Genomic DNA, 72,089 nt, shown 5'->3' with positions numbered 1-72,089 from the left:
ACACCACAAACTGACTCAACATAGATGGCTTCAACACAGCTTTTTGCTTCCGTTTCTACTTCAAAAATTATAAAGCTTGTTGTATCCCCATTCCTTTCAATGTTGGAACGCAGGCTTCAACATTCTAAACTGAAATCGTTGCTACGACACTTTCAGAATGTATCCCCATTAATTTTGAGAGGTTAAAAACACTTTTATTATACTATTATTATTATTATTATAATTATTATTTAGGGAAAACCCATTGATACCAGGGTCTCATTCCCAAGGGTGCCCTGATCATAGTAATTCATTCTATGGCTTATGATGATATAGTATTCACTCTAGTCTACTAAACTAGCCCACTATAACCCACTATAACAACTATACAGCTACAAACCACCCCAAAATATGTCACTATAACTAACCCATAGCCTATGAAACCACTATTACTACCAGTACTACTACTGCAATTACTACTACTACTACTATTATTTTACAACCATAAATACTATTTTTCTAGTTTGAAGCTGTAGTCGCTCACATTACACTTGGACATGACTCCCTGCAGCTGTGTCTCCTCCATGATCCACTGGGCTCTCTCTGGCGCCAAACGTCCCCAACGAGCATCATCTCCCACCCTGTGACTTTTAGAATCTCCTTTCTCTGGGCTCTTATCACACGTGTGCTGCGTCTGCCTGCTGACCCTGAAGCACAAGGCGGCCGCGGCCCACTGCTAAGCCTTGGAAAATGAATTTCCCTGATGATGGAGAGGCTGCATTATGGCGCGGTACAATAGAGTGCGTGTGGTCGGCCAGACTGGCTGTCTGAACCCTCAGAACGGGGAGCAGCAGTCTCCTGGGCCCCGCCAGAGAATGGGCCAGAGCTGCAGTCTAATTCATCACAGTTCTGCAGGAAACAAGCAAATGCAGGGAGCTTAAAAAAAGGAAATGGTGCAAAAGACACAACAGCTCTCGCCGGGACCCGGGCAATTCCCCTGGTCACAGCGGTTGGCTGCATGAGTGTCAGGCTCCCCACTGCTTAAACTGTGCTCCGAGTGCGTGGGTAGTCTCAGGCTGACATGGCTCTGTGCAGGTTTTTCTGTGTGTGAGCCACAGCCTATTTACCAAGGCATTAGCATTACTCCCAGCCATGCAGCATAGCATACCCACCGTATGTATCCATCCCTATGTGGACTTTTCTTTAGGGGCTCTTTACCGAGGCGGACAAATTGCTATGATGGCATGCCTGAGGGTTTCCGTGACAACCGGCCTTTCTGTCCAATCCCGTCTTGGCTCCAGATTGAAAGGTGGTCCCCAGGGGGCCCGTTTCTCAGCGAGGGCTGATGCTCTACCACGGAGCAGCCTTTCAAAGTAGCCATCATCCATAGTGAGATCCTCCTCAAATGGACTCATTCACATTCCGCCCAAGATTGCACACTTTCAACAAGAGGCTGGTTTAAAATTCATCGAACTAGAGAGGAGCATCCAATTCTATTCTAACCGTAAAACATCCTGCAACCGTGTGTGTGTGTGTGTGTGTGTGTGTGTGTGTGTGTGTGTGTTATGTGCTCATGGTGTGCCAAGCTATCTGATCTTTTTCATGATATATAAAGAGAGTAGGCTACCCGCGTCCACACTGAGTAAATGTTTCACTGTATTCTCCCCTATCTCGTCAGAATCTTACTGGAGTTGCATAGTGGTTTCATCATCCCGCTCGCACTCGGAGCCAGCAGGCTATCGCACAAACACTACAGACAGGCTCATTTTTCACAGGTTGACTTCCCAGTCATCCAGCGGGATGTGTCACCACCAGCGCCTGCTATGTGACAGTTTCGTGTAGGAATCCTGTCTTTGTGATGGAGAGGATGTGTAGCGAGCAAAAGTGTGTGTGTGTGTGTGTGTGTGTGTGTGTGTTCGATAGTCTGTAAAAGTAGAAATGTCCTTGTCTCGGCAGGTCTTAGCTCTCCACCAGCCAACATCACCACTCCCAGCATCGTCACTCCCATCGTCAACGGCTTCACGGGCATCCCCCACCATCAGCCCAACGGACATCCCGCCGTGGAGACCATGTACAGCAACGGCCTGCCGTCCTACTCCACCCAGAGCCCCACCGCTGCAGACACCCTCCAGCAAGCCTTCACCGGAGTACAGCAATACACAGGTAGGCCTTATGTACACACTGAGATTAAGACCTCAAGGCTCATACCAAACTGAGGTGCAGTAAATTCATATGATGCATTTTTTGTAGTATGGTAATGAAACCCTACACTACTTTCTTACAACACATGTGCTATTTTATCTCTACTAGTTAACATTATGTAAGGGATAATCACCGAGGGGCTATGCGTTCTATGTGAAAATAATGAACGACGTGGAAGGTGTGTTCTACGACGCCTTAGCGAGTTGATTATCCCTTTTATACCATGGCTATAATGTAACACATTTGCCACTAGGAATGTGTTCATTTGCCTGTAGAAATGTGTTCAACATCTACTGAAGTAGCTAGCAAGTTTAAGCCAAACAAACAGACTCGCTAGTTTAGCTAACCAAACCACAGATAGGTCAATGAGCTTTAGTTGTAATTTTTTTTTGACCAAACCATCAGTTCTAGCTTGCTATTATGAAAATCGAATTCAACAATGCCAATAATGTTTTCAATTTGGCTCAAACAAAACAGGTAAGAATTAATTATAGCCATTGAATTCTACCATGCTGTTCATTATAGGGAAATAATGCACGCTCTAGAATGCCCTTCAAGCAAATCAGAAACTAGTATTCAACAATATCATGGTGTAATTAAGCAAAAGGCACAAGGGGGCGTGGTATATGGCCAATATACCATGGCTAAGGGCTGTTCTTATGCACTATGCAACGCCAACCCCGAGGTGCTTATTGCTATTATAAACTGGTTACCAACATAATTAGAGCAGTAAAAATAAATGTTTTGTCATATCCGCGGAATACGGTTATAGATACAGCCAATCAGCATTCAGGGCTCGAACCACCCAGTTTATAATGCAGATTATACCATGGAATTGTTTAATACTTGTTTCTTATTGTTGTGAAGGGAATACTAGGGCGCTCATCATTTCCGTATAAGGCATGGTATATTGGCACGGAAGAATTCAGGGGCTATAGTTCATTCTTACATGTTCTGAAAACATTGGTATTGTTAAATTCGATTTTCATAATGGCAAACTGATGGTTTGGTTAGCTAAACTAGTAAGAGTTTGATCTGTTACCATTGGCAACTACTGTAGCGATCTAGTGAACTTGCTCGCTACTTCAGTGGATGTTGAACAACACATTTCTAGCGTGTAGTGCAACACACCTTCCACGTAGTTCGTTATTTTCCATAGAACGCATAGCCCCTCGTTGATTATCCCTTACATGCTACATTTAAGTGATAATGCCAGAGAAAGCGGTGTTTGGGGGATATATTGCACGGTCTTTGGAGGCATTATCACTTTTATACAACAGGTTACTAACATATTCAAATAATGATTGACATATTCTCATAAAAAAACATGATTTTGATGAATATATTCATACAATTTCGTCCTTCCACGAGATATAGTCCCGACACAAATGTAGGGTTGCTACCCAAGCAGGCTGGTCGTTCGTTCTATTGGTTCGGTTGATAGACCGATGGACCTATGGACCCAGTCGGTCAGTCTTGTTGTTCTGTATCTATGGACCCAGTCATTAAGTCTTGTTGTTCTGTATCTATGGACCCAGTCGGTCAGTCTTGTTGTTCTGTATCTATGGACCCAGTCGGTCAGTCTTGTTGTTCTGTATCTATGGACCCAGTCGGTCAGTCTTGTTGTTCTGTATCTATTGACCCAGTCGGTCAGTCTTGTTGTTCTGTATCTATGGACCCAGTCGTTAAGTCTTGTTGTTCTGTATCTATGGACCCAGTCGGTCAGTCTTGTTGTTCTGTATCTATGGACCCAGTCGTTAAGTCTTGTTGTTCTGTATCTATGGACCCAGTCGTTAAGTCTTGTTGTTCTGTATCTATGGACCCAGTCGGTCAGTCTTGTTGTTCTGTATCTATGGACCCAGTCGTTAAGTCTTGTTGTTCTGTATCTATGGACCCACTCGTTAAGTCTTGTTGTTCTGTATCTATGGACCCAGTAATTAAGTCTTGTTGTTCTGTATCTATGGACCTAGTCATTAAGTCTTGTTGTTCTGTATCTATGGACCCAGTCATTAAGTCTTGTTGTTCTGTATCTATGGACCCAGTCATTAAGTCTTGTTGTTCTGTATCTATGGACCCAGTCATTAAGTCTTGTTGTTCTGTATCTATGGACCCAGTCATTAAGTCTTGTTGTTCTGTATCTATGGACCCAGTCGGTCAGTCTTGTTGTTCTGTATCTATTGACCCAGTTGTTCAGTCTTGTTGTTCTGTATCTATTGACCCAGTCGTTCAGTCTTGTTGTTCTGTATCTATGGACCCAGTCGTTAAGTCTTGTTGTTCTGTATCTATGGACCCAGTCATTAAATCTTGTTGTTCTGTATCTATGGACCCAGTCAGTCAGTCTTGTTGTTCTGTATCTATGGACCCAGTCGGTCAGTCTTGTTGTTCTGTATCTATTGACCCAGTCGTTCAGTCTTGTTGTTCTGTATCTATGGACCCAGTCATTAAGTCTTGTTGTTCTGTATCTATGGACCCAGTCGGTCAGTCTTGTTGTTCTGTATCTATTGACCCAGTCGGTCAGTCTTGTTGTTCTGTATCTATTGACCCAGTCATTAAGTCTTGTTGTTCTGTATCCATTGACCCAGTCGGTCAGTCTTGTTGTTCTGTATCTATGGACCCAGTCGGTCAGTCTTGTTGTTCTGTATCTATTGACCCAGTCGGTCAGTCTTGTTGTTCTGTATCTATGAACCCAGTCGGTCAGTCTTGTTGTTCTGTATCTATTGACCCAGTCGGTCAGTCTTGTTGTTCTGTATCTATGGACCCAGTCGGTCAGTCTTGTTGTTCTGTATCTATTGACCCAGTCGGTCAGTCTTGTTGTTCTGTATCTATTGACCCAGTCGGTCAGTCTTGTTGTTCTGTATCTATGGACCCAGTCGTTAAGTCTTGTTGTTCTGTATCTATGGACCCAGTCGTTAAGTCTTGTTGTTCTGTATCTATGGACCCAGTAATTAAGTCTTGTTGTTCTGTATCTATGGACCTAGTCATTAAGTCTTGTTGTTCTGTATCTATGGACCCAGTCATTAAGTCTTGTTGTTCTGTATCTATGGACCCAGTCATTAAGTCTTGTTGTTCTGTATCTATGGACCCAGTCATTAAGTCTTGTTGTTCTGTATCTATGGACCCAGTCATTAAGTCTTGTTGTTCTGTATCTATGGACCCAGTCATTAAGTCTTGTTGTTCTGTATCTATGGACCCAGTCATTAAGTCTTGTTGTTCTGTATCTATGGACCCAGTCATTAAGTCTTGTTGTTCTGTATCTATGGACCCAGTCATTAAGTCTTGTTGTTCTGTATCTATGGACCCAGTCGTTAAGTCATGTTCTGTATCTATTGACCCAGTCGGTCAGTCTTGTTGTTCTATATCTATGGACCCAGTCATTAAGTCTTGTTGTTCTGTATCTTTGGACCCAGTCGTTAAGTCATGTTCTGTATCTATGGACCCAGTCATTAAGTCTTGTTGTTCTGTATCTATGGACCCAGTCATTAAGTCTTGTTGTTCTGTATCTATGGACCCAGTCATTAAGTCATGTTGTTCTGTATCTATGGACCCAGTCGTTCAGTCTTGTTGTTCTGTATCTATTGACCCAGTCGTTCAGTCTTGTTGTTCTGTATCTATGGACCCAGTTGTTAAGTCATGTTCTGTATCTATGGACCCAGTCATTAAGTCTTGTTGTTCTGTATCTATGGACCCAGTTGGTCAGTCTTGTTGTTCTGTATCTATTGACCCAGTCTTTAAGTCATGTTCTGTATCTATTGACCCAGTCGTTAAGTCTTGTTGTTCTGTATCTATGGACCCAGTTGGTCAGTCTTGTTGTTCTGTATCTATTGACCCAGTCGGTCAGTCTTGTTGTTCTGTATCTATGGACCCAGTCGGTCAGTCTTGTTGTTCTGTATCTATGGACCCAGTCGGTCAGTATTGTTGTTCTGTATCTATGGACCCAGTCGGTCAGTCTTGTTGTTCTGTATCTATTGACCCAGTCGGTCAGTCTTGTTGTTCTGTATCTATGGACCCAGTCGGTCAGTCTTGTTGTTCTGTATCTATGGACCCAGTCATTAAGTCATGTTCTGTATCTATAGACCCAGTCATTAAGTCTTGTTGTTCTGTATCTATGGACCCAGTCGGTCAGTCTTGTTGTTCTGTATCTATGGACCCAGTCGGTCAGTCTTGTTGTTCTGTATCTATTGACCCAGTCGGTCAGTCTTGTTGTTCTGTATCTATGGACCCAGTCGGTCAGTCTTGTTGTTCTGTATCTATGGACCCAGTTGTTTGTTCTAAATGCCATACTGGCTGGCAACTTTCCTATTCCTTGCTTGCTAGCTAGCCAACTACGGCTAATTTACAGTCACATCAAACAGTGCAGCCAGAATAACAGCAAAGTAGCTGCATTTGCGTTTGTTAAAGCTGCTTTCTGGTGACATTTGGATACATCCATAACAATTATGTGCGATTTCACCTGGCATAGAAACTGTGCTCTCTTGTCAGGACACTGTTGTTCAGAGGAACTAGCCAACAACACAGCTAACGCCAATCATTTTTAACTGACGCTGGAAAGACTGCAACCTAGCTGTATTTTGTTTCATTTGGCCTGTTTTCTACTCGTATTTCTTTGTATGTATCCATAGAAATGATGCCAGCTGATTCATGATTTCGAGTGGCTGTGAAAATCTGCCTGTCTGTCTTGTCCCGACTCCAGACACTTTCATTACTATGGGACAGCTGGAGATCGAATTTCAATATTATTGAAACAATGTTGCAAATGTCAGAGAGACAGACAGCAAGGTTTATACAAATCTCAGCTGTTGAAAACTAATTGCTAGTCTAAAAGAAATGGGAGATAATGTCTAAATGCTTTTTATAGTGGAGATCAAGTTTATAAATTGTCTGGCTGGGCTGATAAGACAGTGGATTGCGCAGTGAGATGGAACAGATTAAACGTCATAGCTTTAGCCGGTGGTAACTTGTGGAATAGACACCCGCTGGAATGCGGTTTTAACCAATCAACATCCAGAATTATACCCACCCGTTGTATAATGAATGACAAACTGCAATACTGTAACTGAAAGCATACAGCACAACTGACCAACTATAATAAAGATTACTATAATAAAGATTGTTATAAATATTTACACAAATAGTTTGAGTATTCAGTGATGACCAAACCTACAGCAGCGCTGACATGAACACCCTTGTTTCTCTCTGTGTTTCCCCTTCAATGTGTTGTAGCTATCTACCCAGCTGGCACACTGACTCCCATAGGCCAGACACTGCCTCAGCCATCACAGGTCATCCAGCAGCAGCAACAGAGAGAAGGTGAGGGTGAGAGAACAATATTACTAACACTCTTTTACAACTATTGTACTACACTATTATAAATGGTTAAATATTCACTGTTAATTGCTTCATTGCAATTATTGTCTTTCAGATTTTGGCATTACACTTTCCTGGTAATGTTGTCGAGGTGTTATAATGCAGTGATTACATGTTCCCTTTTTAGAAAGTGTTACATAGTACTCTAGCTGTGTGAAGGTATTATCTGGGGGGAAAGAAAAGTAATCAAGCATCGTCATCTTAGCATCTTTGGATGTGATGCAGTCTAGCAGGATTGACTTTAGCTTTAACCTTTTCCAAAATGTAGACAACATAGAGATTACATTTGAGCATCTAATGGTTGATTGCGTTGTGTAATCCATTGACTGGTTTCAAACACATTTATAGGTCACATCTCAATCTGCTTAGTTGATTGTCCTACACAGCATTATGATGACAACCGTGTGTAAAGGTCATTTTGGTTTCACTCTTTCTAAGTCATTACCAATCAGCTTTTCCTCAAAGACATATGCATTTATTATTATGTCGGCCTTTGTCTTGATTAAAGGTTGAGAGGTTTTACTAGATTAGATGCTCGAATAGAGGTGTAATGCTCCCCGCTCCACGAAAACACATCATCAAGTCGCCACCTCAGTGATGTCATGCCGCCACACCGTGCAAAATCAAATCAAAGTTGGAAAATTCACAATTTGTATTTGTGGTGGTAAACACAGCGTTGTTATTATTTCAAGATAATGTTACCGAACTCCTAACAAATGTATTTCTTTGCCACTCCATTAGTCGTGCCCCTCAGATCTGTTCCCTGGCCAAATGAGAAGCCACGGGTCTGCAGGCAGCGGTAAATAAAGCAGTAAATAGGTCTGATTGTGGTTGCCATGGTTTCTGTGTGTTCGCAGGGCCCGAGGGCTGTAACCTGTTCATCTACCACCTGCCACAGGAGTTTGGAGATAATGAACTCATGCAGATGTTTCTGCCTTTCGGGAGCGTCATCTCCTCCAAGGTCTTCATGGACCGAGCCACCAACCAGAGCAAATGCTTCGGTGAGTTTTGTAATGGAGCCATAGTACAGTAGGTCATAGAGAGAAGGTCTATGTTTGTTCTATCGATCAATCTATTATCTTAAATATCATTTTCATGTATCGCAAACAAGGTGATCTGTACTTAAATATTTACATTTTTATATATTATCATGATAGTATGATTCCTGTGCTATTTCAACTAAATGTAACTTTTACATTAAACAAGTTGGTAGCCTATATTTCCCTTCTTATCTTACTAAGGATGTCCTTTGAGTTTGAAAAGCTTTTAGCTATTTTGTTCACAGCCAATCTTGGGAATACCATGTATGTAGTCACAGTCCCTGTGCCACTGTAATACTGTGTGGATGTGAAATTGACCTGAAAACTCATGTGAGGGCTTCTGCTGTATCAGCATCCAGATCACCGCTCTGTTACCCGCACTACTTCCCAATACCCAGGGCGCACTGGGGCTGATTCACACGCCAACCTGGCCCTGGTCCCACTTGGCTCTGCCAACCCACAGACCAGACCTGCCTTTGGGCTTGAAAAAAAAGTGGGGATGAAGGGAGGGGGGAGAAAAAATGAGGGTAAGGTAAAGGACAATTATAGATCAACATTTGTTTTCAATTCAGGGAGCCGCACATCCCTGGGCAAAATTGATTGCCGCCTCTCATGGGGGACTTAATAACATATAAATTTGCAGTATTGACTAATACACTATGCATTTACAATGTAATGTTAGGTCTGGGGACTGGGCTGCTCTGTAGGGTAATTAATGTAGAAGGCAGGGAGAGGGATAAACCCAGACTGATGGTGCTGGGAGAAAAGCTGACATTAAGAGCTCCCCTTAAACCTGCTTTACGTCCACATCCTTCCCTGTTATTCGTGGCAGGGCCAGCCTAGGGCACCCCTCTCATCCTCTCTGCCTCCCTCTGTCCCCCGTAACCCATCCCCCTAATGGGACAGTGTAGGCAGACACCTCCCCTCCCAGGTGTCAGGGGACCTGGGGAGGCTCCTGCTGTTTTTCCATGGGTCATCGACTGTTCCTAATGACACTATAGACGCTGGGGAGTGCATCAACCGGAGCCACACTCCACTGCAGTTTCTGGTCATTGACTTTCAAGGCTTTATTTTTACAGTTGATGGAAACAGGATGCTCAGCATGAGTTTGGACTTGAGTGTCTGGCGCCGTACGCATGTGCTTCTGCGTCGGCCTGTCTCTGTGTTCACCTGTGTGGGTTCTGCTTCTCTGTGCAAGTGGAACAGCCACAATGGCATGCTCATTGATAGTGTTTGTACAAAGCTACATTAAGAAGCAAAATGGTTCAAATGACAGAAAATGCTAAATATTGTTCCAAATATTACTTTGGTTCCCATCAAAATTATCCCTTTGATATAATCTGAAATAGTCCATGCATAATGCGAGTGCATTGAATGAAATCTTTTATTTGTTTCCTCATAATTGAAGTCATTGGAAACCTATTTGGCGACATTTCCATATTGACCGTTTTAGCTTTTAGGCTAATACACTTTTCCTGTCTTTTCTCCTAGGGTTTGTGAGCTTCGACAACCCAGCTAGCGCACAGGCAGCTATTCAAGCCATGAACGGCTTTCAGATTGGAATGAAGAGGTTGAAAGTCCAGTTAAAACGACCGAAGGATGCCAGCCGCCCTTACTGACACAACCTAGCCCTCAGTGTTCACTGCAACAGCACAGGTAAGCCCAGTGGACTTTCTTATAGACTCAGACTTATAGAGTGCCTGTCACCTAGAAATAGGATATCTGTCATCATGATAGACAAAGATAGATTGATTTGCAAATGTGGGCTGGCTTTCTCCAAACTATCACACTGATATCATGGGCATAATTTAACTATTTTTTTAAAAAGCTGTAAAATCTGTTCATCAAGAAACATCAAACATTCAAATAAAAGCAAGCTAGATCTAATCATGGCTTTGTTGGATTCTAGCTTGAAACATACTTCTTCATGTTACCATACTAGAACTTATTGATTACTTTACATGCATAAGGAATATATATGTTGGGGTCAATGGAGGGCGAATAGGAAGGTGGTGTATGGAAAGTTACTGAGTGAGACAAGGGGAAGTGCAGAAAGTTTATATTCTGTTCAAACATGCTATTGTTGAATATCAATGATCTTAAGGAGGGAGGCAAAGGGCAACAGTCTAGTTTCAGTTCCTGATAAGGCAGGCCAGCTGTGAAACTAGGGAGGAGCGAGGAATTTGGCTCGAGGTCAAGTCAACGGATGAAGTGAGAAAAACCTAGATGTGTAAGGAGCTGACCATGCCCAGTAGGACGTTATAAATACATGTGCTTGTGTAATCATACCTTGTCTTTGTAGCTGTATGACCCGGTATGGTTTAATACATCTAGCTTGAGCTTTCTTCAGAGTCCAAATGAACCTAACAATTTGCTCTCTATTTTTTAGGTTTTGAGGACAACTGAAGATATCTTGGAGTTCAACTTTTTTTCTTTGAAAACAAAAATTATGTTTAAAAAAAATCCACACAAGGAATTTTCGAAGACATATCAGCATTTACTTATGAAGAAGACGTAGGCTATTGCAATGATGAAGAGATTGAAGAAGGTGTGAAGGAGTTGGCAGCAGCTACACCGAAGGACTTCAACGCAACAAACGGCACAGTGCAAGAAATACAAGAGAAGTAAAAAAAAAAAAAAAAAACTGAAAAAAGATGTGAAACTTTTCTTGTTGAGACTTGAATTGTTAATTAAGCAACAAACAAACAAAAAAGCAGCAACAACAAATAGATTTCTATATACGTATTATATACACATATATATAAAGAAAGAGGCGCTTGTGGCTTTTACTATACTGGATAAATGAGGGTTAACACTTGAAGATCAAGAAAAACAGTGGAAAAAAAGAAGCTATTCTGTCCTACTGATGGACTTTCTTTCTCTTTCCCTCTTTCTCTTATTCTCTCACCATCTCTCAGCAAGCGCCAGACTATGACTTTCTGGGGTCACTGAGGTTTCCATTAGCTACAGTACAACTGAAAATCTTTCACCCCTAAGGGACCAAAGGACCAAACATTTTTATTGCTCTCAACAGTAATATAATATAGTATTAATGATACTAATACTACAAACTACTACTAATAATGTTACAAGTTAAAACTTAAGAAGAAACTTACTAGCTTCAGGTTGGAGCAGGAAAAGGGGTTTTTCTTTTATTTTCCTTTTACATTTATAGCTACCGGGTTTGAGAATATTAAAAAATCTTAAAAAAAATAAAAAATAAAAAAAAGTATTTTAAAAGCTATACTATTTTAGTGGACGTAGAATATGTGGATTAGAGATTGTGTTGGGCATGTTCAGATCTGCTGTTAGCAGTCATCATTCCAAATCTGGACTCATCATCTTGGACATATCTCTCTAGTAACTTCTCTGTGTTGAAGGAACAAAGCAACTCTGAGTAGCTGCTCATAAAGCGCCACACTGTAGTGCCAAAAGATATCCCGGAAATTGTGTCAAACCAAACATTCAAGACATACAGTGTATTGAACAATATTTTCAATCTTCTGCTGTTTCTAGTCCCCCTGTCAGCGCACTGCGTTCCATTGTGATGTATTATCATTGTAGACCACCATCTTTTTTTATTGCAGAAAAAGGCATTCCGTGTCAGGAAAAAGCGAGGCAGAGTCATTAAAGCACTGATAATACAGATAATCTGACCATAAAGCACAGCTGTAAAAGTGCCACCCGGTAGTGTGGATACGGAGCAGTAAAGAAGCTCAACATCTTTAACTGGTTAATAAAATATACAAATTACCCTGACAATGGTTATAAAATTGCCAACCAAGCGTTGCAGTGCCTACTGGGTCCTGCCCCCTACCGCTGCCAGCTTTCTCCAGCTGCTCTCTGCAGGGGGGGGGGGGGGGGGGGGGGCTCCCTGCTCAAGCACATCTCTTTTAATAGGGACCATCAGTTTATGGGGACCTGAGACCTAACTCGCAAAATAATTAGGATAATGCTAATATTGATCAGGTGGAGAGCAGCACTGCGGGGCACGAGATACACAATCAATTACACATTGGCATTTCGAATGAATTGACTGACTGACAGAGTTCATTTTTCACACTGCGCCTTTCATGATAAATGCAGCAGCACCTTACCCCCTTCTCTCACTGCTTCAGGGAGGGCCTAGATTGACACACATGTGCTGTGGGCCTGTTTGTGACTGCGAGACAGAATGCTATACTTTTAAAACACATATGACATGTGACATATGATATACAGTGCATTCGGGAAGTATTTAGACCCCTTTACTGTTTCCACATTTTGTTACGTTACAGCTTTATTCTAAAATGTATTAAATTGTTATTTTTCCTCATCACTCTACACACAATACCCCATAATGACAAAACAGAAACATTTTTTTTTTTTAATGAAGTATTCAGACCTTTTATTCAGTGCTTTGTTGAGTTACCTTTGGCAGCGATTACAGCCTCAAGTCTTCTTCGGTATGACCCTACAAGCTTGGCACACCTGTATTTGGGGAGATTCTACCATTGCTGTCTGCAGATCCTCTCAAGCTCTGTCAGGTTGGATGGGGAGCATCGCTGCAAAGCTATTTTCAGGTCTCTTCAGAGATGTTGGATCGGGTTCAAGTCCAGGCTCTGGCTGGGCCACTCAAGGACATTCAGAGACTTGTCCCGAAGCCCCTCCTGTGTTGTCTTGGCTGTGTGCTTAGGGTCGTTGTCATGATGGAAGGTGAACCTTCGCCCCAGTCTGAGGATCTCTCTGTACTTTGCTCCGTTCATCTTTTCCTCGATCCTGACTAGTCTCCCAGTCCATGCCTCTGAAAAACATCACCACAGCATGATGCTGTCACCACCATGCTTCACCGTAGGGATGGTGCCAGGTTTCCTCCAGACGTGACGCTTGGCATTCAGGCCAAAGAGTTCAATCTTGGTTTCATCAGACCAGATAATCTTGTTTCTTTAGGTGCCATTTGGAAAACTCCAAGTGGGCTGTCATGTGCCTTTTACTGAGGAGTGACTTCCGTCTGGCCACTCTGCCATAAAGGCCTGATTGGTGGAGTGCTGCAGAGATGGTTGTCCTTATGGAAGGTTATCCCATCTCCACAGAGGAACTCTAGAGCTCTGTCAGAGTGACCATCGGGTTCTTGGTCACCTCCCTGACCAAGGCCCTTCTCCCCCGATTGGTCAGTTTGGTCAGGCAGCCAGCTCTAGGAAGAGTCTTGTTGGTTCCACAGTGTTCTCTGGGACCTTCAATGCTGCAGACATGTTTTGGTACCCTTCCCCAGATCTGCGCCTCGACACAGTCTTGGAGCTCTATGGACAATTCCTTCAACCTCATGGCTTTGTTTTTGTTCTGACATGCGCTGTCAACTGTGGGACCTTGTATAGACAGGTGTGTGCCTTTCCAAATCATGTCCAATCAATTGAATTTACCACAGGTGGACTCCAAGTTGTAGAAACGTCTCAAGGATGATCAATGGAAACAGGATGCACCTGAGCTCAATTTCGAGTCTCATAGCAAAGGGTCTGAATACGGTATCTGAATAATAAGGTATCTGTTTTTTATTTTTCATAAATGTGCAAACATTTCTAAAAGTCTGTTTTTGCTTTGCCATTATGGGGTACTGTGTGTGGATTGCTGAGGAAAAACATGTATGTAATCAATTTTAGAATAAGCCTGTAACGTAACAAAATGTAGAAATATTCAAGGGGTCTGAATACTTTCCAAAGGCACTGTATCATTGCTGGAATGGAAACAAATAGTCTGTAGAGTTTATTTAGTATTGCGGCAAACAATGAGGTCAAACGGAGGAGCAAGTGTAGTGTAGTCCTTCCTTCCTGCCTGCTGTAGATGGGACTGAACTTAAGAGCAGATGCAATCTTTCCGGTGGGAATAGTAGCACGCTGACAGGAGAACTCTTACACCATGAGGAACAGCTTGGCTTTAGCAGCCTTAGGAGGTCAAATTAACAGCAAAATGATCCATCAATTAGACTGCAGCAGGCCTGACATTAAGTGTAGTTACTGCAGCTGCTGCTCGGAAGGGGAGTCACAAACAGGAACACACAACAACAAAACAAACTCTGACGCAGACAGCGTGCTATTAGCCTGAAGAACCATTAATGTGTTGTCTAATAGTTGGCAACTCCTATAGCCAGATGGAGACGATAATTTAAAGAGTATTAGTAAAAAGTCAACTGTTAAAGCAGTAGAATATACTATTCCTATGAAATATAAACATGTTTTACACTAATGATATGTTTGAGATGAAATCGGTTTGCAGATTGACGTTGTAGCAGTATTCCTACTCAACTCTATTCCCTTTTCTAATTTCCATCGCAAAGCCATTCAATCACCATACTCATTCTCCTCTGATGCCGATCCATCTACCACTGAGGAAAGGCCTCTATCTCCTCTCTCTCTCCCCCTCCCACCCTCTCTATCCCTCTCTCTTTCTCTCTCCTGCTCTCTGAGCACTGCCCTGTGCCCTGCTCACTCTGAATATGTAGACGCTGTTCTTTTCCACCACACATCCCGTCTGTCTGATGTCTGGCAAATGGCATATCTGCTTGATTGACTGGGCAACAAACCATCTGAATGAGAATTTGACTGCGAGGATGTGACTGAGCAAGTACCAGCATGTATATTTAGTGCTCTCTGAAGAGTTCTGAATGTAAGCCTCAGCATTGAAACCGAAAGGACAATGCACACTAAACTTGACCACTGAAAGCTACAAAAGGCTGGGGTTCTTGTATGCTGTCAAAGGGCTGTAATGCCTTTATCAACATCAGAGGTGCCAAATCTCAGCCGAGTGCATTTATAAAGGGACAACCTCTGTTTAATTCCTCCATCAGACATTAAAATGTTCATATTGTAAAGCTAAAAAAGGAAGAAAAGCCAATAGCAGACGACGGATTCACGATATTCATATGCAGCAGTGCAAATATGTGGTAGTAGATGTTTAATGACGTATTAACAGTTGAAATATTAGCAAATTAGAGAACAAGATCGATTAAGAACATAATGACATTTTTTTTTTTTTTGCAAGGTAGATATTTACCCGTATTTGCCAAAAGTGAACAGCGTCTCTTCATGAGTTACTGTGGTAGGTCCCCTCTGTTTATCCTCCCCTGTCGGGACTAGGAACCTTAGTAAACTGTGATATACAGATGTGCCCCTAGCATCTAGAGCCTTAGTCCAAAAAGCTTTTCTTACACAAATTTTACTGGAGGGATTTTTAAATTATTAAAATCAAATTACATTTGGCCTTTAACAACAGCTTGGGTAATACAAATTAAAGATGGCAATTGTGGCTGAAATGTAATGCGTTTGAGAAATTGAGAGGTAATTTTTATGGAGGGGTAAAAGTTAAGAGTACAATAATTGCTACGGAGGCGTGTGGATGCAGACTGTTTATATCAATTCCAGTATTATTTGCCCACATGGGGTGCGAGTTTACAGGTGCTGTCCTGTCTGATTTGTAGGCAACTGCAGTAATTCTCATTGCACTACAATTTAAACGACGTGCTTGAGCCAGTGAAATGTTTTTCAGTGTTTTCATTGTAGTACCATTCTGCCACGTTCATACCTTGTCATTCCATCTCTCTAACCATGATGGTCATTGAATCTCTGAGCATGCTCAATAGGGGGGCTAGGGGGGGTTAAAGATTATAATTATGGTACTACTCGTATTAACAATATGATTCTTTAACTCTGGTTTGAATGCTAAGGATAGTAGCTTATTATAAATATGAAATCTGTATATTATGGAAAATCAGCACAGGACCTTTCTTCGGGTATTATGGTGGGTGGAATTGGGAGGGCTGGGAGGGGAGGGTTTTTGCTTTATAAAGATGTTAAACTTCTGGTTTCTCAGCACAAAGCATACAAAAATATATAACAAAAGTATTGAATCTGTTTAGTAGACTTTACTGACATGTTATGGGGCAAGGGAAGCATTTCAGTGCTATTCTCTACCTGGACCAGAAAAATGCTGTTTACAGGTTTTTTCAAAGAGGAGACCGCCACCTATCTGCTTGATGGGCTCAGTACAGCATGGTTAACTGAAAGGGAAGCAGTACCTTTTTATATATATAAAAAAAACATTAAATATGTGTTCTGTAATAGCCTGAGAAACCAAACATTTTTTCCCCGTTGAAATTTCTTGAATACTTGCTGCTTAGATGATTTCATATTAATGATTAATGATTTAATGGTTTTATAATTATTTATTTGATCAGGTAAGGAACTTGATATTTAATTATGTATGTGTTTATTTATTTATTTATTATTTAATTGTTTATTTATTTCATTTGTATTTATTTATGTTATTGTTCTGTTATGATAAGGTATGTATAAAAAGAAATGCTTATTGGGGCTTTTCTCTTTCTCTCCTTTTTTTCAATTTTACAATAAAATTTCAAACTGGATGTTGCATTCTCATGTGTAATAAATGCATAACTACACCACTGAGAAGGGGAGTTGTTGGACAAACAGCTAAGTATCCATCCCTGTCCTGAAGGCATTTTATGTCTATAAATGTTGCAACCTTTTTCCTGGAAATGTAATTTTCTAGGTATAGGGTAATTTTCTAGGTATAGGGTAATTTTCTAGGTATAGGGTAATTTTCTAGGTATAGGGTAATTTTCTAGGTATAGGGTAATTGAGTGTGCGGATATGGCCATTATCACTGATGGCCTTACGCCCTTTCAGCACGTTACCAGCAGTACCAATCACATGCAATCTTCAGAGACACGCCTCCAAGACCATAAGAAAACAAGCTCACATGATCATTTGCGGGAAATTAGGATGTATCTGATAGGAGACTGTTCTAGAATTCACAGGGTAGCATAGAGCCAGGCAGTAGGTGGGGAAATGTATTCATTGTATACTCCTATAGAAACCTAATGAGGCAAGGTGTAGGTAGAGTGATTGGAATGATCTGTCATCCTAAAGACTGTGGACCCAGTGCTCTGCTATTTAGTAGGTAACTTCTGATTGTATGGTTATTGGACTTAACCTGGGGATATGATATATTTGGGGGGAAAACTTTGATGGGTAACAATAACCGGAGGGAACGATGATGAGTGTTGGCAGGAACAAGTCAAAATGATTGTGTAACAAATAAAGAAACTCATAACATATACATTACACATGCTATCAGTGCAATGTATACGAATCATGGCACATTCATGCAACATTGACAAAGAGTACAGTATATCCTTGAAAATATACCGTGTCTTCGCAAGACACAAGAAAATCAACAGATGTTATCACTGACTTGACACATTGACCTGTGTTTTAAAAATGGTTGTGTTGATGCATCAAAAGATGTAGTGACATTAACAGTAGGGCTGGGTTGCTACGGTAATGAAGGAAGGAAGAACATTCTGAAGAGCAGGGGGAAAAGGGCGGGCCAAAATTAGAACCACTAGCACATGAAATAAATTGGCCCAATTCCAATAAAGTATGGCTCTTGGTCAGTGTGCGAGCCCGGCAGTTCATCTTTATTATCAGTTAATGAAAATCAATCCCCCTCCTGATAAACTCTTATCTCCACGGCCTTTGCGGGCCCGTGCGCAGGGAGATAATAAATTAGGGTAATATTGCCTTTGATGAGGGAGTGAATTGCAAATTATTGTAACTTTCCAAGATTTATGATGCAGGTGCTTCATTTCCGAGCAGGGTTTTTCCAGGCTCCGGGGTGCTGAGGTGCCATTTGTTAAAAGTTTGGTGACAGCCGTTAACAAAAATATACACTCAGCTGTCCAGTTATTCTCTACTGTGGCTTGCCTTACTGTACAGTAGTGCAACTACCACTGCAATGGCACGCATTGGTTCTTGCTTAGGAGGAAGATGCTTTCATTTTACACACCCAGTAGTGAATGCATTGGAGATACTAATAGACCAAACCTAGGGGAGGGTATGTGTTTATTTAAGTAGAAATGTCAATCATCCTTTATATAAGTTCTCTCTCATACCAGAGTATAGTTTGATATGTAGGTCAGTAGCCATGCTGCATCAGGTTGTCTATTTGAGAGACATGTTCAGGTTCCTCCTGTCATGTTGATTATTGAAGAGACAGAAACATGGACTCGGTCAAGTATAAAAGCCTGTGTTTTGAGATAGCTGGGATCATCCAGAATCCCCCTCCCCACACACACCTTCCACCTACAGCAACTGAACAACGTGTTGGATTATGTTATGCTGTTCTGTTCTGTTATAGAGATCTATGCAACAGTATCTGCATGTGGAATTACAATTTGCTCTATCTTACACAGGCACAAACCAGGTCCACAAACCAGGTCCTGAATGCATAAGTTGGTTAACGTTATGCACAGCACACACCAGCTTCCTGCTAGTGATTCATGGGACGACAGGACAAGATGTGATTTAATAGGCCACGGAAAACGTGTGGGAAAAAAGAATACAAACCTGAGCACTGAGAACCAGCCATACCTGCTGCTGTCCACAAAGCGATGAAAAAGGAGTTCTACTCTGTCATAAAATTATTTATTCCTTACATTTACAATGAATGAAGAGAAAGTGCCTATAAAGAGGATCGTCAATGTTTACACTGAACGCCAGCATTTTGGCCTTTAGAAAATAAGTGCTTGGAATACATTGCATATATAGAGAGTCTTGCGCCATCTTTTTCAGTATAATCTGGACCGAAGAGAATATCACTATATCAACAATAACATAACCGGTCTAATGCTTAAATAACACTATAATACAAAGACACTTGACGGAGAATATTCTGTTGACCTTGTATAATGCAGAATTCTATATCCTTATCAAGGCCAAGTCATTTCAGTCTCCGAACACCTTGTATTAAGACAACCATCAATCTAACTACTTAACAATCAAGGAGAGGACTCACATAGCACTATCTATTTATCTTGCCAACTTCTCTATTAATATCAAATTAGTTTCTCCAGTGAGAGTATCAATCACTCAAGGGTTTGTTCTCAACTCATTAGCATTTGAATTGTCCTTGTTTACAAGGGGAAGTGAAGGGAGACTGGTTGGAAAGAAGGTGGATGATGGCCAATCTACAGTACCTACAGTATCCTATACATAATGTAAGCCTACATACACACATGTACCATTCTTAGCATACAAAACATATATTTTAAAGGAACATGATTTTCAAGAAAACATTTTCGTAAACTTGAAAAAAACGGAAAAATATTTATTTTAAGATTTATGTCTATCCTCTAACCTAATTTGTGTACTGGCTTGTCAGATGTTTCAATATATCAAGTTTCCCCTATTCTAAGCCCACCCTCAGTGCCCACATGTCAGTTTTAGTGGCAGTTGTCATGCTGTCACCGGTTCTCCCAGATGAATATGAATCAGGACAGGACCGAAATCTTGAGTTTGTTTAACACCGCTGGGCAAACGGAACTTTCATCTCCCCCACACCATGTTAACAACCAAAGAACAACATGGACCATATTAGCCCATCTATTTATGGAATAAAAAATGATAAGACAACTGAAGTTGGAGGGTTGACAAACGTCATAAGGAAGGAAGGGCCGTATAGAGCAGAAAAATAACTATTAAAGCGGCAATTGGAGTTATATAGCCATCAGCGTGTTAACTAGCGCTCTGCCTGCTCGGCTGCCAAGACAAGATTGCTTGTGACAGGTTTTACCACGGCCGCACAATTGCTTCGTTCTATTTTCTCCCCTCCTCAGATGATATTAAAAATAAGGGTGATGAACACTCAGCCCAAGAACACACGATTTAGGACATCTGGCGTGTGCTAAGAGTATAATGATAAATGTGGATAAAATGGTGACGCATTTCATCATTTTCCTGCCCATCTCCAAACCCTTGTGGCTCATTGGTGTGCCATCTGACATGGGGACACTAGTACAAAGCAAAGAACTTGTGAGAAAATAGCTTACTTTGCGAAATAGATACTGAAATAAAATACAGACGTGGCATGCTGACTAGCTAAATGGGAACTGGGACCATGTGTGTATTCCATATCTAACAGTGTCCTGTGCTGTCTGTGCTGTCTTTCTTGTTGTTTTCAAGATATTGTCAAGCACAGGCCAAACCTTGTTAAAGCCTAGAATGGTAGGCGAGAGCAGACTCACTAGCCAGCCCAGCATTGAGCTAACATTTACACACACTCTATACACATAGACACCCCCCTCTGATGCTGCACAAACAGCAAGTAGAGCAAGATAGAAGTAGCTAGCACGGGGGACTCTGAGGAACCCAGCAGGGAATGGGTGGTATAATAATCATGGCATGTTCTGTACGCAGGAAGAGGGCACCTATAGCCTTCAGACTCCTGGCAAACTAGGAAAAGAGACACGTTTCCATGAATGTAATGAAGGTAACACGAATGAATAGAGGTCTTATAAGGTACATTCAGAGTGCTATACACACACACATCTTAATGGTCACCACATTTTTTAGTTACCAGTTCATGAATAGCATAACCCATTAATAGGGCAAACAAGATTACAGTGCCTTCGGAAAGTATTCAGACCCCTTCACTTTTTCCACATTTTGTTACATTACATCCTTATTCTAAAATGGATTACATTTTTAAAAAAAATCTTCAGCAATCTACACACAATACCCCATAATGATGAAGCAAAAACAGGTTTAGATTTTTTTGCAATTTTATAAAAAATAAAAAATAAACTGAAACATCATATTTACGTAAGTATTCAGACCTTTTACTCAATACTTTGTTGAAGCACCTTTGGCAGCGATTACAGCCTCAAATTATTTTGGGGTGTGACACTACAAGCTCGGCACACCTGTATTTGGGGAGTTTCTCCCATTCTTCTCTGCAGATCCTTTCAAGCTCTGTCAGGTTGGATGGGGAGCGTTGCTGTACAGCTATTTTCAGGTCTCTCCACAGTTGTTCAATCGTGTTCAAGTCCGGGCTCTGGCTGGGCCACTCAAGAACGTTCAGAGACCTGAAGTCACTCCTGCGTTGTCTTGGCTGTGTGCTTAGGGTCATTGTACTGTTGAAAGGTGAACCTTCACCCCAAAGGTCCTGAGCTCTCTGGAGTAGGTTTTCATCAAGGATCTCTGTACATTGCTCCGTTCATATTTGCCTCAATCCTGACTAGTCTCCCAGTCCCTGCCGCTGAAAAACATTGCCACAGCATCATGCTGCCACCACCATGCTTCACCAAAGGGATGGTGCCAGGTTTCCTCTAAATGTGACACTTGGCATTCAGGCCAAACAGTTTAATCTTGGTTTCATCAGCTCAGAGAATTGTATCATGTTCTGACAGTCTTTAGGTGCCTTTTGGCAAACTCCTAGCGGGCTGTCATGTACCTTTTACTGAAGAGAGGCTTCCACTGTACCATAAAGGCCTGATTGGTGGTGTGCTGCAGAGATGGTTGTCCTTCTGGAAGTTTCTCCCATCTCCCCCGAGGAACTCTGGAGCTCCGTCAGAGTGACCATCTGGTTCTTGGTCACCTCCCTGATGACCAGCTCAGGAAGAGTCTTGGTGATTCCAAACTTCTTCCATCTAAGAATGATGGAGGCCACTGGGTTCTTGAGGACCTTCAATTTTTTTGGTACCCTTCTCCAGATCTGTGCCTCATCACAATCCTGTCTCGGAGCTCTATGAACAATTCCTTCAAACTCATGGCTTGGTTTTTGCTCTGACAACTGTCAGACCTTATATAGACTGGTGTGTGCCTTTCCAAATTATGTCCATTCACTTGAGTTTACCACAGGTAGACTCCAATCTAGTTGTAGAAACATCTCAAGGATGATCAATGGAAATAGGATGTGCCTGAGCTCAATTTCAAGTCTTATATCAAAGGGTCTGAATACTTATGTAAATAAGGCATTTCTGTTTCAAAAAAATGTCTAAAAACCTGTTTTCGCATTGTCATTATGGGGTATTGTGTGTAGATTGATGAGAAAACAACAACAATTTAATACATTTCAGAATAAGGCTGTAACGTAACAACATTTTGAAAAAGTCTGAATACTTTCCGAAGGCTCTGTATTATGACAACATTTTGTGATGTTTTTGTTCGTGTTGTTCTTTGGCAAACAGTACTATTGCTGCTTTTTCTCATTTTTCATGCAAAGGTCTTTTAAAACCTCTTATGGATCCCTTCACGCGCCATGCCCTTTAGCGAGATTGATTTGACAACATCCAGTGAAATTGTAGTGCGCCAAATTCAAACTACAGGAATATCAATATTCAACATTCACAACAATATATGTGTAATACATCAAAATAAAGCTTAACTTCTTGTTAATCCAGCCTCTGTGTCAGATTTCAAAAAGGCTTTACGGCGATAGCAGACCATGCGAATATCTGAGGACAGCGCCCCGCATTCAAACACATGAAAATCAGATTTCAACCAGGCAGGTGCGCGACAAAAGTCAGAAATAGCGATATAATTAATGCCTTACCTTTAATTAATACCTTACCTACCTACCTTCTTCTGTTGGCACTCCAAAATGTCCCAGAAACATCATAAATGGTCCTTTTGTTCGATAATGTCCTTCTTTATATCCCAAAAATGTCAATTTATTTGGTTCGTTTGATTCAGAAATACAGCGGTTTCAATTCGCCCAACATGCCTACAAAGTTTCTAATAAGTTACCTGTAAACTTGGTCCAAACATTTCAAACAACGTTCCTAATCCAACCTCAGGTATCCTAAAATGTAAATAATCAATCAAATTTAAGACGGAATATACTGAATATTTAAGACGGAATATAAAAACAACGTGAAGAGCGTTCCAGTTCACGCGCACCAAACAGTAGAGTCCACTTGGAGTGACACTTACAATGAACAGCCCTACTTCTTCATATCTCAAAAGAAATACATCAACCAATTTCTAAAGACTGTTGACATCTAGTGGAAGCCATAGGAACTGCAACCAGGTTCCTCATAAATAGGGCTTTCAATAGAAAACTAATGGGAAACACAATGACCTCAATTATTTTTTTTTCCTGGATGGATTGTGCTCGGGGTTTTGCCAGCCATATCAGTTCTGTTATACTCACAGACATTATTCTAACAGTTTTAGAAACTTCAGAGTGTTTTCTGTCCAAATCTACTAATTATATGCATATCCTAGCTTCTGGGCCTGAGTAGCAGGTAGTTTACTTTGAGCATGCTTTTCATCCGGACGTGAAAATACTGCCCCCTAGCCCAAAGAGGTCTTTTAAGGGAGTATGCGAGCACACTCTTTCGGCTAGGCGCCAGTCGAACCGAAACAAGCGGAAGAGTTAAGACCGGCTTATCATAAATTGAGACAATATTCTTTCCCCCTCCTATACAATCTATACTCTACTTTCCCCAAGTAACTGTTCTTTTCTAGGGAATAAAGCTATAAGTAGCCAATTCCAATGGGCTAAATGGACACTGAAAGACAATACAAAATAGGAAATATGGCATGTATGTCAATAACTGTTCTATGGCAGGTGTGTGTGTGAGAGATGGGAGTGTGAAGGAGGGTGAATATGAATATGTGTAGGAGGACGGGAAAGAATAGGTTTGTGGATCCATAGGGTACAGTTGAAATCAGACGTTGACATACACCTTAGCCAAATACATTTAAACTCCGTTTTTCACAATTCCTGACATTTAATCCAAGTAAGAATTCAGTTTTAGGTCAGTTAGGATCACCACTTCATTTTAAGAATGTAAAATGTCAGAATAATAGTAGAGAGAATGATTTATTTCAGCTTTTATTTCTTTCATCACAATCCCAGTGGGTCAGAAGTTTATATACACTGAATTAGTATTTGTTACGTTGCCTTTAAATTGTTTAACTTGGGTCAAATCTTCCACAAACTTCCCGCAATAAGTTGCGTGAATTTTGGCCCATTCCTCCTGACAGAGCTGATGTAACTGAGTCAGGTTTGTAGGCCTCCTTGCACGCACACGCTTTTTCAGTTCTGCCCACAAATTGTCTATAGTATTGTGCTCAGGACTTAGTGATGGCCACTCCAATACCTTGACTTTGTTGTCCTTAAGCCATTTTGCCACAACTTTGGAAGTATGCTTGGGGTTCATGTTCATTTGGAAGACCCATTTGCGACCAAGCTTTAACTTCCTGACTGATGTCTTGAGATGTTGCTTCAATATATCCACATAATTTTCCTCCCTCATGATGCCATTCATTTTGTGATGTGCACCAGTTCCTCCTGCAGCAAAGCACCCCCACAACATGATGCTGCCACCCCCGTGCTTCGCGGTTGGGATGGTGTTCTTCAACTTTCAAGCCTCCCCCTTTTTCATCCAAACATAACCATGGTCATTATGGCCAAACAGTTCTGTTTTTGTTTCATCAGACCAGAGGACATTTCTCCAAAAATAACGATCTTTGTGCCCATGTGCAGTTGCAAACCGGTTTTGGAGCAGTGGCTTCTTCCTTGCTGAGCTGCCTTTCAGGTTATGTTGATATCAAGCATTCATCAAGTTAGACAGACATAGCAATAAAAAGGGAAAAATCAAGGAACCTCCAAAGAGGCTGAACATTTTTATCTCTACAAATATTTTACAGGACACCTGGAGATTATTATTCCCAACTACTAAAATCTTTACCATTACAAACGTAGATTTAGAGGACAGAGAAAAGCCGACTCCCGACATAATTTGGGATGCTTTTAAGGCATACAGTAGTGTATTGATATTCTCATACTCTGCAAAAGTAAATTCTGAGTTAGAAATTAAAATTAAAGAATGAGAAAAATAAATCACTATCTTAGAGAAGTGTGGGGTGTTGCCTTAATCGACGGGTTAACTGCCTTGCTCAAGGGCAGAACAACATATTTTTCCACCTTGCTGGCTCAGGGATTTGAACCAGCAACCTTTTGGTTACTGGCCCAACGCTCTTAACCGCTACCTGCCACATTCATATTAATCAAACAGGGTTTATTAAAATAGACACAGCGCCTTCAGAAAGTATGCATACCCCTTGAATTATTCCACATTTTGTTGTTTTAGAGCTTGAATTCAAATTAGATTTTTTTTTTCAATCTCACATCTACACACAATACTCTACAATGACAAAGTGAAAACATGTTGTTGTTGTTTTTTTGTTTTTTTTTACCATTTATGCAACTATCTAATTTACACAAGTTTTCAACTCCTGAGTCAATACATCACCTTCAGCAGTAATTACAGCTGTGCGTTTTTCTTTTGAAAAATCTTCAAGCTCCATCAAGTTGGGTGTTGATCATTGCTAGACCGACATTTTCAAGTCTTGCCATAGATGTTTTAATTAAAGTCAAAACTATAAACTATAGGCCACTCAGGAACATTCAATGTCATCTTGATAAGCAATTCCAGTTAATATTTAGCCTTGTGTTTTAGGTTATTGTCCTGCTGAAAGGTGAATTTGTCTCCCAGTGTCTGGTGGAAAGCAGACTGGAACAGGTTTTCCTCTAGGATTTTGCCTGTGCTTAGCTCTTTTCCATTCATTTGTATCCTACAACACTCCCTAGTTCTTGCTGATGACAAGCACACACATAACATGATGTAACCAACACCATGCTTGAAGATATGAAGAGTCGTACTCAGTGATGTGTTGTGTTGGATTTGCACCAAACATAACACTTTGTATTCAGGACATAACGTTTTTTTGTTAGCCATTTTTTTTTTGCAGTTTTAATTTAATGCTCTATTGCAAACAGGATGCATGTTTCTGAAAATTGTATTCTGTACTGCCTTTTTCACGCTGTCATTTAGGTTAGTATTGTGGAGTAGCTACAATGTTGTTGAGCCATTCTCAGTTATCTCCTTTCACAGCCATTAAACTCTGTAACTGTTTTAAAGTCACCATTGATCTCATGGTGAAATCCCTGAGCGGTTTCCTTTCTCTCTGGCAACTGAGTTAGGAAGGACACCTGCATCTTTGTAGTGACTGAGTGTATTGATACATCATCCAGAGTTTAATTAATAACTTCACCATGCTCAAAGGGATATTCAATGTCTGCTTTAAAAAAAATCTACTAATAGGTGCCCTTCTTTGCAAGGCATTGTCCTTGTGATTGTCTCCACCCCCTCCAGGTGTCGCTTATTTTCCCCGGTGCATTTATCCCTGTGTTTCCTGTCTCTCTGTGCCAGTTTGTCTTGTATGTTCAAGTCAACCAGTGTGTTTTTCCCATGCGCCTGCTTTTTCTTTTCTCTTTTTGCTAGTCCTCCCGGTTTGGACCCTTACCTGGTTTTGGACTCTGTACCCACCTGCTTGACCATTCTCCCTGCCTTGACCTCGAGCCTGCCTGCCACTCTGTACCTCCTGGACTCTGAACTGGTTTTGACCTTTTGCCTGTCCACGACCATTCTCTTGCCTACCCTTTTGGATTATAATAAATATCAAAGACTCAAACCATCTGCCTCCCGTGTCTGCATCTGGGTCTCACCTTGTGCCCTTATAGAATCTGGGTTTGAAATTCACTGCTCAACTGAGGGACCTTACAGATAAGTGTGGGGTACAGAAATGAGGCAGTCATAAAAAAATTATGGTAGCCCTTTCCTGCAGTCATAATTAATAAACGTTATTTAAAAGAACAGCTGAAAATCTGTTTGTCAAATGATGTACAGTACCAGTCAAAAGTTTGGACACACCTACTCCTTCAAGATTCTTCAAAATAGCCACCCTTGCCTTGACAGCTTTGCACACTCTTGGCATTCTCTCAACCAGCTTAATGAGATACAGTCGTCACCTGGAATACATTACAATTAACAGGTGTGCCTTGTTAAAAGTTAATTTGTGGAATTTCTTTCCTTAACTGGCTCTCACGTGGACCGCCACAGGAAAAACCCAGAGTTACATCTGCTGAGGATAAGTTCTGTTTTTTTCTGAGTTAACTGCACCTCAGACTGCAGCCCAAAATAATGCTTCACAGTTCAAGTAACAGACATTTCAACATCAACTGTTCAGAGGAGACCGCGCAAATCAGGCCTTCATGGTCAAATTGATGCAAAGAAACCAGTACTGTAAATAAAAACAAATTTAAACCTGGAATGACTAGGTGCCCAAACTTTTGACTGGTACTGTCTATATAAAGGGTAATATTTGGATGCAAACTCAAAATTGAATACATTTCAACTCTATTACTGACATGGTACAGGAGTCTTCTTTTTAGGTCCATATCCATGTGTGTAAGGTGTATACTTGTTTCAAAATAGATTTGTTTAAGACTACCAAGAAACAGTATCTGACCCTGATTTAGACTACTTCAGTAAAAGGTAAAACACCATTGCACACAGAGTCCATGCAACTTATTATATGACTTGTTAAGCCCATTTTTACTTCTGAAGTTATTTAGGCTTGCCATAACAAAGGGGTTGAATATTTATTGACTCAATACATTTAAACTTTTAAATTAATTTGTAAAAAATTCTAAAAGCATAATTCCACTTTGACATTAGAAATTCCCCAGGGCAGCTGTCTAGGCCCCTTACTTTTTCAATCTTTACTAATGACATGCCACTGGCTTTGAGTAAAGCCAGTGTGTCTATGTATGTGGATGACTCAACACTATACACGTCAGCTACTACAGCGACTGAAATGACTGCAACACCCAACAAGGAGCTGCAGTTAGTTTCAGAATGGGTGGCAAGTATTGTAAACTGTCATGGTCAAAACATATTTATACAACAGTAGCTAAGATGGGGAGAAGTCTGTCCATAATAAAGTGCTGCTCTAACTTCTTAACAGTACTATTAACAAGGCCCATGGATGTACACAGAGCTAACATTAATAATATGCATATCATTCTCTCCTGGCTCAAAGTGAACTACTGGCACACAGCTCGGACACCCATGCATACCCCACAAGACATGCCACCAGAGGTCACTTCACCGTCCCCAAGTCCAGAACAGACTATGGGAGGCACGCAGTTCTAAATAGAGCCATGACTACATGGAACTCTATTCCAAATCAAGTAACTGATGCAAGCAGTAAAATTAGATTTAAAAAACAGATAAAATACACCTTATGGAACAGCAGGGACTGTGAAGCAACACAAACATAGGCACAGACACATGCATACGCAAACAATAACATATGCACTCTCCATACACATGGATTTTTTTTCTGTTGTAGATATGTGGTAGTGGAGTAAGGGCCTGTGGGAATAGTATGTTGTGAAATCTGTTTTGAATATATTGTAATGTTTTTGAAATTGTATAACTGCCTTAATTGTACTGGACCCCAGGAAGAGTAGCTGCTGCCTTGGCATAAACTAATGGGGATCCATAATAAATACAAATACAAATTATGGGGTATTGTGTGTAGGCCAGTGACAAAAAAAATCCAAATTAAAACAATTTTACATTCAGGCTGTAAGACAAAATGTGTAAAAAGTCAAGGGGTGTGAATACTTTCTGAAGGCACTGTGGGTGAAGAAGAAAAAAAAAACATGGACTCAATAGTTCATGCCTTCTGCGAGTGATATGAAATCCAAAAGTTATGGGCGGAATTAGAAAGTTGGCTGTTAGACGTTTTACAATGTAAGTTTACTTTTAATCTGTCTATATGCATATTTCAAGACATGGCAAATGACGGTGCGGTAAGATACCCAATGGGGTAGACCATACTTTCCTCGACAATGGTTTTGAAAATAACTGGAAATCCCCCATCACTACAACAGCTGATGAATCAAAAGTGTTATTATTGTAATATTTAAAAGGTGTGGGCTATGAAGAATCAGAACAGTGCAATTTGAGGCCATATGGCATAGTGCTACAAGCACTGGAAAGTTCCAGGGGATGAAGGGGGAGTGGGAGTGTGGTTGTGAGACATACTGTATGTGATGTGAGTGTTTGCGGTGGGAACAGGAAATACGTACAACAACAATAAAATAAACAATTCTGGTAACTGCACCTTCCCACCTGCCATACTCTAAAAATTAGGGTATCAGCAAGGGTTCTTCTAAGATCCTCAAAGTTCTTCAAAGAACCTTAGGGTTCTTGGCATTGAAAATGCCCCCAAAACGTTATTCCAAAAACCCTATAGGAAGTGGGGTTCATCGAGGAACCTCCTAGTTGGTAGGGGTTCTTAGAGGAACTTAACGGCCCAACTGAAAGATTTGGATTTGAAAGGACAGCAGGCACTTAACTGAAATATTTAGAGATCTCAGTTTAAGGTAAGGTTTGTCCCTTGTATAATCTAAACTGATATTGTTTTATGATGATACCAACAACCTTTTAATATTTGTGCAAATCTTTCTAAAATGTAAAATTGACACAATTCACTGGATATCAATCAACAAAGAGGTAAGAATATATAGGCTATAAGAATATGTTGAAGGCTAGCTGTATTAGGTGCAGATAACTGAACTGCTCACTTTTGTGTCTGTAAGTATACAGAGGAGGAGGCATACAAATGTATGTCAATAGGTATAGGTCAATGTTGTTATGCAGATCACACTTACCATCCTCCTCCCTTATCTCGTCAATGAATATCCCACAGCCCTCTACATTATGGACAAGTTATGTGTATGACAACCATATTCAAAATAGTATTTTTTCTCTCACATTTACCACAAAAAAAACACGGTTGTGTGAATGTTTTGATAATCATCTGTATAATTACTATTTTTGGGATTCACAGACTTCACCATCCCTACACCTCTGATTTTAACAGGAAACCTGTTCGATCACCATGCACTGCAAAATCATTCTGGCTATGGATACGGAGAACATCTGCAGACACTGCCAGTACTCAATTACAGTTGCTACTGTGGATCTCTCCACTCAAGAACAATCTCTACTATCTACTCTGGAACACATAGACTCTGACCTGTGCAATGAGCCAAACTGATTAAAGAATCCTACAGTACCCCAACCCCCCCCCCCCCCCGCCCCCCTCTCTCTCTCTCTCTCTCTCTCTCACACACACACACACACACACACACAAACACACACACACACACACAACCACACACACACACACACTGTGCAGTAATTAGAATCCACAGAGCAGCTTTAAGTGACACAGTCTTCTGTGTTCTCACCCCTCCTCTGCTTCTCTCCATCACTTTCTCTGTGTTGTCTGTTGCTGTCTCTCGTCTGCCCTCTTCTGTTGCTGTTTATGTTGCTGTCTCTTGTCTACCCTCCTTTCTCGTCCTGTCCTGGTTGTAAAAAGTGTAAAAGAAGCAATTGTTTTAATAGTAATTTCACAGGCCTTTTTACCTCAGCTATTCTTTGTAAACTATGTTTAACTTTTTCACTGCCTGTATTTCACCTCTTAGAATTTGTGCAAATAAATACAACTAATTAGAATCTATAAAGTAGCTGGAAGTGCTACAGTCTGTGTGATCAACTCACCTCTGTTCTATCTCCATCTGCCCTCTTCTGTCACTTTCTCTGTCTTGTCTGTTGCTGTCTCAGGTTCTTGTTTCTTACTGTGTTCTTTGTCTATCCTCTTCTGTTATGGACTGTTACGTTTTTGTAGTCTCTCTCCATCATATCCTACTCTTCGGTTGTCTGTCTCTTTGTCTTCTCTCGAGTGTCTCTTTAGTTTTCCAATCCAAAACGGTCAAGGGGATACTGGGGTAACTTAACTTGTTTTGGCCTGTATCAGGGTCACCTAAATCATTGTCTTCCCTTCCATTTGTCTCTGGCTGCTGCTGTTCTAAATGCTCCACTGGTCTGCTGTTCTCATCTGTCCTTGGCTCATCTGAAAGGTATCAAGGTAGAGGTGCAACATGTCATTAATTTGTTTTAAAGGGTGACGGCACGACCTGATTTGGCCTCCTTTTAGATTTGGTTAATTAAGAAATGCGAACAGCTACAGTGCCTTGCGAAAGTATTCGGCCCCCTTGAACTTTGCGACCATTTGCCACATTTCAGGCTTCAAACATAAAGATATAAAACTCTATATTTTTGTGAAGAATCAACAACAAGTGGGACACAATCATGAAGTGGAACAACATTTATTGGATATTTCAAACTTTTTTAGCAAATCAAAAACTGAAAAATTGGGTGTGCAAAATTATTCAGCCCCCTTAAGTTAATACTTTGTAGCGCCACCTTTTGCTGCGATTACAGCTGTAAGTCGCTTGGGGTATGTCTCTATCAGTTTTGCACATCGAGAGACTGACATTTTTTCCCATTCCTCCTTGCAAAACAGCTCGAGCTCAGTGAGGTTGGATGGAGAGCATTTGTGAACAGCAGTTTTCAGTTCTTTCCACAGATTCTCGATTGGATTCAGGTCTGGACTTTGACTTGGCCCTTCTAACACCTGGATATGTTTATTTTTGAACCATTCCATTGTAGATTTTGCTTTATGTTTTGGATCATTGTCTTGTTGGAAGACAAATCTCCGTCCCAGTCTCAGGTCTTTTGCAGACTCCATCAGGTTTTCTTCCAGAATGGTCCTGTATTTGGCTCCATCCATCTTCCCATCAATTTTAACCATCTTCCCTGTCCCTGCTGAAGAAAAGCAGGCCCAAACCATGATGCTGCCACCACCATGTTTGACAGTGGGGATGGTGTGTCCAGGGTGATGAGCTGTGTTGCTTTTACGCCAAACATAACGTTTTGCATTGTTGCCAAAAAGTTCAATTTTGGTTTCATCTGACCAGAGCACCTTCTTCCACATGTTTGGTGTGTCTCCCAGGTGGCTTGTGGCAAACTTTAAACAACACTTTTTATGGATATCTTTAAGAAATGGCTTTCTTCTTGCCACTCTTCCATAAAGGCCAGATTTGTGCAATATACGACTGATTGTTGTCCTATTGACAGAGTCTCCCACCTCAGCTGTAGATCTCTGCAGTTCATCCAGAGTGATCATGGGCCTCTTGGCTGCATCTCTGATCAGTCTTCTCCTTGTATGAGCTGAAAGTTTAGAGGGACGGCCAGGTCTTGGTAGATTTGCAGTGGTCTGATACTCCTTCCATTTCAATATTATCGCTTGCACAGTGCTCCTTGGGATGTTTAAAGCTTGGGAAATATTTTTGTATCCAAATCCGGCTTTAAACTTCTTCACAACAGTATCTCGGACCTGCCTGGTGTGTTCCTTGTTCTTCATGATGCTCTCTGCGCTTTTAACGGACCTCTGAGACTATCACAGTGCAGGTGCATTTATACGGAGACTTGATTACACACAGGTGGATTGTATTTATCATCATTAGTCATTTAGGTCAACATTGGATCATTCAGAGATCCTCACTGAACTTCTGGAGAGAGTTTGCTGCACTGAAAGTAAAGGGGCTGAATAATTTTGCACGCCCAATTTTTCAGTTTTTGATTTGTTAAAAAAGTTTGAAATATCCAGTAAATGTCGTTCCACTTCATGATTGTGTCCCACTTGTTGTTGATTCTTCACAAAAAAATACAGTTTTATATCTTTATGTTTGAAGCCTGAAATGTGGCAAAAGGTCGCAAAGTTCAAGGGGGTCGAATACTTTCGCAAGGCACTGTATGATTGAATTCAAACGTGTGTTGGTTTCAGGGTGTGATTTGATGAGTGTGTTCGTAGGTGGGAAGAGTTAGCCAAATTATTTTCTCAATTAGCTTTAGCTGACTGGTGTGCAACCTGACTTTGGCTTTGGATAGTCTAGCCCCGGGATTAGTTAGGGACCGTCAATAAATTACACAATGTAAATTAGACAATATTTTCATGCTGCACACCTTTTAGTTTCCTCATTAAATGCATTCAGTATTTGTTTATACATTTCTACAATTTATAGTTGGTTTGAGGTTCTTATGTCATTGAAATTTGGAGCTATTGGAATATTTACATATTGTCCCATGTACATTGTGTAATTTATCAAATGGTCCTAACTAACCCCATAGGGATATTTCCGCATAACAGCGCAACACAACTCCAAACACAACAGATAAGAAGCTACGTAGCCTGTAGGCTATATGAATATAAAGTGACAAGAACTCTAAGGTTAATTTGATTTTGTCAGTTCTACCAGCTAATGTGAGATTTTTAGATTACATAACAGGACACATAATTTAATGGCCTATGTATTTTTCAATGTTTTGTCCACCTACAATCTAACCACAAAGCTGGCCATCTTTTCCCCTCTCTTTCTGTCTGGCACCCCCTTCTCTTCTAAGTTCAAGTTTGTTTATTTGTCATATACACATGATAAACATGGAGTACACAGTGCAATGAAATACTTACTTGCAGGTTGACCTCTCGACACTGCAAAATCAACAAAAAAAGTATGTGTCAAATAAATAAAGAGAAATACAAATAAAAGCTCAATTAAATAATTTTACCAGTTCCATAATAGCCAGTTATAAACAGTTACATAACCTATATGGAAATAACACACGAGCCAAACATGTTAACCTGTAGAATGGAACAGGTTAGAGGACCTCTATGATTCATTTTGTCACTTCTACTTCCTCAACATTGCTAATGTTAAACAGGGTTAAAAATGCTTTAGTAAAGTTCAGCTTCCGTCCATAGGGGGGCATTTTGCTGAGTCACATTGACATCTAACCGGTGCTGTAGGGGTGGGGTCAAGGGACGAGCGGTCCACTGTGTTGAGAAACGGCGACCAATCACAGCAGGCACCTCATCACTCCAGGGGCTTCTTGCAGTGCCTGCTACTGCCTAGTGCAGTATATTGTATTGTTAATTTTTTTCATTAACATTTGTCAGTAAAACATGTATTTGGTTATGGAAACTCAGACTGAAAGGTTTGGGGCTGGATCAAAAACATCCAGGGCTGAATCCCTGGAGCCCAGGCCAAATGACGCCACTGGTTTTACTCTCACTTGGAGAGAACACCCTGTCCCAATTCATGTCAAAATTTATAAATTATTTGGCCTAGATCTCAGAAACATTTATTTTTTTATTTTTTAGAAATACTAGTTACCCACTTGGCTGAATCTAAATTAATTCCAGAACGGTTAACATGTAGAGAGCCCTGTTGAGTGGGCTAGATGGAAAGCCATCAATATCCCTGGCTTGTCAATCTGTGGAATAGGCTCCAGTGCGCAGCAGAAATTTGTTATCTTTTCTGTTGGCACGTAAATCCCTTCCACACGGTTCACGACACAGATGTTCCCATCCTGCAACACAATCAGAACACCTGCCTTTTTCTTAAATACATTATATCCTGGGTGTTTCTAGAAATTTTCTATTTTACCCAAAACAGCAAAGTGGGCAGTCTGTCAATGACAATTGTATTTATTTAATTTTTTAAACAAAAGGTTTTTCCACTATCAATTAAAGGCTTTACTGGTTTCACTCATTTAAGACTTGCATAAAGTGCCTCCATTCAGTCTTCACACCTCTTGACTTTTTCCACATTTTGTTACAAAGTGGGATTAAAAATGTCAATACATTAGAATCACTTTTGGCAGCAATTACAACCGAGTCTTTCTAGGTAAAACTAAGAGCTTTCCACACCTGGATTGTGCAACTTTTGCCAGTTTTTTTCCAAATTCTGTCAAATTGTTGATTGCTTAACAGTGGAGGCTGCTGAGGGGAGGACTGCTCATAATAATGCCTGGAATGGCGTGGGATCAAGCAAATGGAAACCACAATCTTTGTATTTCATACCACACCACACTCCAATCCAGCCATTATGAGCCATCCTCCCCTTAGCAGCCTCCACTGCTAGACAACCCTTCAGGTCTTGCTATAGATTTAAGTCAAACTCAGGAACAATCATAGATTTGGCCTTGTGTTTTAGGTTAACAAGGGCTTGAATACTTGACTCAAGACACGTCAGCATTTAATTAATTTGTAAAGATTAAAAACAATCCCACTTTGACATCAAGAGTGTGTGAAGGCCAGTGACAAAACATCTAAATGTATTCCATTTTAAGTGTGAAGGCCAGTGACAAAACATCTAAATGTATTCCATTTTAACTTCAGGCTGTAACAAAATGTAAGGTCAAGGAGCGACTACATCTGAAGGCACTGTATGTAGAAAGTCACTGGCCTATGCTAAATATAAATTGCAACCCTTTAGGAAGACTTAGTTTACACAGAATTGACAGATTTACACTAGCAAATATTCTCCATGGTCCCACTCACATACTGAATCCTTGTGCTGTAGACATCGACTCTTGAAAGCTTAATCATAAATGACATACAAAGATGGTGTCCAACACTTTTTAATATGGAAAATTACAGATAAGGTAAAACGCATTAGTTCATTCAAAAATACCTAACTAATCACAACAAGTGTAAAACAATCTATACACAGGCAAATGTACACAATATAAAACATACACTCTTTCAATATATTATTATTATATAGATTGTTTCTTTACCTTTAAAAAAACTGGAAGCCAAGCAGCTTGAAGAGGGAGTGTTTCACCAAACTGATAATGCGATCACACTTGGGTGGAGTGAAAAGTACTGAGAATATTACACCAAAACCCAAATACATTTGGATAGGTAGTATTTTCATTTAGTTGTTGGATCATCCCATGTAAGAAACATTTTCCAGTAAATATGACAACATTGAGGAACTAAACTTGGAGCGTTAACCGTTAAGTGCCTAATGATACACATTCCAGAAGTCCCTGCACTATAGACTATTTACACGTAAGCCTGATGCGTTCTCTGATGATATCTGACACGATTGTGTGCATCTTGATGTATTCCCCAAAAATATGAAATTTACTAATATTTTTGATAAGATGCCTTTACAGCCGGTGCACAGAACCACGTTACGATGAATTTCCCATTTAAGCATCCTGTAAGTGTGAAAATAGAGTGCATTACGCACTTAACCACCGATCCCACCTGATTGTGTGCATTCAGGCTCAGACTCAATTAAGTGGTAGAAGCTGGCAGCCAACGTGTGTCTGGGGGGGAACAAGAAGCACTGGTATCCTTTGAGGGATCAATCCTACAAAATGGTTTAGTGACAGGAAAAGAACTACAACATTCACAAATGCAAAAAAAACTCCTTCAAGCTGGCATCACTTCCACTTTGTTTGCGTGTTGTATTCGCTCTTTACAAAAGCAGTAGAACCAGGAGCAGGAGTGTGACCAGACTGGGGGTGGCTGTGGCCAACGTGTATAGCCCCCCTCTGTTTTGTTGAACATGAGGAGTCCTGGGAGAGTTTTGCTTCAGTTTGCTGGGAGGAAGGGCCTTCAGATCCTCCAGGGCCCCGTAGGCTGCCATGGAGAACTCAGGGTCCCCTGTGGTGAGCAGGTCAAACACACATGACTGGAAGTATATGTCCTCCACCTGCAGGGTCTCCCTGCACTTGGCTGTGGCACGCTCCACTGTGTAGATCTGATGTGGGGGCAGTAGGGGCCCCAGCTCCGGGTTAGACCCGGAGCCCGGGAGGTGGGGGTGAAGGGGCTGGCGCCCCAGCGTGTGCTCCTTGATGAGCTCGTTGCGAGGGCACCCGTGCAGACAAAGCTGCAGCCCACTGTTCTCCTCAGAAAAGTCAAGGGTGTCCTCTGGCATGCGGATGGCGAAGGTAAGGTAGCGCCCCACTCGGCGCACTATGATGGACGTCCCAATGTAGCGGGCCTGGATCGTCACCAGGCGGCCCCCGGAGCCAATCTTTTCTACGATCCACAGACTGCCCCCCTCCCCGCCACTCCGAGAGCCGTCCTGGAAGGCAGAGGGAAGGTCCTCGGTGGTAGCCTGGTACACCTTCTGCTCTGTACAGCCGTGGTACGACTTGAAGATCACTGTTATCTGGAAGAGAACAATGAAGAGACAAAAGGCAAGACAAAGGCAAGTCAATTAATGATTACATTGAAATCAAAATCTTACTTTCTATAGTATTGTTTGGTGGACAACTGTTAGTACATAGTTATTATAGTTCTATGCTGATGGTAAAAGCTGTTGCGGCATTATCCTGCATACACCCTGATTACTAACTACTAAGCAGCAGATGCCATCAGAGGCCTTCAACGGGTGTAGTACCATTTTGAGCCACAGTGTGTCAGCAGGACCTTAACTTTTTATGACATGAAAGGTTCATTTTAAAGTTTGAAAACAAACTCCAGTCTTTCTCTTAGAAAAGGTGTAAGAGCTTTTGTGTAATCTGATGGAAGGAATGCACCGTGAGCAGAAATTATACTTATTTTCCAGTAAATATGGACTAGAAAGCATCAGCAACACATTGGTGAGGTCTTGGACCACTAACTTATAATAACCAAATCCAAAGAAACGACTAGGCCAACTAATGAGTGTTCCCACATTAATCTGTGCAATCTAAAATAAATACTGTAAATGTCATAAACCATGGCACATGTAAGAAAGAGTATGGAGCCATACAAGAGTGATGGATCAAAACAAACCCAGCTGTCTGATAGTCCCAGAAAATCAGAAATACCATCCACCACAACTGCCACTGTGCCAGAGCTCTGACACGACTCTGGAGTTGAGTCTGGATTTTTAGTACTATGCAAACATTTTCACAGCTTTGTCAAAGAGCTGGCTATGGTTCACTTCACAGTTAAGGGGATACTGTATTTGATGAAGGATTTTCCTTTCTGTACTGACAGTTACCCCAATTCAAGCGGACAGTGGGGGGGGGGGGGGGGGGGGGGGGGGGGGGGGGGGCATGCGGTATTGGCGTTGCATTCCCTCCACCCATATGAACAAAAAATTATAATTTGAAATAGTTGGCTCTGAAATCTGTTCTCCCTTTAGTAGTGTTTGGTTTACTTCGAACTCATACACAATCTAGCATCGGTTATTTACAAAAGCTCTTGAGGTTCAGCAAACTGATCTGAAAGAAACTGTCAGACCAGTCATTATCACTTTTATCAAATCTAGCCTGTCTAGATGATTTGGCCTAGGTCTATTGAGCTTCTCAGAGGTCTAGGTAGTCCAAGACCCAATCCTTTGTGTATTTGCTTGTAATCTACATGAGCTGAAAAATTCACTAATGAATCCAGATTATTTGAGCAAATGTGGCATAGTAACCTAAGCGAGTCTAAATTTAGCCCTACTTTTTAGTGTCTACCAAGTGTTGTATTCATCCAGTTCACATCTACAAATGTAGTAAGACAAGCGCCAAGCGTGGCCTTCAATATGAAGAACCAGGTTTAAATGTCGACTTGAGGATAAAATGGTATTATGATAAACCAAACAAAATCAGTAGAAATATAGATATATATTTTTTAATCAAATTCTTTTTCAAATGATTCCATATTTCAAGAAAAATCTGTTCATTATTTGACTACAGTGGAGAACTTTATTTTTAAAATCCAATTGTGGGAGAGGGAACTGTTGGGGCAAGCGTTAATCACTACCACATGACTGACCACCCATGTGTTAAAGGTAGAGCGCTCAAGCATGTCTGTGATCCAACACCACTAAGTAGCCCTTCTCCCCTGGTGTCTGGAAAAGGAGGTAAAGTCACTGCAGACAGAACCTAACTTGAGATATACGTGTCAATCTCCTTTCAAATGTAATGTATGACATACAGTTCAGGTACCTTTGTTATGATTGGGGCCCTATGTTTTACTGACAGCAAAACCACCATACATGAACCCATGACTTGGCCTACCTTGCTGGTGGCGGTGGCGCTGGAGCCCAGGACAACAGGTACGTTGGTCACCTGCACCGACAGGTAACGGTTATCGATAAGAGGCCACGCCCCCTCCACCTTGCAGGTCTGGAACTCGTCGCGGAACGTCCGCAGGTGTGGGTCCCCGAATAATCCACAGTGGGCATACTTCTTTCCCTGGCTGGCAGGGCCCGAGGCCAGCACGCGGCTCTCGTAGTCGCACAGCTCGGACACGACTGGCCTGGAGGTGCTAGGGGCCCTGGCCGAGGAGGTGGGCCCGTCGCTGGAGCAGTTGTGCTGGGTGAAGAGCTCTTTGATACGGAACACGGCCGAGTGGTAGACAAGGTCACCCCTGCAGCTGCGCGCTGTGCGGCGGGTACACAGGGCGTAGGCACGCAAGGCAATGCAGTAGTCCACGTCGGACAGGGAGTCTTCCTGGAGACCACTAGAGGGAGAGGTAGAGGCCACGTACTCCGCATTGCAGCGCTGGATCCGGCACTGTTGGCAGTGTGCTGTAGGGGGGAGGAAACAGGGGACAGGTGTTACATGTTTATCATTGCCAACAACAGGTGAACAGAAACAAAAAAATGTGAGGAAAGTCATTTAATTAGATAATGAACCATTGTGTACGAATGTGTTTGTCTGAACTCTTCCTATGAAAAACTTAGGATGCAAAAACTGCTTAACACTACTCTAAACGACCATATAAAATAGGTTTCCAATAGAAATCACAGTAATTGGGCAAGTCTATTCACTGCTTAATAACTGTTATAATTAATTTTCTGAGTTAACACATCAGCTGTACAACCCAGATACTTGCAGCAGGACAGTTAAACTATTCCACATATCGAGTTCACATTTGAAAAAATTGCTACTTAAACCCCAAAATGCACCAGCCCACAGGGACATGGTACCATACCCCATCTAACAAAATCAGTCAAAACTTAATAGCCCCCACAACTAACTGCCACAAAAATAACAGTGCTTCACTGCTGGAGGAAGCCAATCTATCTAGTTTGCTAAAGGGTGATGAATGTGGTTTGGATTTTGCTTGGCCAACAGGAGGCGCAATAAAGGTGCACATGCCCACTGTATATGAGGTTGACTTCAGACCCAAGAGGAACTGCACAAAGAGCAGTGCTTGTTCAGCAACCGACTAACAGCTGGTCGAAGGCAAGGATGTAAGACCCAGTCAGGATCGTATAAATTCACCACTTCCTGTGTTAAGTTATTACTCAGCACTGTGTATCTGGCAGTAAATATGTTTTGGGGGAGACTATGTATTCTGATGTTTCACATTTGAGAAGCCCATAGGCTTCTCTTGAGGTGACAGGTGCATTGCATGACATTCATTTATTGCCTCACCTGTGCACGTGTCACATACATTACATCCACTTTAATAATACAGCCTCAACAAGACTAAAAACGGAACTATGAACAATAATCATATTCATTAACAGAAGATCGGATAATTAACACTAGGCCTCCAGACTTACCAAAAGGCATGATGAGCTTACAATAATACAAATCTTGTCATTTTTATAGATTTTTTCCCTAGACAGTGGGGAAAGATAACTGGTTGCAAAACTGTGTGAAAACATTTTCAAGTGACTAATGCCCTACATGGGTCTCGGCAACTGTTCATCAAAAGTGAGATGTCGTGTGAGAGGTCATTTTAGAAGCATTTTGCATCCGTCTTCTAAATTCCACCAATGATCCATGTGCTTGGAGGGAGATCACCAAACTCTGCTTAGAATGTTGTCCGTCTGGCAATCACAGCGCAATCAACAAACACGTCCATCTCTACATCTCCATCTCGCTTTATGGTTAGACCTTGACAAGACGCAATGTGAGAACTATGTGCGGAAAAGGGAAAGGATTAAGAGAATAGGACGAATTTGCATAGGAGAAAAATGTCAATAGGCGCGTGAGAACAATTTAATGGAAACAAAATAAGAGGGTGGCTTTAGAATGTAAACAAGGCAAGCATGGCATATCCAGTATTATAACAATGATCTTACGCATCCTGCTATGTACATGAATACACCAACCAAAATGCACAATAACCATGTCATAGCAGTCTACAACATTATGGGGAAGTAAGAATTTAAAACTCAACTAATACTAACATTACTAATTTATAGGATACTGTGTTGCAATGCAATTCCATTTATTTGAATTTATAGCGTCCAACTTTATCTGAAGCTCATCTAAGGATCTACGGTGAAAATTGTCAAACTACAATATATCACGAAACGATTGGACCAAAAACACATTCGTCTCAAATCCCCATGTATTTATCTGTAACAACTCTTGTGACTTAAACTTGTAACGTTAACTAGGCATTGCGTAATTTTTCAAATACCTTCGAAAGTTATTCAAACTAACAAATCACCACACTTACACAATGTGTCGTGTCGCTCATGCATACAAAGCTCGGGCCGAAGTTTTTTAAAGTTACGATGGACACGTTCAGAGGCCGAAAAGTCTGACCAATGCATTGTAATAACAAATGAAGCGTGAACTTAGACACAATCGACTAAAACTAACCACGGCGTTAACAGTTAGCAAGCTAACTTACATGTTAGCCATGTGTCGCTACTTTACAAACATTTTAGAATACACATTTGCAAACGCGACGTCAAAGGGCTAGCAAGCTAAATGCTAATGTGCTTAATTAGCCAACTTCTACAAGTAACGTGAAACTTTATTTTAGACTTCGTTTGTGAATACATCATTAGGTCTATAGCTAGTTTAGACCGTGAAAAAAACGGGATATAATTCGGGATATAATGCATTTAACTAGATACTTTGAGCAAACGGTTAGCAAACTTAAATCGTGTAGTTTAGCTAGCCGCTAACTGCCCGTTTTAGGCACGCAGCAAGCTAGCTCGCTGATTACCGACTTAACTTGTAACAAATCACTGTTTGAACTATAACTCCGAATTAACAGCAATATACAGGGTAAACAAAATACAGTCCCATGTTTCAGTTCATAACTATTCCCGAAAGCGTAAGTGTTTTTGTGAACTAGTCTCGCACCATTAACACAGCCAAGAAAGTCTTCCATCAATCATTCTGGGTGCGGGAAAAATGCTTTGCATGCACACAGGAGAACATACATAATATGTTGCCTTACCTGGTCGGAGCAGCAGCGAAAGTAAAACCATCGTAAAAGTAATACAGTTCCAAAGCTGCCGCTTAGCCAAGTTTTGAGGTCCGCTTCTCCCCATGCCAATCCATTCAGTTAGAATGGAGTTCTTCGACTGCTGCTCATCGACGCTGTAGCTGCGTGAAATTAGACAAACATTCGTATTCTTTCCCCTGCGCTGTCATTCAAAAAGGGCCCAGTCTTCAGGGCGGCTCTACGTGGGAGGGGTCTAACATAGTAGACAGGGCTCAGATGTGGTTGTTGGCCAATGAAATACTAATTATTCGTTGACCACTTTATATTTACATAATGCGGTTTATGGCAATCATGGGACATTGGGACTAAGCCAATGGAAAGTGTTTCTAAAGACAATGAAGTCGTTTCGAAATTATCATTGTAGTAGTTGGTAGCCAGTTATAAGAAGTATTCGGCCAGGATAGGGCTGATGACAATTAATTTTTCTCACATCTAATTACATTTACAACTAAAACATGATGTTTGCAGCCTACATGATTTATCTGAAAGAAATAGTAAACCTCTTTCAGGAGAGAGTTCGAGATAGGAGTTGTAGCTCTGTCCACATAGCTCCCTCTCTGCACTATAAAGCATTCAGCTGTGGCAGTTGTCCTGTTTGATCTCCCTGAGTCTCAACATAGCTGAAGAGCAAATGGCCCAATGCAAACAACCCTGTTGTTTCTCTCTGCTTCACTTAAATCATTACATTACTTTCTGAAGAAAATGCTCACCCAGGAGAACAATGGTGTCATAACACCTAGCATGAATAACAAAGTTAGGCATTATGTGGTAGTAAATTACCCTAGGTTTGAATAACATATTTGTGGCATATGAACAGCATGAGGGAGTGAGCTCGCCGTGTGAAGATACTCTTGTCGCTTTGCTATTAAGTTGAAAAATTGTTGGGGAGGCAGGTCATACACACTCAGTGGTGACCTACAATCATGTATGCATCAGTGGAGGCTCATTGTAATGGCTGGAATGGAGTCAATGGAATGGTATCAACCAAAAGGAAACCACAGGATTGATGCCATTCCATTGACTCCATTCCAGCCATTATTATGAGCCGTCCTCCCCTCAGCAGCCTCCACTGGTATGCATACATATGGGTTTACATATGTTACCCTGGATGTTGTTCATACCTGAGGTCACTAAACATTGCCAGAGATGGTAAATCTGGTCAATGTGTAGCATTCCCCCCTAGTATTATATCTCCATAAAGATGGGCAGCTTATTAATTGAACACTCACAATACAGGAGAGACATTCTCCATTCATTATTTTCTCTCAGCTAACTGGTGCTATTATTTTTTCCCATTACATTTTCAGTTAGCAACTTGTATGTTACTCTTTCTCTTTTTGTGGCCAACTTTCCATCCCTTGCCTTGAACGACACTCGTCTTTCATTTGCACAGCTGCAAAGCAGGTCCATCTGCATGGAGCAGAATCATTGGGTTTTGCTCCATGGCCACCACTGTGTTTCTGTGGTTCTCATGTCATGTAAATGTAGGGTTTTTAATGGACAACTAATTAGCCAATCAAATATTGGTGTAAAGACGATCAACAATCGTACTCAGCATAATTCTGTAATTGGATTTAAAACGGAATTTACTCAGACAAATTGAACATTCTGTGCGCCGGGCTGCATACCTCTTTTTACTTTATTAGAAGCAACTGAATTATTATACTGCTCAATTTGAGTGGAGGCTGCTGAGGGGAGGACTGCTCATAATAATGGCTGGAATGGAGCGAATGAAATGGCATCAAACACATGGAAACCATGTGTTTAATGTATTTGATACCATTTCACTAGCTCTGCTCCAGCCATTTCCACGAGCCTGTCCTCCCCAATTAAGATGCCACCAACCTCCTGTGCTCCATTTATACACTTGCCCCCCACCACTTCCCCAATACACATGTAAATATTGGACTATAAATTGTGCCTGTATTATACTCATGCTAAAATGTTTATTCTATTCTACTGGCATTTATGTTTTACTATTTCCTATTGTTGTTGCACTGACAAAAAGGAACCTGCAAGTAAGAATTTAATTGGACGATGTATACCATGCTTATCCCAAAAACTTGTAACTTGAAACTTGAACCCGGACAGGTATTGGATCACTGGTTTCTCTATACACATGCTGGCTCCTCTGGCCCACAAAATGGTGTGATTCAGGTGCTCTGTCAGTCTTGTGAAAGGTCCTCATAGTCCTTGTTGATGTGGGGTTGATATATATATATTGGAGGGGGAAATGAAGACAGCTCAACCTAAGTGGAACGTCTGGATTGTTCTGCTCTGTCAGAAGGGCCTCCTCCACCACAGTTGATACACTGTGCCAAGTCTGTCCCGCGAGGGTCAACGTACTGTGTTTGTTCAGCTAATTTTGGGCTTGATCTGTTTCATGGCTGTTCTCTACTACGGACACATTTCAAACTCCCTGCTGCACGGGTTTGCAGATAGTCATTAGGACTCTTAGACATGTGGCATGTGCATATTCCTAACAAAGTTTCAGGATGTCTCTCACCTCTCAAAATGCTCATCTTCAGGATCTGTAGACAACATTTTCTGCAAGAAAAAAAATTAATTAGTTATTGTGAATGAAGGCAAATACAATTATTTTTGAATATGTATTTATGAAAAAGTCATTTGGGGCAATTTGTGATTTGCGTCTTTAAAGAGCAACCAATACAACATGCTTAGTGCTGCCCTTTTCACTTGTTTATATTTTCTCTATAGCCTACTTCAGTAACTGAATCCAAACAATAACTCCAAGACGTCAGTTGTAAATGATAACACTTCTCCAGGTTTGTCCTGAATTGTGAACTGACCCTCTCGAAATAAATGTAGACTCTTTGTCCATTGAAGAATTGATATGACTTTCACTAGGGATAGCACAATTACCGTATAACCATGTTATCCCATGTTATGAATGAAGACCCTCATGAAAATAAAACAACCGTCATGACCGTTATGATTTTTTTTGTAGAACAAACAGCTGACTGAAGACGGGACAGCCGGCCATTCACATGGCTAAGTCCATTTTTGCGGTAACATGGACTCTTTACTCCTTGCTGAAACAAGCAGGGTGTTGTAGCAAACAAGTCTTCGGTTGCCCTAGAGTCTAGGGCCTAGACAATGCCCCCTTCCCTGCAGCAGCACCCATAGAAATAGAATGAATAGAACGGACTTGGAACCTATAACCATGGCAATTTGACTGGTAAACTCATGGGTATACTCGCAATGGCTGCCTAGTTTTGTGACATGTGTAGAATGTTCATTCGAATGATGTTAACTGATGTGGCTACATAGAGATCCTATTAAATTACTGGAGGGACAATGTCATAAACCCTCAAAGTTCCAGAATGGGTGGAAAATGGCAGCCATATTGGTCAGGGATAAGTCTAATTGGAATGAATGGCAGTAGAGGCATAATCCTGATTTAACTTATGCAGGAAAATAAAATGAAGTTGTGATATATCATAAATTGTGTAATAGAATTATTGTCAACGTAAAATATGATCATATAATTATAAATATTGTTTATACAGGCACAGCCAGAAGAGGACTGGTCCCCCTCAGAACCTGGTACCTCTTTAGGTTTCTTCCTAGGTTCCGAGTTTTTCCTAGCCACTGTGCTTCTACATCTGCATCGCTTGCTCTTTGGGGTTTTATTCTAGGTTTCTGTAAAAGCACTTTGTGACAGCTGTTGATGTAAAAAGGGCTTTATAAATACATTTGATTGATTGATTGATGTCCATTCTAGTATTCTAATTCTTAATTATATGTGTTGCTCATGCAATGGAATGTATTTTATGTAATGTCAGTTGAGTTGATTCAACAAATCACAGCACATATTGATGGTTGTGACTAGATGAAATACAACTATGCCCCGAAGTGACTTTTCGTAGCAGGTTAGGAGAGCCTAAATTATCCTAACCTGCTACTGTACGTTAATTCTCCTAACTTGTTGCGTAGGTTTTCCTGACCTGCTACGAAAAAGTCACTTCCTGTCGCAGCTGTATACCACCTAGTCAAAACCCATATTGATGGGTACACTTCCTGCTTTTACTTCCTGCTTTGCTCCTATGGGTACAATCACAATGGCCACCAGTCCACCCATTATGACATCATTAACTTGAATGCGGATGCCTGTTCTATTCATTCTATTTCTATGACAGTCCATGCAGTCAGGAGCGGAAGAGAAGAAACATTTTGACATATTTTTGCTATTCGAACGGTTTAAACAGTGACCGCGGTGATTTGGCCGACCAATGACCGTCATCCAAAATTCCATGACCGTTACAGCCCTAATTTGTGAATCATTCAAACATAGCTCAGTGAAGCAAACAGCTAATCCATCCAGATGGATGGACCAGATGAATTCTTCACATGAAAGAGACCCCCTATAGATGGTCCGTAGAGCTTGATAGGCAGAGAAAGAGCTCTTTCTTCCCCCTTTCCTTCTGAGCATATTGCATTGCATGACCCAGCAAATATGCATATTCTGCCTCTTAAAGCCAGTACATTTCTCCCGACACTGGATCACTTGTTCTAATACAATAGAAAAATGAGGTCAGTCTGGTAAAATTAGCCATCCGCCTCACGGCAGGCCTGAATGCCAGGCCAGTGAGAAGGAACAGCTGGGCTCCATTTGTGAGTTGGAGAAACAAGAGAAATAAAGAGAAAGGGATCAGAGGCATTTTGGCAAGAAGCAAAGATAGGGATTGGAAGAGTGATAATATATAGTAAAAAAAGGAGTAAGAAAAGGAGTAAGGAGAGAGTAACTGACGAAAACATGGGGTTTGATGAGAATGAGTAGTATGAGTAAGGACACTGGAATTAAAGAAGAGGGAAAGGGTTTTGAGAGTCAGATAGTGAGAGAAAGATCCCCAGGAATCTGGCAATTGTAGCGTAAAAGAGAAGAAGAGAGTGAAACGAGAAGGTGGGGGGGAGTGTGCAGGAGCAGGAGAGAGGGGGAAGAAAAAGAGAGGGGATTGGGTTTCCTCTGACTGTGTGTCTGGGCAGCGCCACATGTTCCTCATTAAGGTCCTCACACTGCGGGACCAGCTCCACACCGTGGTGCTTGTTTTTGTTACTAGGTCCATTGCGCTGTGGTCTGGATGAAACCAGAAAACTGGGCCAGTGCTCTCCTGAAAACCTTTACAAACTAGTACACACCTCTTGTTTAGAGCAATCCTTATCTAAAACTTTATGATTCAAAACAACATGGGTTTGTTTCACACTAACTTTGTCCACTGAAATTGTCCCCAGATTTATTTGGGGATAGAATCTGATAACAAAATCTAGAGAAATGCTTACTCTCTGATGCACCTGTAATATGAGGGGTAAGATTTAGGCCGTAGGTTACGCAGGTAACCGCACTGTATATTTCTATCAAATCACATATTTTGCCTAGTGGCACGAGCTGTTGAGTGTGGCCACATGAAGGAAAAATGTGACGATTTGCACAATCGTCCTAAAATCTCATAAGATATTAGGTGGTGTTTTTTGTCTTACAGTAACATTATATTATGCTATTATATTTGGTTCCGTTATGTACAATACTATCATAACGTGATATTGCAGACTTGTTTTATCAGCTTGGGTTGAACGTTATTAAACAAGCACCATTCACCAGAGTAGCCTGTTCTATATGAGTAAATTAGAGACTTGCGTAAGTAGAGAATACCGCACATGCGTAGAAGCTTTGGGACCTTTAGCCCATGGGATAAGGGGTCTAGAAAAGTTGGATCTGCACTCTAAAGTGGAGAGTGCTCAAATGTTCTTTTAAAGGGCTCTTGTATAAGGTAAGTGGCCTAGTTAGTACCTTGTGAGTGTGAGTCTCTGAGTGAACAGCAGTAGGGAGAGCATGGCTTCATGATGCAGGGCAGGCCACTCACAGCGAGGGGACTGTTATCTGTAGGTAGATAAGACATCCAGCAGTGTGAGTGTGTACAGGGCTGTCCTGATAGCATCTCCTCTCGAGGATCCCACTTACGAGCCCTGATTGATACCTGACAGAGCACAGAGGGGGATCCTCACAGTGTTTTTCTAGCTGCTTGCAGCCCTCTCCATAGCAGGCCATGCGTGCATCTGTTTACAGTGTTTTGGCAATGTGTGTGCCTGAGTCAACATAAGCTGTTATCAAGGAGCTGTATATCTACTTTCAGAGGCTGTGCTTTTTGAACACGTTGTGTGGTCACTGGTTTTCAACAGAAAATGATTTAGTCATAGGACTGCTTGAATATTTTTTCTCCAGATTATTCAGATTCATTTATTTGTGGGTCATGTGAAGGCGGTTATGTCATGAGAGAGGGCATTATTGCATATCTCCTATCTGAAAAAAATACGTTTGCACTTTGCATTGACTAACTGTTGATCCAGACAGTAGATAAAACATATTGATATTATCTTGACTAGGGGCCTACAATGAAAACGTTGTATATAATGAAATACAGTTATCTATGAACCCTAAATCTAATCCTAAACTAAAATGTAAATCATTTCACCGAAGTGTCCCTGTTCTCAATTCTGTTATTCTCTTGCAATAATTCTCTCCCCCTTTCCAACAGAACAAATGTAGTTGACATAGCGTCAAGCTCAGTGCCTTTCAATAGATAGTCAACTGACAGGTAACCATAGATTTTAGGTCAGGGGGTGATGAGGGATGATGGAGCAAATACATGCAGAGCAGAATACAGAGGGACCTCCTCTCCATTGCCCCGAAGGGAGAGAGTGCAGCATGGCCTGGCCGACCACAGTAAAGGGGGGATCTCACCTTTGACCCTGACACTACCTGTGTATCTGCAGTGCAGGTGAGTCAGGAGCCAGTAAGCTTCGGGGCCCCTGAGGTGGGAGGTATGTGTGGGAGGATTAGCAAAGGTGTGTGTAACATGCAGACAGATCAGCACTGAAGCTTCCCTAATCTTTCAACTGTCATCTAAGCACAAAGTACCTTGCCTGCCCTGCACTCCCTTTCATTAGGTATTGCAACAAATATATATTTGCAAGGACTGTGAAATAGATAGTGATGAAGCAAGAAACATTTCTTGGGTTGAAAAACAGACTTTATAACACAACCACAAATAGCACTTTCAGTACTTTATTGATAATGCCATTATGCCATATGCAGGTCGCAAGCTGATTTGATTTCCATTGCCTTGCTAGAACATGCTTGGGCTTTCCACTTCCCACCTCTCCTGACACCCCTCCTCCTCATCTGGACTCCTAGGGCAGGCTGAATAGTAGAGACAGATAGCCAATTGCTTTGCTTTGTAATGACACTCTTTCCGCCAGGAAATGATGGACAATCCGCTCTAAAAGGCTTCACCAGGGAATAAAACGATAATGACCGTGATCCATATCACACTTTTCTTCGATGTTACGAGCTTTGATTTGATTTATTAGGATCCCCTTTAGACGATGCCAATGGCGACAGGTAGTCTTACTGGGGTCCGACATATAATGAAAAAAAAAGACTTCCCAATTTACATACATTCTTTCGGATTGGATATACAGTATGTTGCCTTGTTTATGGCTTAGCTGAACTAGGAAAGGTACATTTAATCCAAAATAAATACACATTGTTGAATATTTCCAAGAATCGACTCTAGCGCATGATTGTGTTCTATCATTGAACCTTCACACCACAGACCTCTCCAACTCCGGAGTTGAGTGTTTCCTACATTAACAGGTAAGGGAGGTGGAAAGAGGGATGTGGGTTGTGTGTGTTAGTCCATTTGTCTAAGAAGGCAAGCTCTCCCTCAGCCCGGAGAGAGAGAGTTATAGCCTCCCGCATCTGCCCCATGCTGTCACCAAGGACCCAAGGTTTCCTCTTCTGCTTTCCTTTTTTACTACCGCTCTCTTTTTTCTTCTCCTGCAGAAACTGTAAACATTTGACTGAGTGCAATGATACTTATCCATGACCTATCCACACATGGGTAAGCGTTAAGCAAACATGAAGGTTAAGACAATAGGGGAAAAATGTTCCTCTCCATTGCCCATCTCCATATATATTTTCCTTTTTCGCCAAACTCCTAACAACAAGGTATACATTTAAAACCACATTTCACTGCACCTTTGGCCATAAAACAGATTTATTTTGTAATGTAACCACATTACTTTTTGGCCTCAGTGTCTAACAATTCAGCTGACATTTGTGACAGTTCAAGTAAGTTGCTCCATATTCTACAAACCATGTGGGGACAATCCTACACATTTATTTATTTTCATTGGAGTTTCGATTTTTCTACCTTTCAGTCCCATTGCAATGTGCTCTATTCTATGCCTGATGTGACATGGCATGAACTCAAAATGCGTCACTGTGTGACTCTGCCCAGCCTATCAATCTGATAGTGTTTCAGAACTGGTCTATCTGACATGAGTAAAGGCTATTCTCCCACCCTTAGCTCACACAAACAACAGTCCAAGACCAGGAATAGATGGAGAGGCAGACTCATGAGACTAGTGTGTAAATTTAGTTTAGTAATCCCTATTCACCAAGGTTTACCTCTGGAGGCATGTAAAGAATGCTTCTGTGTGGGGCAAGGAACCCAAATCTGTGAGTCTTGGGGAAACATTCCCACCGATCAGGGCTGCTTGACTGAATACAATACTGAGGATACAGGATCCGGGTATCGTGTAAAGAATTCAGTGTTCGCTGCTTGGAAATGGATATTACTGTCGTTTTCTTGGCTTCTAACAGATGTTTCTTATATTCGCTATAAAGAGACATCATAGTCACCCCTAAGCAGTCACGTTCCTTTCTCGCAGAGAGGTAGTACATGTATTTTGTCAACACATATTGTCATCAGCTACTGGTATAGCCAGAGGGGCAGAAGGACTCGAATGGACATAGGAGGATTGATGCTTATATTAGTTATATTATGTTATGTTATGTTATATTTTACTGTTCAGTACTGGCAGGAATGAATTAAGATACAAAATTGCCAAATATTGACCCTGACCAGAATTACATTTTCACAGTGTATGTCATGAACAACAGTTTGCGTTTAGTATTTTCTTTTCAGTACAGCATCTGACAGTGATTGATTGGTTGGAAAGCAATGTCAGAGGGAAAAAATGTAACTTACCTTGGATTTCTATGTGTGCGTTGTTGTATGCTGTATGGGCAGTTGGACCAGGCAGAGACAGTTAACCCTCGTTCCCCTGCAACCTCAACTGGTGGACTAAGTGCTGTTCTGCTATACAGGGGGAGATAGCTGGGAATTAAAGCATATGACAACAGCTGTCCGTTAAAAGAATCGGCACTTTGATTAGTAGTGATCAATGTTCTTTAATTCCTACATATCTGGGTAGGGCATTTCTAAAAGAAAAAAAAAAGAAGAATAGAATAGAATGGAAAAAAGATTCAAACACATTCACATGCATGCACACAAACATGCACAAACACACACACACAGACACGTACTGTACACACCCACACACACACTCACACTCATAGACATTCATTGGCTTGACAACATGTGTCGCCTTTGGACGGCATCCCATATTCTCCAAAGGCCTGCGAGGCAGACAGACAGACAGACGCAATGGTGTAGACGGCCATGCACTAGTGTTAACAGAGCATGTGGACCGCTGTACAAAGTGAATGAGAGCTCTATGTGTTGTCATGTTCTATCCACATCTCTCTCTCTCACCTCCGACCCCCAACTTCTACAATCACACACTGATTTGCAGCACCTAGTCTTAGATCCATACTATCATGTCATACAATTCATTTATTTAATTAAGGAAAACATCTTTCTTGACAAATATGAAGGGTAAAGTGAGCTCCACAGCTTAATTTCTGTCATTTTTACCCTGCAGACATAGTTTGCTGAAACTCCAGCATTAAAACACCTTCAAAGAAAAAGCCTTCTTATGCGTTTACCCTCATCCAATTCTTTTATGTGGTTCAGACTCCGACTGCAAGCACATGAACGGCGTTCCGCGACAAGATTGATCATGTGCTGGGGCCCCATAAAATGTGTTTGGTTATCAGTTGGTTCTTGCAAATAGGCCGAAGTGATGTGAGTGTGATCAACCTTGCCAGGATGTCTGTGCGTGGTAGCTCCAGGATAGGGCTGTGCTACGGCTGATTTATGAGATCTAGAGCAGCCAGAAAGCCTCAGGCAGAGGGAGAGGGGGACAGAGAGAGAGAGCGAATGGGAGAGAGAGAGAGGCCTCAATCTGACTAACATTCTACAGGAAATCCATGCTGACTGTGCCACCAAGGCAGTCGCCCCAGCCTGTAAATTCCATGAAGCCAAGCAACCAAACACTATGGAATATCTGAAAAAACGAATGTGTTCCATTCAGTTTGTTGCATTGCTCTGAATTAGTTTGGGTTGTTGGACATGTGTGTAGATTTTGGATTTGTGCTTTTTTAGTTTGGTAGCATGCTTACAGTACGTTCTGTACTCACAGTGTAGTACAGAACATGCATCTATTCAAACATCCTGTGAAACTCCCTTGAAGCCGATATGAATGTCCAGTAAAAGGGTACCTAATCCAGCATGCATTTTTCAAACTTGGGAAATTGTGAAAGGCCTCACAGGCCTCGTTTGCTTCATCCTCATAGTTTTTTTTCTTCCTGTTTCTAGCAAATCTTTTCAGTTGGGCAGCTGTTCAAAGACAGCTGCTTTGGTCATTCAGTCAATGTTGTGTTTCAGTTGATCCATTGCTAGTTCTACAAGTAATCCCCTGTCATGCCTCTTTTCTCTTTTCACACACACCCATTCTGGTACTAGCATGCACACGCGCACACACACACACACACACACACACACACACACACACACACACACACACACACACACACACACGCACGCACACGCGCACACACACTCACGCACACACACGCACACACACACACACACACACACACACACACACACACACACACACACACACATTAAGACATGCACCCACTCGTAAACGGCGCCATCAACGAAATAGTGCAAGAGACCAATGATAGTGTGATAGTATGGTGATACATGGCATGCATTTTTTCCAAAGACAAAGAGGCTAAATTGCGGCAACATGGCACCATTGAATTTGAAGCATTATTAGAGCCAGAGCCTATGAGGAGCCATCTAATCTCTTGGCCTTACTGGTCTATGAATGTTTTCCATGTCTGCCATGGTGGAGGTATGTGACCACACAAAGCCCCGCTGGCGACAGAGTGGCATGCGAGAGGGTTGAAATGAGCAGGGACCATGCCAATGTGTGTGTGCCGCCCTCCTGTCACATGCACTCACACATTGTTGTACATACTTACACACATACACACATCTATACAGAAACACAAACACACACCATGCCTCCAGTTGTCCCTTGCTCTCATTAAACATAGCAGGTGTCAGGCGGGCTCTGATAGACTGCTGGTGGGGGTCAGCTAGCTTACCCTTAAGAACAGCATTGCTATTGTCTCTAATGTATGTGGAGTACTGGAATGGGATCGGAAAATTGAATGGATTATACCCTGGCCATGCAATTTCACTCATATGAAGTGGCAATGTATAACACATTCTTATTTGGTTTGAATTGCAGTTTGCTGCTTGTAGCCCTTTAAAGGATTGCCCTTGTATTCATTATACATTTCAGACATTCCTAGACAAAAACACATACATCTTCCTTTCATAAACCTCCCAGTCCTGCTCTCTGTAATTCCTTGTCATCACCCAACGTGGTGTCCAAATTGGCATGTGCATCAGACGCCGTGTGGAGAAGGAGAGAGCAGCGGCCTTGGTTCTAAACATCATCCTCTTTCAGCAGGGGCTTCAACAAATCAAAAACATCCCCTGGCTGTCAGGACTTATTCTAGGTAATGTAAATGAGAGCCAGGGGAGCAGTGAGAGGAGAGAGGAGAGAGTATTCCTGGTGCCACTCACTCACACCCTGGGAGAATCAAAGACCTGGGACTGAGATGATTCTGTCAGGACAAGGCTGTTGCTCTGAAGTATGGTAGCCAGATCAGGTCCTGTTTTAGCCCACGCTGCTCTGTTGTCATGTTTATTTTTTGACCAGACAACAACAGAGGAGATGGCTGTACATCCAGGCACTTTGGATAAAGTCTGTTTTAAGTGCACCACAGTTTTCCAGTCCCCATTCCTGCATGCTCTGGTTTAGTGCACACTGCCAGAACAGTCCCAAGCTGTTAGTCAGAAGGAGTGGATTGTGCAACACGGTCCATGTACATCTGGGAGATACAGTAACAGTCATTCTCAATGAAGAAGTAAGGACATCCCTGTCTGTCTGTTTTCCATACGGCTTTGAAAATTGTATTTTAGTAGCACAGGGCCCTCTGTGATTTATTTTCTTCTGCCCTCTGTCTCCTGGCGTCTTCTTTTTGGTTGGTGTTAAGCATAAATTGTCCCTAACCTAAAAGATGGGCCACGTTGCAGGCCTATTTATAATGGATCTGGTACAGCCTATATATTTTAATGGACATATTTTTCTCCAACTGTAAACTCACCCTTTAAGTCTGTGGAGTATTTCTGTGTAACGGGAGTGCTGAGAGTCGGGAAGCGAGTACAGGGAGTGAGTGTTTTTAATAAAGAAACAAACCATTAAACACGACACACAAACAACGCACCGACATGAAACAGAGTCAATGACACCCGGGCAAGGAACCAAAGGGAGTGACATATATAGGGCAGGTAATCACAGAGGTGATGGAGTCCAGGTGAGTCTGATGACACGCAGGTGCGTGTAACGATGGTGACAGGTGTGCTCCATAACGAGCAGCCTGGTGACCTAGAGACCGGAGAGGGAGCACACGGGACATTCTGTTACTGCAGCTCACAGTCTGGGCCGGGGTTAATAGACAGGAAGAGTATGACAGATGGACCGGTGTATTTTTCTTCTTTTCCTGGACTCTTCTTCTTAATGGCGGTGATTGCAGGGATAAAGGGACCATCATCTCTCTGGCCCCCCTCGACCCTGGCTCTTCCTGTCCACCACATGTGCTCTGTGCTCATTTCTCAGATGGGGAATACAGAGAGGAGCTGCCAATCACCAAGATAAATGAGCTCCAGGTTTGCTATGATGACTTTGGTCTAGGCCTCTCCCCTCTCCTCCATCTCTCCCTGGGCACTCAGAGGTGGCCTACTGTGCCATACAACCACTGTCCACATAGCAGTGAAAAATTAAAGATTATTTATTCTCATTTATGCAACGTATTTCATTTATTGTGAATGTTTAGAGTGGAGAGTGGCTAGCACTGAGAATAACAACACGAATAAACTATTTCATCAATAAGTAAATATCTACTATTTATTTGTGTTTGAGAGTTGTTTCAAACACCAACCCCTGGTACCACTCTGTATGATAACACATGTTTACAATCTGGGGAGTGAGATTATGTACAATTGCAAACCTTTTCCAGCTCCACCAAATCCTCATCCAGACTGGGGCATTACACACTAATAGCAGTCTGCTAGAAGCACTGCGTAATTGCCTGGGCTCATGTGCTCTGGAAAGCCAGGGCAGGGGCCAGCGGCATCAAAGACCCACTGATCACTCCTCTGCCTCTCTCCTCCAAAGGGGAACCGGGGGGAAGAAACAAATACACGTGGACAAACACACAAGGGGAAGTGAAAACTGAAGCAGATGTGATAGTAGAGGATGGACAAGACTGGCCAAATGGATTCCCTATCCCTGGCTCCACCTGTTAATATTTAAAAACAATGGGAAAGAACCAATGGTTGGGTCTAAAAAATTAACAAAAACAAAAAGTTATGTTGCGGTGACATCATGGATTATTAAGCTGGGGGTGGGGCTATTAAGAGGCCAGCAGTAACCCCTGGCCTGGCAGTAAGCAGGGCAGGAAACTGTGGCAGAGGCAATTTGAGAAGCTGAGACCTCAGCGTCTGCAGCTGTGCTTTCAGTTTTCCTGCCTCCAACAGCTCAGCGACATGTGACGCTCCCAACTATTCACCTATGACCCCTCTCCCCATATATCTACAGAGAAAAGAGGTGAAAGAAGATGGGAAAGGAGAGCTGGACAACAACTTCTGCTCAATGCATTTACTCCATCAGTCACGTGCTGTGTAGCTGAAGACTGAAAAGACATCCAGCAGTTCTACAAAATGGGTCAATGGGTTTGACAACTTCTTGAACTGTTGTATAAGTTTACTCTGACGTTTTCTGATTTGTTTTCCAAAGACTTAATTACACTTTGGGGAATACCAGTAACGAAAGCTGAGAAACCATACAGTATACACTACCATTCAAAAGTTTGGTGTCATTTAGAAATGTCCTTGTTTTCCATGAAAACATACATGAAATGAGAAATAAAGTCAAGACGTTGACACGGTTTGTAAATAATGATTTTTCATTGAAAAATAATTGTGTCTTTCAAACTTTGCTTTTGCCAAAGAATCCTCCATTTGCAGCAATTACAGCCTTGCAGACCTTTGGCATTCTAGTTGTCAATTTGTTGAGGTAATCTGAAGAGATTTCACCCCATGCTTCCTGAAGCACCTCCCACAAGTTGGATTGGCTTGATGGGCACTTCTTGCGTACCATACGGTCAAGCTGCTCCCACAGGTCAATAGGGTTGAGATCCGGTGACTGCTGGCCACTCCATTATAGACAGAATATCAGCTGACAGCTTCTTCTCTAAATAGTTATTGCATAGTTTGCAGCTGTGCTTTGGGTCATTGTCCTGTTGTATGAGGAAAATGTCTTCAATTTAGCACTGTTCACAGGGTATGGCATGGCATTGCAAAATGGAGTGATAGCCTTCCTTCTTCAAGATCCCTTTTACCCTGAACAAATCTCACACTTTACCACCACCAAAGAACCCCCAGACATCACATTGCCTCCACCATGATTGACAGATGGTGTCAAGCACTACTCCAGCATCTTTTAATTTTTTCGGTGTCTCGCGAATGTTTTTCTTTGTGATCCAAACACAGCAAACTTAGATTCGTATGTCCATAACACCTTTTTCCAATCTTCCACTGTCCAGTGTCTGTGTTCTTTTAACCATCTTAATCTTTTATTTTTATTGGCCAGTCTGAGATATGTCTTTTTCTTTGCAACTCTGCCTAGAAGGCCAGCATCCCGGAATCGCCTCTTAACTGTTGACGTTGAGACTGGTGTTTTGCGGGTACTATTTGATGAAGCTGCCAGTTGAGGACTTGTGAGGCGTCTGTTTCTCAAACTATCACTCTTCTTTTTATTCTGGTTAGAGCCAGTTTGCGCTGTTCTGTGAAGGGAGTAGTACACAGCGTTGTACCAGATCTTCAGTTTCTTGGCAATTTCTCGCATGGAATAGCCTTCATTTCTCAGAACAAGAATAGACTGATGAGTTTCAGAAGAAAGGTCTTTGTTTCTGGCCATTTTGAACCTGTAATCGAACCAACAAATTCTGATGCTCCAGATACTCAACTAGTCTAAAGAAGGCCAGTTTTATTGCTTCTTTAATCAGGACAACAGTTTTCAGCTGTGCTAACATAACTTCAAAAGGGTTTTCTAATGATCAATTAGCAGTTTAAAATGATAAACTTGGATTAGCTAACACAATGTGCCATTGGAACACAGGAGTGATGGTTGCTGATATTGGGCCTCTGTATGCCTATGCAGATATTCCATTAAAAATCTCCCTTTTCCAGCTACAATTTTCATTTACAACATTAACAATGTCTACACTGTATTTCGGATCAATTTGATGTTATTTTAGTGGACAAAAAATGTGCAAAAACAAGGACATTTCTAAGTGACCCCAAACTTTTGAACGATAGTGTACGTCTGGACTCCAGTCAACAGAAAATGATCTATTGCCTAAACAGAGAGTTGCCGATTGACCAGACCTGTCCTCCACTGCAGCGTCAGAAGCTTGATGAGCCATGTAGGACCTCATGCAGGAGCTCATTCCCAAAAGTGCTGCTCTGCCTTTTGAAGTACTAATCATTTTAATGTGGCTGTGTGTGTGTGATGCCAAACACAGGAAATGTATCTCCACATCTTTTTATCTGCTGTGTTTAAAGTTGCCAGATTGTGAGCCCTTTGAAAGGGGTGCACTGTCATAGTGCTGCATTCATCTCTGCAGCTCCCCTCAATTAAAACCTACTGCTGCTCTTAAACTGAGAGACATCTGCCAAGCATCACAACCCCCCCCCCCCTCCCCCCGGTGAGGAGAGAGGAACATCTCCGTTCGCACCGAGCCCAGCCAGGGATAAAATGTGGCACCAGTCTGAGGGCTAAGCTCTGCGCAGCGGCCCTTTTGTAGCCAGATCACAACCAGATGTGCCAAGTGTGTCCAAACAGGAATGACTGCGTGTAGGCAATTTTCAGCAATTTGTCCGATTTTAGGGTTCACCCCTATACCTCCTGATAGACAAATACAAACTTCAGAGCCAAAACAATAAATTGAAACACATAGGCACCCCAAAGAGAGTTGTCTCCCCCCCAGGCAAAGTGGTGATGAGAGATAGATACAGTGTGTCTATACAGAGACAAGCAAGCCAAGGTCTGCTGTATTGACAGATAACCTCCCGGCTCACACAACATTACTGCATCAATTGACACAGACAGCAACACGACCATCATGTATTTCACCCCCCGGACTTCAGCTTAGGTGTTTTTTAATGGATTCAAAAGGCCCTGACAAAAAATACTTAGATAAAATAAAGGCTCTGACAACATTTACACACACTAAATCCATCACCTGACACATATTGAGAGAAAAACACACAAGCAAACACAGACAGATAAACAAGAAAAAGCAGCCAGTTAATCTCTCCCCAAACACCTCGTAAATTAAAAACCCCAACTCCCTGGAAGTCTCTGGCCACAAGACCGTTTCAGACATGTTCTCTCACCTTTCCCCCTTCTCTTTTTCTTCTACATAAATATTTTCAAGAAATATAAAAGAGCTGGACTCTCCTAATAATAATCACATTTTCCAAGCCGAGAGAGGTGGGGGGAAGAAAGTATCCTTTGTTGCCTGTACCCTGTTTAGGCCTCTTTCGTAGGAAATTGAGGGCAGTGTCTCCTCTTTATAGCAGCCATGAAACGTGTCAGCTCTGGGGAGACGTGGGGGGAGACAGGGGGAGGCGGGTGAGAAAGTGGGGGAAAGGTGGGAATGCTAACCCCCCCCCCCCCCATACACACATATATGAGCTACATATACCACTCTCCTAGCCCTGCTGAAAAACATTCCACTTTTTGCCCTCCTAACCTGAACTTGCTGTTGCTCTGTCACGCAAAAACAACACAGACCCATCTTCTAACCCACCCCAGATCCTTGTGTCTGAGAGGAACTAGCCCAAGGAAGGGAGTCTCAATTCAGAATGTACACCTGAGAGAATCCCTCTCTCTTGCTCTGAGCTCCAGGATTTGGAGAGGCCAACTGTTGTTTTCTCCCTCTGGTAGTGGTTACCTGGCAGAAAACAGACGTGAGCTTTGGGCTTTCTCTGTTTCTCTGTGATACTCACAGTGTATGTAAATTGCTAAAGTACAGTACCAGAAGCCAGCCCCAGCCCCAGTCCAGCCCAGTCCAGTCCAGCCCAGCCCAGCCCAGCCCAGCCCAGCCCAGCCCAGCCAGCCCCCAGCCCCAGCCCCCAGACCCCAGCCCCCAGCCCCATCCCCAGCCAAGCCCTAGCCCAGCCCCAGCGTTTTGGATCTAAAATTATCCCGTAGTACAATCAAGAGGGTCAGGCAGCTAGGCACTGATTCTGCTCTCTAAGTACGTAATAGACCAGAGCACTTGACCCCCATGCTAACCGCCAAACTTGTGAAGGACATTGCAGCTTGTACAGTGTCTCACTGTAGTGTCAATTGTGACGTCTTTGTTGCTCTTTTGTGTAATCACGTTAGAAAAATCCTAAATGAGCACGTCCACCTTCTCTTGTGCAACTTCGGCCTGTGTTTCAATCACATTACCGTTCAATAGTGAGGACATTTTGACAGGCAACTGCTCGTGTGTGAAAAGGACAATTGTAGAGTTTTCATGACTGATCGTGTATTTTCTGAGAATGCAAAATTTCATGAGTAATTCCCGTTTTTTATTGTCAGCTCACACTGGAATTCCTTTGAATTAGAACGCCATTGTCGGACCTAATTGTAAGTTACGCTCTTTCAGCAAATGGCCATTTACTTTATCCAATGGTATTCTTTATATACATATTGCTGTTGGATATTGGAGATGTCACATTACTTATCCCCTCAAATTTAAATTAAGAAAGTGGTTATAAACTAACAATGCCGTTTGTGATTCAACGTTGACCAGAGCTGCAGGATTTCTTCTTCCTATGTGGATAGCATTGCAGTTGAAATAAGGCAAGGAGATGGAGTTTCCTCCGAGGAATCTGTGTGGGTGTGAGAATGGATGCACTTAGGTATGTATTTTTGAAAAGTAGGAGGGGAAAAATTTTGATTCTGTGGCTGTGTGTGTGTGTGTGTGTGTGTGTGTGTGTGTGTGTGTGTGTCAACCTGGTCTCAGAGAATTTCGTATTATTCTGTATGTAAATCTGAGATATTTCATTTAGTATGATATGTTACTTGCTGAAATTCACTGAGGAGATGGTCCTCCCCTTCACACATAGAACCCCAACCATGCTCTGCAGCACAACCCCAATACAACACACTAGGTTCATTCTCTGATCCTAATCCTATGATGGTATGGACAACATGTCAGTTCATAATGCAAAAGCTTTGATTGGTTGGAGGTTATCCTCCGGAAGTGGTCATCATTTAAAAAAATATATATATTATTTTCCAATAACACATTTTTAAAAAGACAGAGATACATTGACATTCATTGTACTGTTGAATGGGATGGCCAATTTAGAGGACAGAACAAAACTTAACTCACACATACACAAAATAAAACTAAATCCTATTAGGTGGTACATGTATAATAAGACAGCATATAGTCATTACAAGCAGTGTAGTTAAGCCATAAAAAAATATTGAGTGGAGTACAGCACAGAGTAGCAGCAGATCGTCAACCCAGTTATGAAGCGGGACTAGACCCTTTATCCAGTATAGGCTGCCATATTTTGTAAAACATTGGACTTCTATTGGAGGTATTGTATTGAATCTTTTCCATATGTATTACATTCCCTAAATCCCGTAACCACATTTCAAAGGTAGGTACAGTCTCCAGTTTCCAAAATTGCAATATGAGCCTTTTGGCTAATAGAGTACAAAGAGAGACAGCCTTCCCCTCCTGGTTATTCCCATCAACTGTGCCAAACAGAGTGATCAATGGGTCTGGGGCTAGAACTCTATCAAAGGCTTTAGATAACTCATCAAAAATTAGAACCCAGTAAGCATGTAACTTAGGACAGGTCCAAAGCAAGTGGGTCAATGTCCCCTCATCCTGCTTGCACCTCTCACACAGTGGTGAGGTGTCCGGGAATATTTTATGCAGTTTCATTTTTGACTAATGTAACCTGTGTCTGAAGTGGTCATAATTAGCATGTAGGTCAATGGAAGGGGGTGAGGCCTACGAGCCTCCTAGGTTTTGTATTGAAGTCAATGTAGCCAAAGGAAAACGTAAGCTAGCTGTCCTCCTGTTACATCATGGTGCTACCCCAGAGAGTGCCGTTTAAGTTACTATAGACCTTCATTGCAAAACAGTGTGTTTTATAACATATGAATATTAGTATGATATGTTACATTTGGTATAGTTACATAAGACAGCTGGTTACTAAAGGTAAAAACTAGTCGGGTGGATGGGTTGGTGTATAATGTAAACTTCTAGCAACCCAAAGGTTGCAAGTTCAAATCTCATCATTGAGAACTTTAGCATTTTAGCTAATTAGCCATTTTTCAACTACTTGCTACTTTTTAGGTACTTTGCGACTACTTAGAAAGTTATCTAAACCTTCCCCTAACCCTAATCCTAACTCCTAGCCTAGCTAACATTAGCAGGCTAGCTAATGTTCACACCTACCTACAGTTGAAGTCGGAAGTGTACATACACTTATGTTGGAATCATTAAAACTTGTTTTTCAACCACTCCACAAATTTCTTGTTAACAAACTATAGTTTTGGCAAGTCGGTTAGGACATCTACTTGGTGCATGACACAGGTCATTTTTCCAACAATTCTTTACAGACCGATTATTTCACTTACAATTCACTGTATCACAATTCCAGTGGGTCAGAAGTTTACATACACTAAGTTGACTGTGCCTTTAAACAGCTTGGAAAATTCCAGAAGATTATGTCATGGCTTTAGAAACTTCTGATAGGTTAATTGACATCATTTGAGTCAATTGGAGGTGTACCTGTGGATGTATTTCAAGGTCTACCTTCAAACTCAGTGCCTCTTTGCTTGACATTATGGGAAAATCAAAAGAAATCAGCCAATACCTCAGAAAAAAATTGTAGACCTCCACAAGTCTGGTTCATCCTTGGGAGCAATTTCCAAACACCTGAAGGGACCACGTTCATCTGTACAAACAATAGTACGCAAGTATAAACACCATGGGACCACACAGCCGTCATACCGCTCAGGAAGGAGACGTGTTCTGTCTCCTAGAGATGAACGTACTTTGGTGCGAAAAGTGCAAATCAATCCCAGAACAACAGCAAAGGACCTTGTGATGATGCTGGAGGAAACAAGTACAAAAGTATCTATATCCACAGTAAAACGAGTCCTATGTCGACATAACCTGAAAGACCACTCAGCAAGGAAGATGCCACTGCTCCAAAACCACCATAAAAAAGACAGACTACAGTTTGCAACTGCACATGGGGACAAAGATCATACTTTTTGGAGAAATGTCCTCTGGTCTGATGTAACAAAAATAGAACTGTTTGGCCATAATGACCATCATTATGTTTGGAGGAAAAAGGGGGAAGTGTGAACACCATCCCAACTGTGAAGCACGGGGGTGGTTTCATCATATTGTGGGGGTGCTTTGTTGCAGGAAGGACTGGTGCACTTCACAAAATAGATGGCATCATGAGGTGGGAACATTATGTGCATATATTGAAGCAACATCTCAAGACATCAGTCAGGAAGTTAAAGCTTGGTCGCAAATGGGTCTTCCAAATGGACAATGACCCCAAGCATACTTCCAAAGTTGTGGCAAAATGGTTTAATGACAACGAAGTCAAGGTATTGGAGTGGCCATCACAATGCCCTGACCTCAATCTTATAGATAATTTGTGTGCAGAACTGAAAAAGCGTGCCCGAGCAAGGAGGCCTACAAAACATGACTCAGCTACACCAGCTGTCAGGAGGAATGGGCCAAAATTCACACAACTTATTGTAGGAAGCTTGTGGAAGGCTACCAGAAATGTTTGACCCAAGTTAAACAATTTAAAGGCAATGCTACCAAATACTAATTGAGTGTATGTAAACGTCTGGCCCACTGGGAATATGATGAAAGAAATAAAAGCTGAAATAAATATTTTTCTCTATCTTTCTCTCGACATTTCACATTCTTAAAATAAAGTGGTGAGCCAAACTGACCTAAAACAGGGAACTTTTACTAGGATTAAATGTCAGGAATTGTGAAAACTGAGTTTAAATGTATAAAATGTATGTATTTTAAATGTAAGGTGTATGTAAACTTCCGACCTCAACTGTACCTAGCTAGAATTCGTAACCTATTATACGTTTAGCAAAATTGGGACTAATGATACGAATTGTAATTCATAATATATCATATGAAATGGGTGATGGACATCCACAAATTAATGCATACCAGTGGAGACTCCTCAGAGGATTGAGAAGCTTGGTGAGTTGGTGACATTATTGGATAGAGATTGACAGTGAAAAGTGATAGTTGAGCATTTTTAGGATATTATTAGATTCAAATGTTCTTCAAATTACAGGAGACAGAGGAGGTAGATTATAAATTGTTTACTTGGTTTTAGACAGAGGTAGGACCAAGTCACAGGACCAAGTCCCAAGTCAAGACAGGCAAAATTTTGAGTCCTAAACAAGTCATAATGTACTTTTCACCAAATGTAATACCATTTCATATTTTTAACAAGAGTAATAGTTAGTATATTACATTTACGCAAATAATGAATGCTTTAAAAAAAAAAAAAAATGTGTTACTTCCCCCCCCCCTCTCGGGTGCAATGATCACGTTCCCGCACTGACGGACTGTGTGGAGGCTCATTGATTTAATGTTACGTTAGCCTACATGCTACACAAGCAAAGTTATATACAGCTGTCGGCTGTATTAGCCCCGGCTTACCGTTCGTTGTGCAGCTTTATGCAGCTTTATATCCGAAAATAATCATTTTAAAAATAACATCTTTCCAGTGGCTCAGACTGAATTCACCCACTGACGTTCCTCTGCACTGTCACACGCAACTTTTTCTCAGCTGGAAATGGTTAATCTCTGCCTCAGATCAGTTTCATGAAGAAGGATGAAAAGGTGAGGGAGTTCAATACTAATAGGTATCAAAAGTATAGCTAGTTAACAGAGAGCCTTTCATCAAGCTGCCTGTATTGTTGGCCTTGTCTGCTTTTTGGAAAGTCTGAGCCTTGGGCGAAAGGGGGGTACAGTGACCTGAAGAACGTTCAGCTAAACAGCATTATATAAATGGGATCATATAAATGCCCACATCAAATTCAAGCTTCTGGGAAAAAGCCGCATCGATCCTGCAATGGACGAAGGTCTGTCGTCTCCGTGCGTCCCGCAGAGGGTCTCCCATCCTCCTCAATGTTTCTATTCACCAGCCTCCACTGGTGTGTGTGTGTGTTGGTGTGAGTGTATCTGTATCTGTGTATACATATATACTGAGTGCACAAAACATTAAGAACTCCTTGAACTCCCCTTTTGCCCTCAGAACAGTCTCAATTCTTGTTGGCTGGATGTCATTTGGGTGGTGGACCATTCTTGATACACATTGGAAACTGTTGATCGTGAAAAATTGCAGTTCTTGACAAAAACCGGTGCGCCCTCTGAATGGCACACACACACAATCCATGTTTAAATTTTCTCAAGGCCTAACACCCTCTTCTTTAACCTGCCTCCTCCCCTTCATCTACACTGATGGAAATGAATTTAACAAGTGACATCAATAAGGGATCATATCTTTCAGCTGGATTCACCTGGTCAGTCTATTTCATGGAAACAGCAGGTGTTCATAATATTTTGTACACTCAGTGTATGCGTGTGCATGTCTGCATGTACTGCAGTAAATGCATGTCTTCATGTGTGTGTGTGGGGAGTATGTTTAGAGAATATCGCTCTGTATGTTTGTCATGAAGTGAAGTCCTACAGCAGCTGGCACCATCTGTGGACCTCCTCTGTCTGGACCCTCAGTCTGTCTGGACCCTCAGTCTGCCTGGACCCTCAGTCTGTCTGGATCCTCAGTCTGTCTGGATCCTCAGTCTGTCTGTCTGCCTGGACCCTCAGTCTGTCTGGATCCTCAGTCTGTCTGGATCCTCAGTCTGTCTGGATCCTCAGTCTGTCTGGATCCTCAGTCTGTCTGGACCCCCAGTCTGCCTGGACCCTCAGTCTGTCTGGATCCTCTGTCTGTCTGGATCCTCAGTCTGTCTGGACCCTCAGTCTGCCTGGACCCTCAGTCTGCCTGGACCCTCAGTCTGTCTGGATCCTCAGTCTGTCTGGATCCTCAGTCTGTCTGAACCCTCAGTCTGTCTGGATCCTCAGTCTGCCTGGACCCTCAGTCTGTCTGGACCCTCAATCTGTCTGGATCCTCAGTCTGTCTGGATCCTCAGTCTGTCTGGACCCTCAGTCTGTCTGGACCCTCAGTCTGGCTGAACCCTCAGTCTGTCTGGATCCTCAGTCTGTCTGAACCCTCAGTCTGTCTGGACCCTCAGTCTGTCTGAACCCTCAGTCTGTCTGGACCCTCAGTCTTCCTGGACCCTCAGCCTTGCTGAACCCTCAGTCTGTCTGAACCCTCAGTCTGCCTGGACCCTCAGTCTGCCTGGACCCTCAGTCTGCCTGGACCCTCAGTCTGTCTGGACCCTCAATCTGTCTGGATCCTCAGTCTGTCTGGACCCTCAATCTGTCTGGATCCTCAGTCTGTCTGGATCCTCAGTCTGTCTGGACCCTCAGTCTGTCTGGACCCTCAGTCTGTCTGAACCCTCAGTCTGTCTGGATCCTCAGTCTGTCTGAACCCTCAGTCTGTCTGGACCCTCAGTCTGTCTGAACCCTCAGTCTGTCTGGACCCTCAGTCTGCCTGGACACTCAGTCTGTCTGGATCCTCAGTCTGCATGGACCCTCAGTCTGCCTGGACCCTCAGTCTGTCTGGACCCTCAGTCTGCCTGGACCCTCAGTCTGTCTGGATCCTCAGTCTGTCTGGATCCTCAGTCTGTCTAGACACTCAGTCTGCCTGGACCCTCAGTCTGCCTGGACCCTCAGTCTGTCTGGATCCTCAGTCTGTCTGGATCCTCAGTCTGTCTGAACCCTCAGTCTGTCTGGATCCTCAGTCTGCCTGGACCCTCAGTCTGCCTGGACCCTCAGTCTGTCTGGACCCTCAATCTGTCTGGATCCTCAGTCTGTCTGGATCCTCAGTCTGTCTGAACCCTCAGTCTGTCTGGATCCTCAGTCTGCCTGGACCCTCAGTCTGCCTGGACCCTCAGTCTGCCTGGTTCCTCAGTCTGTCTGGACCCTCAATCTGTCTGGATCCTCAGTCTGTCTGGATCCTCAGTCTGTCTGGACTCTCAGTCTGTCTGAACCCTCAGTCTGTCTGGATCCTCAGTCTGCCTGGACCCTCAGTCTGCCTGGACCCTCAGTCTGCCTGGACCCTCAGTCTGTCTGGACCCTCAATCTGTCTGGATCCTCAGTCTGTCTGGATCCTCAGTCTGTCTGAACCCTCAGTCTGTCTGGAACCCTCAGTCTGTCTGGATCCTCAGTCTGCCTGGACCCTCAGTCTGCCTGGACCCTCAGTCTGCCTGGACCCTCAGTCTGTCTGGACCCTCAATCTGTCTGGATCCTCAGTCTGTCTGGATCCTCAGTCTGTCTGGACTCTCAGTCTGTCTGGACCCTCAGTCTGGCTGAACCCTCAGTCTGTCTGGATCCTCAGTCTGTCTGAACCCTCAATCTGTCTGGACCCTCAGTCTGTCTGGATCCTCAGTCTGTCTGGACCCTCAGTCTGTCTGGATCCTCAGTCTGTCTGGATCCTCAGTCTGTCCAGCCTTAAATGCAGTAAATGCATGTCTTCATGTGTGTGTGTGGGGAGTATGTTTAGAGAATATCGCTCTGTATGTTTGTCATGAAGTGAAGTCCTACAGCAGCTGGCACCATCTGTGGGCACCATCTGTGGACCTCCTCTGTCTGGATCCTCAGTCTGTCTGGACCCTCAGTCTGTCTGGACCCTCAGTCTGCCTGGACCCTCAGTTTGTCTGGACCCTCAGTCTGTCTGGACCCTCAATCTGTCTGGATCCTCAGTCTGTCTGGACCCTCAGTCTGTCTGGATCCTCAGTCTGTCTGGATCCTCAGTCTGTCCAGCCTTAATAGTCCTCCTGGTGCGCCCATACCCGCTAGCCTTTACCCACCCATCTCTTTTTATGTCTGCCTCATCACAACCCTGTTTTCCCTGCTTTAATGTGAAACAATTTCCATATTAATATGCCGTGATGACTCTCTTTGTTGGTATTTCCTGCCCCGTGTCCCAGACCACGTGTCCCAGACCTGCCCCGTGTCCCTCCCTCCACCTCAGGCTTGTTTCCCTTTTGGTTCACTTCCCACAAGCTGGTCGACAGACATCCATCAACCACAACTGGCGCTGATCTAGCTCCCTCTCCCCCACACCCGGCCCCACACCAAGTAGTAAGCCACAGCCACAGAAAAGACTAGCATCTCAACACCATAGATAGACGGATGGGGATTCAGTCTGTTGCAGATGTTGTTTGCGCTGAATTTTAAAGGCTTGTTTTGTTTGAGCTAAGAATGTCAAAATATCTGAAAAAAATAGATTTGACGTATCTGCAATGTTTTTTGCTGCTCTACATTTTGGTTGACTTTCATTAGTCAGTTCAAACACAAAAGTCAGAAGCTCATCTTTTCCCAAGGAAAAGTTACGGTGAAGGAGAAAGAAGAAAATAATTAGTTGAGTTTTGTTACTATTAAAATGGATAGTCACGTTGTCAGCAATTAGATAATGGTGTATTGTTATAGATGATTGAACATGCACATAAATCCTTTCTATTCACTTTCTCCCTCAAATTATCATATAAAGTTCCAACAATTCCCCCAACAACACAAAAACTTTGACATCACATTTGTGAAATGGAATAATACTATATCTATAATGAGATGAGTCATAATTTGTTTTTTATTCAATGTTTCAGAGACTCCTGTTCATGAATTCTCTCTTTACTCAATTTCTGGCAGAACCATGCAGATAGTTAGGGCCTTTAATGGGTGTGTATGATTTAGAGGTCTTCACCGGTCCAAAAAGTTAGACCCGAGGACAATCAGACCCAGACCCAAATGGACCGATCATTAAAAATAATAAAAATGGAGACCGGGACACGAATGGATCCGAGAACCATTCGACCTAGACCCGACCCGTTCTCTGACAGCTCTAGGTCTAGACCAGGCCCGTTCTCTGACAGCTCTAGGTCTAGACCCGACCCGTTCTCTGACAGCTCTAGGTCTAGACCCGACCCGTTCTCTGACAGCTCTAGGTCTAGACCCGACCCGTTCTCTGACAGCTCTAGGTCTAGACCTGGCCCGTTCTCTGACAGCTCTAGGTCTAGACCCGGCCCGTTCTCTGACAGCTCTAGGTCTAGACCCGACCCGTTCTCTGACAGCTCTAGGTCTAGACCCGGCCCGTTCTCTGACAGCTCTAGGTCTAGACCCGACCCGTTCTCTGACAGCTCTAGGTCTAGACCCGGCCCGTTCTCTGACAGCTCTAGGTCTAGACCCGACCCGTTCTCTGACAGCTCTAGGTCTAGACCCGGCCCGTTCTCTGACAGCTCTAGGTCTAGACCCGACCCGTTCTCTGACAGCTCTAGGTCTAGACCAGGCCCGTTCTCTGACAGCTCTAGGTCTAGACCCGACCCGTTCTCTGACAGCTCTAGGTCTAGACCAGGCCCGATTGGACCGAGTGACAAAAAAAGTTGTTGTTCAGGTTAACAAATAGGTCTTTATATGTTGGATAGGCCTTCAATAAATCAATAAATTCACCTTATTAGCGTAAAATAAATATGCTATAGGCTATGCAGAGCCGTGGTCGGGTCCATTCGGGTCCACTTAGGTCTATCAGCTGTAGATACATAGACATGAGACCAGATGACAATCGAACACGACCCGTCCGGAACAGTTATAATTTCAGACCCAAACCCGATCGGGCCCGGGTCAGGTCTCGGGTCTATCGGGTCCACCCGAACGGGCAAAGACCTCTAGTATGATTACTAATAACATTTAATTAGCCTTCCTAATGAGAGTTTCTCTGAAAACAGGAAAGTGGGAAGAGGACATGTAGCAATACAAAACGTTTACAATGGGAAGGAATCTTCCCTCTCCACAGACCAGTGTCCAACTAATACATTTACTTCTGCTGCAGTACAATCTGTGTTATTTTCCTTGTTGTAAAGCACTTTTTTTTTGTTTACAGGTTCAAAGCGTTGTGACATTTAATATTGAAACGAGATGAAGAAAGACAGCAAGTACAGGTGTTGGTATAACAAGAAGTGGCTCAATAAGTGTTGGAACAACGACATGCCCACAACATCCAGCTGTATTCATGAACTTGGTTCTATTTTGGACGTGTGACACGTTGCAAGTCCCGCATCTCCCATCTCCTCATTGGTTTTTAGGAGCATATACCCACCTGGGTGATTGAAAGATGAACTGAGGCCCACACTCCAGTCCAGCTGGAAGCGGTAATGCACGTTAGAGTTGTTCGCCAACCTCCATATAAAGTCAGTAGAAGAAGACTGAAGGAGGAGAGATTACTAGAAACAAACTAGGTTTCCCCTTTTATCTGTTGATTCATTGTAGGGGTAGAGAACACACGATTTTGTGTGACTTAAAAGGGGTCAAAATTCTACAAAGATCCAGAAAAAAAGGACCTGGTGCATTTCAGGTAAAATAACAACCAAATGTTCAAATCCCAGAACAAATTAGCTAGCAACAGAAAGCTAGCTAGTTAAATGTCCATGAATGTTTCATGTGTTTCGACATGTCCCCAAATGAATATAGTTGGTTCAGAGTTAATTTTGATATTTCAACCTGCGTGTCCAGATTGAGTTTGGTGTGGATGGATAAAAGCAACATGCGCCCAATGTTGCACGCAGACACACGCGCGTGCCAGGTCTAGTCAGCATGTAAGATTATTATGGAAAGTTTGACCATTTTCTGTGATTAAACCATAGCATATCTTTGTAGGGATAATCCACCCTTTTCATATCATCCTAAAAACATAATCCTGATGGTGGAAACTTCTCCACAGCAGAAACGGCAGGGAAGGCTTCAGGATGTATGTGTTAGTAATTTGGAAACCTAGTTGTGGGGGATGGTGGTGTCGTATCCCACAATGCAGTGCAGAATTCCTTTAACATATGGTGCGTCAGGAAAGGGCTGGTTGACCTCTGGCTTCCCAGGAGTCTCTCGGGACAGCTGAGCTTGGTTGTTCAAGAAATCTAGGATCACTGCACACTGCTATGGATGGAAGTTGTGACTGGAATTGTAATCACTCTCTCCCTCTTTCCCCCTAAAACCCGAGTCTTTCTCTCTCTCTCTCTCTCTACACTTTATTTTCTTCCTTCTTTATTTCTTTATCCCCCCACGGTTGTAGAATTCCTTCTTCTCTCTCTCTCTCTTACTTTTTTTTCTTATCTTGTCTCTGTTTTAGTCTATTCCTTTGTCTTGGTAAGACACCATCTCGGCACACATGTGATGCATTAAATGAGGTAGAGCAGCAAGAAAGTACAGGACCTCACTGAAATGTGTTGCTCTACATACTTCTGTTTCCTGTGGCCAGAGATCTTGAGTCTGTGGTTTTCCAAAATGTGATATCACCATTCTAGATGATTTCTGATCATTCCAAGGAAGCTACTGTGGAGGTGCATCAATTTGTAACTGGGAAATGGCATACAAATAATAATCACAAGCAGAAATTTCAGAACAAGAAGTGAAAAAGTTACAATAAAAGTACCGTAACCCTACCCGAAAACAAATTATGAAATGTTTATCCATGCATTTCATGGCTGATTTGTTATTTGACTAACAAACCCCTGAATGGCAAACAGCGAGAGCAAATCATGCTGAAATAAATAAATAGATATTCCTTGTCCCATGTTGCCTTGATTAACATTAACAGTGTATGAGGGCCACATTCTATTGAAGATTTGAATTGCATGGAACTCAACCCTATCTGAACCTATCTCTATCACTGATTACTCTCTACAGTGACTTGTTACGAACACCAGCCAGATAACACCATATCTATGTGGGACTGCTGTGGGCCATCATAGATGGGTGCTGACGGCACTGACAACGGATTGAGTTCCTATACATTCTACAGGTGCAATTCTCAAGGCAAATGGATCCCTAATTGGTAGTGCTGCCCATATCAAAGGGAACTAATAACAGCTTCAAGTGTCCCATTGAAGACAATAGAGCCTTGGGGGGGGTAGGAAGGGGGTTTGGGTCAGGGTCATGAGAGGGATGTGTCCCGATGGCTCTATTGTGCCAGTGAAAGGGGCTGTGTTTGGGACGGGGGCAGCCCTGCCGGGCTGGCAAGGAAGGACTGCAGGGGGAAGCGGTGGTGGTGGTGGTGGTGGTGGTGGTGGTGGTGGTGGTGGTGGGACGCTGGTTGTTGGGACCAAGGATGGGAGAATGTGAATGGGACAGCTGCACAGGGGTGAATAGGAGGTCCCTTTGTATGCTGCCAACAAAAATCTGTGACCAATTATCTGTGTCTGTCTCTCAAGGGGAATTATTGAACACTTTGGGTGGGTGGGTGGTTGGGTTGGGTGGGGAAGGGGGGAAGTTGTTGCGGGGTACGGAGGCAGGGACATGTACAGT

The 72,089-nt window shown here is 42.3% G+C and overlaps 2 protein-coding genes across 5 annotated transcripts in view; one reads left to right on the top strand and one right to left on the bottom strand.

Annotated features, from left to right (window-relative positions):
• LOC139409159 (CUGBP Elav-like family member 5) overlaps positions 1 to 11,264 on the top strand; it is a 251,431-nt gene extending 240,167 nt beyond the window's left edge. For all 4 annotated transcript variants that reach the window (XM_071153936.1, XM_071153935.1, XM_071153934.1 and 1 more), the window contains 5 exons: positions 1,936 to 2,142; positions 7,402 to 7,494; positions 8,403 to 8,546; positions 10,077 to 10,241; positions 10,975 to 11,264. In XM_071153936.1, coding sequence (XP_071010037.1) covers positions 1,936 to 2,142; positions 7,402 to 7,494; positions 8,403 to 8,546; positions 10,077 to 10,204 — 572 coding nt within the window. In that variant the 3' untranslated portion in view covers positions 10,205 to 10,241; positions 10,975 to 11,264. The remainder of the gene's footprint in view (positions 1 to 1,935; positions 2,143 to 7,401; positions 7,495 to 8,402; positions 8,547 to 10,076; positions 10,242 to 10,974) is intronic.
• A 24,333-nt stretch (positions 11,265 to 35,597) lies between these two features.
• On the bottom strand, positions 35,598 to 51,338 carry LOC139409158 (repulsive guidance molecule A-like). The gene is made up of 5 exons (XM_071153931.1): positions 51,250 to 51,338; positions 44,682 to 44,722; positions 42,128 to 42,276; positions 38,989 to 39,500; positions 35,598 to 37,163 (listed from the first exon to the last, which is right to left on the bottom strand). Exons 2-5 carry the CDS (start codon positions 44,717 to 44,719, stop codon positions 36,465 to 36,467), a joined length of 1,398 nt encoding a protein of 465 aa, XP_071010032.1. The 5' UTR covers positions 44,720 to 44,722; positions 51,250 to 51,338; the 3' UTR covers positions 35,598 to 36,464.
• Positions 51,339 to 72,089: the final 20,751 nt, after the last annotated feature.

This window comes from Oncorhynchus clarkii, chromosome 5 (genome assembly GCF_045791955.1).
Source record: "Oncorhynchus clarkii lewisi isolate Uvic-CL-2024 chromosome 5, UVic_Ocla_1.0, whole genome shotgun sequence".
NCBI lineage: Eukaryota > Metazoa > Chordata > Actinopteri > Salmoniformes > Salmonidae > Oncorhynchus > Oncorhynchus clarkii.
This window is presented reverse-complemented; position numbering and strand designations above follow the sequence as displayed.

Coding starts and splice junctions, on each gene's coding strand:
- LOC139409158 (XM_071153931.1), bottom strand. CDS start 44,719: ATGTTGTCTACAGATCCTGAAGATGAGCATTTTGAGAG. Junction 39,501..42,127: donor TTCGCTGCTGCTCCGACCAG/GTAAGGCAACAT, acceptor TCCCCCCTACAG/CACACTGCCAACAGTGCCGG. Junction 37,164..38,988: donor GCGCCACCGCCACCAGCAAG/GTAGGCCAAGTC, acceptor GTTCTCTTCCAG/ATAACAGTGATCTTCAAGTC.